Source organism: Aquarana catesbeiana, linkage group LG12, assembly GCF_042186555.1.
Source record: "Aquarana catesbeiana isolate 2022-GZ linkage group LG12, ASM4218655v1, whole genome shotgun sequence".
In the NCBI taxonomy this organism is placed as follows: Eukaryota; Metazoa; Chordata; class Amphibia; order Anura; family Ranidae; genus Aquarana; species Aquarana catesbeiana.
In genome coordinates, this window is record NC_133335.1 from 66,587,871 (window position 1) to 66,659,959 (window position 72,089).

At 43.6% G+C, this 72,089-nt stretch overlaps 1 protein-coding gene and 2 long non-coding RNA genes across 3 annotated transcripts; all 3 read left to right on the forward strand.

The window, feature by feature from the left end:
* The first annotated feature begins 1,367 nt into the window (after positions 1 to 1,367).
* LOC141113345 (uncharacterized) lies at positions 1,368 to 19,423 on the forward strand. The gene is made up of 8 exons (XM_073606405.1): positions 1,368 to 1,406; positions 2,175 to 2,630; positions 3,121 to 3,246; positions 3,939 to 3,983; positions 7,797 to 7,820; positions 9,897 to 10,031; positions 14,968 to 15,006; positions 19,391 to 19,423. The coding sequence occupies exons 1-8, from the start codon at positions 1,368 to 1,370 to the stop codon at positions 19,421 to 19,423; spliced, it is 897 nt and encodes a 298-aa protein (XP_073462506.1).
* A 1,968-nt stretch (positions 19,424 to 21,391) lies between these two features.
* LOC141114353 (uncharacterized) lies at positions 21,392 to 33,714 on the forward strand. The gene is made up of 4 exons (XR_012236896.1): positions 21,392 to 21,420; positions 23,081 to 23,115; positions 25,457 to 25,591; positions 33,649 to 33,714. It is a non-coding gene; the product is annotated as an uncharacterized lncRNA (long non-coding RNA).
* Positions 33,715 to 55,698: 21,984 nt separating this feature from the next.
* LOC141114354 (uncharacterized) lies at positions 55,699 to 59,785 on the forward strand. Its single transcript, XR_012236897.1, has 2 exons — positions 55,699 to 55,821; positions 58,589 to 59,785. It is a non-coding gene; the product is annotated as an uncharacterized lncRNA (long non-coding RNA).
* Positions 59,786 to 72,089: the final 12,304 nt, after the last annotated feature.

Below are 72,089 nucleotides of genomic sequence, written 5' to 3' on the forward strand. Positions count from 1 at the left end.
TCTACATATGGACTCATCTGCTGAAAAAAATAGTGCATAGGGGCCCCAGAGCAACCAGTTATTTTCTGAACCACTTTTGGATTTGAAAAAATGACAGGTACTGTATAATTCAGTGGTTTCAATAGACAACCTTTTTATACATATTCAATGGAAGGAATATTTTCAGTACAGAAGCAAAGTTGAACCAACCAGCTTTCAAGGAACTTGTGATATCAAAGAATCATCTGGTCAGACCCTTAATGGCAATTTGTTAGCAGTTGCAGACAGCATGAGAGTTGTATGTTGAAAGTTGCTCAAGAAGTAATACTGCTTGTAAACCTCAGAAAGTGGTCAATCATGGTAGTACTCCAAACTTCCAAGTATTTTATATGGGGAAGAGAGGGGGAGGCTGGAACCAGATTGTCAGAGAGGAATGGAACAATAACAATCTTGACAAGTTTTTTATTGAAAGAAAAAAAGTCACATTTTGTGTTACCAGGTATCCTTTCGACATAGGTCCTGGTGAATTGTGAGCTATTATTGAAATTCAACCAATTTGCTACTGTTATAGACATTGGCGCCCTGTGTTCTGTTTTTGTTGTTTTGTATTGACATGTATTTTAATCTGCATGATGGATTGTTTTTCCGTTCAGTTATCAATTAATTGTCAGGCTTAGCAGCCACTCACCGACATAAGAACATCGCCAAACCTGGTGATCTCATGTCTATTTGCAACTTTGGCATGTCTATTGGCAACGTTGTGCAGCAACCGCTTCTATGCACTGCTTGGCCTTGTTTCTAAATCACAGGATTTTTCACAAAATCATGGGTTGCTGGACTTGCCCTTCAACTTTTCATTATACTAATTCTTTAAAAATTTTACTTGAAAAAGTTTGCTAATTATTGTGGGCCTGTTAGCTTTGTATGCCAGGACTGCTTTGAACTCCCAGTTAGAGACATCGTAAGGTCCAATGTACCTCATTATGTGTGATATTACTGTTACTAAATTATTTATGCTTATTTGTGTACTAGGGGGAAAGAGGAGATGATGGTTTCCCAGGACTTCCAGGTAGCCCAGGACGCATTGGGGAGAGAGGACTAGTGGGTCTCCCTGGCCCACCAGGTCCACAAGGGCTACCTGGTCCACAAGGAATGCCAGGGTCTCCTGGAACCACAACTATGATTAATGGTTTGGATAAAGAAAATAAGGTAATGAAGTAAAATATTTATATACTGATATTAAAAGAAAATACTTTTAGATATTCACTCAGTTGTTTAAAATGTAAAAAGTTAAGAAAATCCCTTCAATAAAAATCTATTGTTAAAAAAAAAAAAAATAAAATGTAGAAAGTTAAGGTGAACATGGCATGTAAATATTAACTTTCCAGATGGGCTTAGTAGAAAAATCTCATACCTACAGTACCTTGGTTAGACTGCTCTTACGCTAGAAAGGCCATAGCTTTGCAATGGAAAAAGCCCAATTGCCACTGGCAATAACCTCATGAAAAATCTGACATGCTGGTTGTACCCAAGTTGATTTATCAATCAACTTGGGTACAATCAGCCTGCCCCTACATGGTTCAAATCTTAGCCAGTTCAGCTGGGTCATTTTAAAAGCACACATTAGTAGTACGTTTGCTCCTTCATTGCTTGTGTGCCTATAATTGGAACACTTTGCATTTGTGTATGGCTATGTCAAGATAAATACTGGGAAAAAATAATGGTGGCTGGTAAACCTATACTAATAGTTCATTTAGATAAGCAACTGGAGTCTGAGCAACACTCATGGCAGTGATGTGCACCATTGTGGGGAAGACTGATAAAACTAGGTTAGAACTAATAAAGAAAGACTCCAGCACTGAAAGACTAAATTACAGACCTCTGTGATCCTGGGCTACCATGGTCAATCTTGTTTCTTTTTGGCCACCAGTTTTAATAAGAATAGGTTGTTTTAAAACAAAGACCTCAGGATCCGAAAAAACGCATGTACTAGGACATAAATTAGATGCTGTTCTAATAAGGCTTCTTCACTGGGGATATTGTAAGGAATGACAGATTTATAATATAGCAAACCATATACAGTACAATATACTGACCAAAAAACTGTGCCATTAGACTCCTATTAAAGTGCAGCTACATTTGCAGTAATCAAATGATTTCCTAGTAATATTTTCATTTTTTGTTCCTATTTACAGGTTCAGATACTTAGTGGCCCTCCAGGACCTGAGGGACCACCTGGACTAACAGGTCCCAGTGGATATCCAGGACCACAAGGACCTGAAGGCTTACAGGGTCCACCTGGCCCTCCAGGGCTTCCAGGTCCCCCAGGACATCCAGGGTCTCCAGGATCTCAAGGACCTAGAGGAGACCAGGGACCTGAAGGAACACCAGGTCCAAGAGGATTTCCAGGTCCACCAGGACCACAAGGTTTTGAAGGCCCACCAGGTTCAGAAGGCATGAGGGGACCAGAAGGGCACCATGGACTACCAGGACCACAGGGCCCCCAAGGTTCCCAGGGCCTATCAGGGCCAGAAGGCAAGCCTGGAATTGCAGGCCTGCCTGGTTTACCAGGTGTAGAGGGGCCTCAAGGATTGCCAGGACCTAGGGGAGAAGAAGGATCTGCTGGAATGCCAGGACTACCTGGTCCAAAGGTATGGTCTAATGATTCCTTTTATTTTAAAACATACTGTATACCAAGTTTGTGATGAATGTAATGTAGATAATGTTTTTTTTTCTTTTGAGTGATAATTTAGGCAACCAGATCTTCAAAACTTTACTAAGTTGTACAGACAAGATATTAAGGTCATATATAGTTTGTCAGCAAATCTTGAGGGTTATATGAAACGAGATCGTAAATCAACCTACAGATGACTACCCAAGACTAAAATATAGTTTTTCAGTGGACTTATCTCTTGCATGTTGTTAGAGTAGTTAAAACCTTTGGTTTTAATATAATGTTGCTGTTTCATTGAAGACCATGCATGTTCAGTACTTTCTGTTTACAAAAAGCAATTTCCTCTTTAACCAAAAAACGTTGCCCACCTAATACTTCTTTATGAAGAGTCATACTGAGAAAAAATATATTCCAGGGTTTTCACAAACATTTAGTTTAATAGTAATATTTTTACATTTATTACACAGGGAGAAAAGGGGGACACAGGGGAACTAGGTCTTCCAGGAATCAGAGGACTATCTGGTGAAAAGGGGGAACAAGGTCCTCCAGGGCCACCAGGGCTACCAGGGCAGGTGGACATCACATGCTGCAAAGTAAGTACTATATACATATAATTTTTGTTATATTCATAATAATTCATATAATAAAAATACACTTTATATATTATGCATTTTTATATTTTTGTTGTCTTTTTAATCAGAATTGAATGGGCCAGAGGAAAGACACACACCACTCCCCTTCTGCTCGAAAGCATTATGGCAGTGCTGAACTTTCTTTTCAAAAAGCATAGCATGCTTTTGAAGCAGTCATGGATACATACTGTAATACGCATTTATTTGTTAAAAAAAAAAAAAAAACACGATACAAAACATTTGTTTATATACGTGTAAAAAAACTAAATACTGTACATTTTTCAAAAAATAAAAATTATTTTTGAAAGGTCCATACCCAACAAAGGAGTGTATACCTGATATGAATGGAATTATCTGGTATCAGGTCTCTTCACCAATACTGTACATGCAATGGCAGCATTGCTGATCTATCTGCATATATACAGCTTATGCATCAGGCATTAACAGATAAGCATCAATAAATATTATTGCCTACTTTGCACCTGATTTACTAAAAGTGAAGTGAGGTGAAGTAAAGCTCACCTCTGTTCATGAAACACTATCATGTCAAGAAAGTTCTGTGATCATATATTCACTTCAAGTATGCTTTGTAATAAATGACTGAGATCTCTGACTTGCTTTATAATTAAACATTATTCTCATTGTCGTTACAGAGGGATGTTACTCCTGCATCTCCTGCAAAAAATGTAGGACCAAAGGTAAAAACTCATATATGTTATTCATGTTACGTCTTAGTTATTGGGGTTGTGAAATAATTAATATAGAATTTAAAATTGTGTTTTTAGCTGCCAATTTGTGTCAACATAGTATCAGGTATCAAATAGGTATAAGAAGAAAGAAGAAAGATAAAATGCTGCACTTCTAAGCAAGCAGATCAAGTATAGAAGGTAAAAGTGGCTTCAGCCTGGCTCCTCCCAGGCCATCCTCCGAGGCCACCCTGCCAACGCCTTTCGGCCTTCCCATAGGGCTTGGACATAGAGGCTGAAGCCACTTTTCCCTTCTACACTTGGGCTGCTTGTCCAGAAGTGTAGTGTCTTATCTTTCTTTTTTCCATTGGTGTGCTATCAGCCGGGGGGGCTCTCCTGCCGGGGAGTCACTGGAGTAAGGAACAGGATAAATACTTGGGGCGGTGCTTGAAACTTTTTTTCGGGTTATGTTCAAGAACTTGGCAGAAATAATAATAGATTTTGTGACTGGGTTTTTCATCTTCTAAGTAATGGGGATTGTTGAAGCACACAGGCAGGAGAGCTACACATAATATGACATACCTTGTTCTTACAACCTTTTGTACGTAACGCAGTAACGAAAAGCAATTAATGATGGATCACTTGTCAGGGGGCTTTAGATAGATGGTCCTCATTGCCTGCTTTAACAAAATGCCAATCCACAGCACTGCAACTGGGTGCATGGCAGGTGGTTGCAGAGCAGCTACAGCAAGGCGTCATTTACTTTAGGGCCACGGCAAAAATGAAAGTGGTTGTAACCCTCAGACATGAAATATGACCAAAGCATATCTCTCAATAGTGTGTACTTGTCTCAATTAAGAGCACTAAGTGTAATTTCTGTCTGCTGCCTTGTTCCTCTGCTATCAGCATGAATCACTTCATGCTTCAATGGATGTCGAGAAGAGAGGACTACAGATAAAGGTACAATTTATGTAGGAGGATTTGTTTCATCTCTGTGTATCACCTGAAGCCAGTCACTTCACTAGGTATGTGGTTTACAACCACTGTAGCCTCCCTGGCGGTTTTCCCGAGTGTGGCTCGGGGTTAAAATTCAGTACCATTAGCGGTAACCCCGAGCCACACTCGGGATCGCATTGCAGGATCCTGGGGCGGCGTTACTTACCTTGTCCCCGGGATCCTGCGATGTCCCCCGCAGTGTCCGAGGGCTCCGTCCTCCTCCGAAGCCTCTCCGTGCCAGGCTCCGTTCCCTGCGAGCGGCGCGACGCACGGGGGCGGAGCCTGGCGGCAAATTCAAAAAACTGTCAAAATCATAACACATACAGTACTGTAATCTTACAGATTACAGTACTGTATGAAATGATTTCACATCCCTTTTGTCCCCAGTGCTCTGGCCCATGCCCTGCATGCAGTTTTACATGATATACACTGTTCTTTCTGCCTGGAAACTGGAGATTGTCCATAGCAACCAAAAAGTGTCCCTTTACGTCAAAAGTGGCTTTAGACCAGCTAGAAAACAGCGATAATAAATTAGAACACTTGCAGAATTGAGTGATAGTGAATTGTGGGGAAATTTATTTTATTACTATTTTTTTAAATTTTTTTAAATTATTTATTTTTATTTATTATATTATAATTTATGTTTTTGTGTTTCAAACTTTATCATACCCGGGATATCTACTAGACTCTGGTTTGGACAGATTTAAGTGTGTTATTGTTAAGATTTACAGACCTACAATATAAAACGCCAAATTTCCATGCAAAATAATGGTACCGCTTTCAGCACCTAAAATCCGAAATAATCATACCGCCAGGGAGGTTAAATGACATGTCGCATTCAGTAGGCAGGACCAACACAGAACAGGACCCATTCAGGGTTCTGTTTTTAACACCCTGGCTGCCTGAGTGAATGAGCCCAAGTTTGTTTGGCTTACTTCTCTCAGTAGATGGCAATGTCTTGCTGCAACCTCCCTTATCATTACCTGTGACTGGATTACAAATGTATCCACCTTTTTCTATTTCCCATGAAAGGGATCTCTCTGTATAAAGCACAATTCATGGGTCTCTCTGTATAAAGCACAATTCATGGGTCTCTCTGTATACAGTACAGTGCATGGATCTCTTTACAACACAGTACAGTGCAGTCATCTCTCTATATACACCCCCTATATCTGGTGGTATTCTGCATTGTTACTGTATTGCTAGAATTTGTAGTCCTCTTTGAGGTTTCTATTTCCAATTCTCGTTAAATACACACATTTTCTGCTAAATCGCAGCAGAAACATATATAAACAAGGAAAAATAAAACGTTCCAAATTGTGCTCCACCAATGGGATATTAGGGTTAGTCACTCCTTGATTTCTACCTCTCTGAACTCCATATCAGATTTCATGGATACCACTCACCTCTCTGCACACCACGCCCCAGCACCAATTAAAGAAAAACCTTACACACAGAAGGGAGCAATGATGAAAATTCAGCCACAGTGGCCCCTGTGGTGGGATAACTATTACACAACATAACTGAACAAGAACTTGCAGAATATTTGCAAAGAAAGTTGATCTGGAGTCACGCAATGGGGACTTGCTGCAGCACAATTACTTGCTATCTGGGATTGTTTCATACAAACAAATAATTTTTGTATGATAGATGTATTATTTAATGCAATGACACAGGGTTTAGCATTATATATGATTGTTGGAGTGAATGTATGTCACATGTGTACAGTAAGGGATTAGGTTAAAAGCAGTGGGTTCACTATCACAAGATTGTGGGATTATAGATTTGTGCTGCTTGCTTCTTTTTTCTTGCCAAAAACTGAGACTTGCGGGGCTCGTGCTGTAGACTTGCGGGGCTCGTGCTGTAGACTTGCGGGGCTCTTGCTGTAGACTTGCGGGGCTTGTGCTGTAGACTTGCGGGGCTTGTGCTGTAGACTTGCGGGGCTCTTGCTGGAGACTTGCGGGGGTCGTGCTATAGATTTGCGGGGCTCATGCTGTAGACTTGCGGGGCTTGTGCTGTAGACTTGCGGGGCTCTTGCTGGAGACTTGCGGGGGTCGTGCTATAGATTTGCGGGGCTCATGCTGTAGACTTGCGGGGCTCTTGCTGTAGACTTGCGGGGCTTGTGCTGTAGACTTGCGGGGCTCTTGCTGGAGACTTGCGGGGGTCGTGCTATAGATTTGCGGGGCTGGTGCTGTAGACTTGTGGGACTGGTGCTGTAGACTTGCGGGGCTCTTGCTGTAGACTTGCGGGGCTCTTGCTGTAGACTTGCAGGGCTTTGCTGTAGACTCACCACTGCAAATTCGCTCTTGCTAGAGACTTGCCACGCAAATTTGCTACAAATTGGAAACGTGTCAACTAGAACTTGTGCTTCAAGTGCTCTGCAATTGTACAACTTGCCAGGGAAGATGCACAGCAAGTTGACAAAACTTACAATTCAATACTGCCACAAATGTGTGGCAAGTTATCCTTGCTATCTGGGATATAACTATCTATCTCAATGTCATCAGCATGTGAGACCAGTAATGGACAGGAGTTATGTACACACATCTTTAGACATCATGTTAACTAGTATATACTAAAAATGTTTTGTTTATTCAATGCACAATCCTTATGAAATAAATTGAAAATAAAGGGATTTGTATTTGCATACACACATTAATGTCTTGTGTAGCATCCCAAGTTAGAATCACAAATAAATTACATTAATCAGATCTTAAATGTCCTCTACATTTTATTTACACAAGTGCTAGGCTGCAAAATGTACACGGCAGCAACTATATTGATGTATTTATTATGCTGATCATCACTTTTTATATGTCTCTGTTTCAGGGAGAAAAGGGAGATCCAGGAGAGGTTTGTATATAGATTTGCAGTCAATAGATGCACAGTCCACTGGAATATAGATTCTCTATTATACTATGCTTAGTGAAACTGCAGTTATAAGACAGAACTGCACAATAACAGAAGTTCAAATATTGGATCCAGCTAGCTCTGCACCCAGCAGGAAACAACAACCATCTAATGTGTTTCACTTGTATGGGGCTTAAAGTGGTTGTAAACTCCCCCCCCCCCCCATAAGTTTAGCCCATAGCAATCCTCACTACAAACTCTTAAAATCACTATATGTAAATGACATCTTCCCAGGAAGTAGAATTTTTAAAACAGTTGGAAAACAGTAAGAGACACAGGATTGGGGGTTATTATTAATGTGGAATGTGTTAGAATACATTGCCATACTAGCTTATTTAAAAACAGCTTCATAAGCATGTGAGCAGTTCTTTTCCTTTTTAATCCAATACTATGGTTAGTGTCTATTATGCACTTGATAGGCCTGCATTAACCACTTCAGCTCTGGAAGGTTCTACCCCCTTCCTGATCAGGCCATTTTTTGCGGTACGGCACTGCGTTGCTTTAACTGACAATTGCGCAGTCGTGTGACGCTGTTCCCAAATAAAATTGATTTAACTTTTTTCCCCACAAATAGAGCTTTCTTTAGGTGGTATTTGATCACCTCTGCGTTTTTTATTTTTTGTGCTATAAAAAAAAGACAGACAATTTTGGTAAAAAAAATCCCAATAAGCGTATATTGATTGGTTTGCGCAAAAGTTATAGCATCTACAAACTATGGGATAGATTTATGGACTTTTTATTTTTTTTTAATTGTTTTTACTAGTAATGGCAGTCAACAGTGATTTTTTGATTTGGGCCATTGCGGCGGACAAATCTGACACTAGTGCCCATTTTCGGGGACCAGTGGCACCAATACAGTGATCAGTTCTAAAAAAATGCACTGTTACTGTATAAATGACACTGGCAGGGAAGGGGTTAACATCAGGGGCGATCAAAGGGTGAAGTGTGCTCCTAGGAAGTGATTTCTAACTGTGGGGGGAATGTATTCTGAGTGGAGGAAAACAGAGATCAATGTTTCTGCTTTGCAGAAACACAAGATCTCCATCTTCCTCCCTCACAGAATGGCATCTGCCTTGTTTACATAGGCAGACCACTGTTCTGTCTCTCCTGTGAATGATCGTGGGTGGCCATCATGACCACCGGACCCGCTGTGTCCAATCACAGTGGAAGCGGGGCTCCAGTGGCATGCGCGCACGCCCCAGAGCTGATCACAGGAATCACATACAGGTACATGATTTTGTGCTTAAGGGCCTGCTGCAGTATATGTACGTGGGGTTTCAGTGGAGTGTTGAGGACGAAATCCAGACTGAAGGGGATCAAGAAGGCTATTCTCGGCAAGGTGGTCACTCAGTCGGTTGTAGACCAGATGTTCAAGGAGTTTGGATAAAAAGGGGAGCAAGGAGATGGGGCGTAGATTGTTGAGATTGGTGGGTCCAGTGATAGCTTGTTAAGTATGGGGCTGAATAGAGCCAGAGGATGAACGTAGCTATTTGCGAGGGAACAGGATCCAGAGGGCAGGTGGTTAGCTGTACGTTAGCAAGTAGTTAAGCAACCTCATCTATAGTGGTGGGGTTGAATGAGGGAAGAAATGATTGTACCTGTGGGCATAAGGTATGAAGCATGGAGGGTATCTGAACAGCAGAGATCGCCTCACGAATTGTATCAATCTCCTGTTTGAAGTGATTGGCAATCTCCTAAGTTGTGAATGAGTTAGCCGGTGGAGGCGGTGGAGGACGAAGTAGAGGGTTGACGGTAAAAAAGAGCTTATGGGGACGTATTGATAGGTTGATAATGAGAGTGATAAATATATCCATCAGCAGAGATTCCTCCATCAACGATCTCTGGCAGGGATGGAGTAATCGATTCGATTTCTCTCATTCATCCTGCAGCTGGAACAAGAGAAATCTATGTGTGTATCGCTAGACTAAGTAAGAATGTTATTTGGAGTAGATATTGGACACTGATGCATTAAATGCTTATTATATTACTATCTTACCCATATTGTTTTTTTTTTTAAAGGGTTGTGGTGTCTGTAATGGAAAAAGTGAGATCTCAGGCCCTCCTGGTCCTGCAGGGCCACCAGGTCCACCAGGTCCACCAGGTCTTCCAGGGCCTCCCAGCACACCAGGTCCAAACCTCTCACCCATACACCAGGTTAGTATGCTTCATCACGTTTATAGTATTTCTGGGTATTAACAATAAAATACTGACAGTGGACCATTGATTACATATTAAAGAAAGACTACCAGGCTACTTGAAAAACAAGACATGGTTCTAAAAGAAGAAAACATTGACCTTAGTAAATAAAATCAATTAACTTGTTGGCTTGTTTTTAGCTGATTCTTTGGTTTCAATGAAGTCTGAGTCTCTGACTCAGACCAACTACGCTGCCAAAAAAGTCAGAGTGAAGTCAGAACTCCTCAACTTAATTTTTGTTTCAGCTAATTGACTCAGAAATTAATAAAGTCAAAGAATCAGCTTATCAACAGAAAGTGGCGGGAGTTAAGTAAAGCAGATCCATTTATTGTTCCAACTGAAAGAGAAGCCAACGCTCACCCTTTTCAGGACTGATTGATGATGTAATATGGTTCGTAATTTGGTAGCAATAGTAATATTTTGCAACTTTCAATGAAGTCATTAACCTGCTCCAGCTGTTGGCTTTAGTCCAATTGCAGCTGTTTCAGAAGAGTAAAGACTGTCACCTCCTTTTCCATGTCCCCATTGTGGAGATACATACTCACCTCCTGTCCCTGTGAAAGACAAGACATGAGAGGAGCAGTTGTCACCAGGACAGCATAATAATAACTTGGCTGAGGTCCTATCACTTCCCCTTTCAACTGCTAAAGTGTTTGGTTGCAGTCTGTGTCCCCTCAACAGGAAGTAAGAGAAACACTCCCCAATTAGGGGCACAGACTGAAAATCCAAAAGTGTTTATCCAAAAGTAAAAAAGTTTAGGTTGGTGGGCTTAAAATGTTGCTTAAACAGCTGTTGAAACGCCATACTCTGCACTCCCTGCCAACAAAATTAATAGCATTGGCTTCTCTTACATTGGATGCCAATATATGGACTATATATATACATTATCTCACAAAAGTAAGTACACCTCTCACATTTTTGTAAATATTTTATTATATCTTTTCATGTGACAACACTGAAGAAATTATACTTTGTAGTAGTAGTGAGTGTACAGCTTGTATAACAGTGTATATTTGCTGTCCCCTCAAAATATCTCAACACACAGCCATTAATGTCTAAACCGCTGGCAACAAAAGTGAGTACACCCCTAAGTGAAAATGTCCAAATTGGGCCCAAAGTGTCAATATTTTGTGTGGCCACCATTGTTTTCCAGTACTGCCTTAACCCTCTTGGGCATGGAGTTCACCAGAACTTCACAGGTTGCCTTTGGAGTCCTCTTCCACTCCTCCATGACGACATCACGGAGCTGGTGGATGTTAGAGACCTTGAGCTATTCCACCTTCTGTTTGAGGATGCCCCACAGGTGATCAATAGGGTTTAGGTCTGGAGACATGCTTGGCCAGTCCATCACCTTTACCCTCAGCTTCTTTAGCAAGGCAGTGGTCGTTTTGGAGGTGTGTTTGGGGTCATTATCAATTTGGAATATTGCCCTGCAGCCCAGTCTCCGAAGGGAGGGGATCATGCTCTGCTTCAGTATGTCATAGTACATGTTGGCATTCATGGTTCCCTTAATGAACTGTAGCTCCCCAGTGCCGGTAGCACTCATGCAACCCCAGACCATGACAATCCCACCACCATGCTTGACTGTAGGCAAGACACACTTGTCTTTGTACTCCTCACCTGGTTGCCACACCACACGCTTGACACCATCTCAACCAAATAAGTTCATCTTGGTCTCAGCAGGACATGTCCTTAGTCTGCTTGTCTTCAGCAAATTGTTTGCGGGCTTTCTTGTGCATCATCTCTAGAAGAGGCTTCCTTCTGGGACGACAGCCGTGCAGACCAATTTGATGCAGTGTGCGGCGTATGGTCCGAGCACAGACTGGCTGACCCCCCCACCCCTTCAACCTCTGCAGCAATGCTGGCAGCACTCATACATATATTTCCCAAAGACAACCTCTGGATATGATGCTGAGCACGTGCACTCAACTTCTTTGATCGACCATGGCGAGGCCTGTTCTGAGTGGAACCCATCCTATTAAACTGCTGTATGGTCTTGACCTTAGTGCTGCAGCTCAGTTTCAGGGTCTTGGCAATCTTCTTATAACCTGGGCCATCTTTATGTAGAGCAGCAATTTTTTTTTTAGATCCTCAGAGAGTTTTTTGCTATGAGGTGCCATGTTGAACTTCCAGTGACCAGTATGAGAGAGTGAGAGCGATAACACCAAATTTAACACAACTGAGACCTTGTAAAACTAACAAGTCACATGACACCGGGGAGGAAAAATGGCTAATTGGGCCCAGTTTGGACATTTTCACTTAGGGGTGTACTCACTTTTGTTGCCAGCTGGCTCGCAGTCTCCGCTCCAATTCATCCCCAAGGTGTTCTGTTTTTTTAGGTCAGGACTCTGTGCAGGCCAGTCAAGTTCCTCCACCCCAAACTCACTCGTCCATGTCTTTATGGACCTTGCTTTGTGCACTGGTCCAAATCATTTGGTGGAGGACAGGGATGATGACCACTGCTCTAATCCACAGAGCTGCCACATGTGAAAACCTCCTACACATAAATACATGTAAATACTGCATTTCTGTGGACAGGTGATGGAATTACATTACTCAAGAGTTATTCTTCTTGATTTATTCTGTGATATTTGGCGGTTGAGTGTAGAATAGTGATGTTACCCTCTAATTTCTGGAAATTACATTTTGATTTCTGATGTTGGTACACATATCACATTTTTGGGCTCAAATTATGATTATTTGGAAATAATAAAAAAACACAAAAATTGTGACTCATTTTAAATTTGCATCAGCAATGGTATTGTTTGTGGTTTGTAAAGACACCTGTGTGAGTTTGGGTAAAAAAATTTTGTTATGGAGAGTAACAAGTGAAAATGTCAGAGAAAAATATATTTTACCAAAACATCAAAACATTCCACATTCTAGCGTTCTTAAAAACAAAATAGATGAGAAAAAACAAAATAGAAGCAGCAACATTGTTGCAAGGAACATTTATTTCAGAGAAAGATACATTTCATCTCAACAATAAAAGTATTTATTTGGGGAAGTTACAATTGTACCATTATAATCAATGGCTGAAACTTGCATTAGACTATAATGGCGCAGATTTTCATTCTCAAAAATGCATTTTAGCAATGCGCTAATTTTGGTATTTACTATAGCGCCCTGTAAAAAAGTCATGGGAGCTAAAATGAGAGCTATTTGCAGGTCTGAGCATGCTCAGTTGTGTTGGCACTTAGATGTACAGAGACAGGGAATTTATCTCTTTTCAGACTTTTAAAGATATTTCAATGGTAGGCTGGGCAGTGCGGCTCTTGTTCTGGGAGGACATCATATGATGGCCTCCCCGAACCACCGCTCTCGCGAGCCCCCAGAGGTGCACAGCGTGGCGATCGCGGCCATGCTCTGTTGCTAGGACACAGTGCGACCCTGATCTGTGTAAAGAGCCATGGCTGCGGCTCTTTAACCATGTGATTGGCTGTGTCCAATCACAGCCGGTCATATGTAAACATGGAGATGCCGGTAATCGGCGCTCCTCGCCTCACACTGACAGTGTGTGAGGAGAGGAGATCTGATCAATGGCATTTCCTCACAGGGGACAGCTAGGTATGTAATCAGGGCACTGATTGCAATCAAGTGCCCACCAGTGCCAGCAATAATTGCCCACCACTGCCAGCAGTCAGTGCCAATCAGTGCCCACAACTGCCAATCTGTGCCCACAAGTGCCAGCAATCAGTGCATGCAAGTGCCAGCAATCAGTGGCCATTAGTGATGCCAGTCAGTGCTGCCCATCAATGCTCATCACTGCTGCCCATCAATGCCACCCATCGATGCCCATCAGTGCCACCCATCAGTGCTGCCTATCCATGCCACCTATCTGTGCCCACCAGTGCTGCCTATCTGTGCCCACCAGTGCTGCCTATCTGTGCCCAGTGCCCACCAGTGCTACCCATCAGTGCTCATCAATGCCACATATCATTGCCACCTATCAGTGCCCATAAGTGCGGCATATTCGTGCCTCCTCATCAGTGCCACCTAATCAGGGTCCATAAGTGCCGCCCCATCAGTGTCTATAAGTGCCACCTCATCAGTACCCATCAGTGCAGCCTATCAGTGCCCATCAGTGCTGCCTCATCAGCGCCCATCAGTGAAGGGGAAAAAATACCTATTTACAAAATTAACTGACAGAAACTAAGAAAAACTTTTTTTTTCCAACATTTTTGGTCTTTTTTTTTTTTTTAGGAAAAAAATAAAAAACCCAGGAGTGATTAAATACCACCAAAAGAAAGCTCTATTTGTGTGAAGAAAATGATAAAAATGTCACATGGTTACAGTGTAGCATAACCGTGCAATTGTCATTCAAAGTGTGACAGCACTGAAAGCTGAAAAATGGCTTGGGGTGTAAGTGCCCTGTATTGAGGTGGTTAAACAATATACTACATATAGCAGTACAATTTAGACAATTATATCATGCTCTAAACATTATTTCCATGTGCACTACTCCAGGTTTTAGCAGAGTAAGGGTTTGGGCGCTATTTGTTTTCAGGGAACTATAGTAAATTCGATTTTGGGAGTATTTTTTTACCAGTACTATAGTGAATACTGTTTTAGTGCTAATTAGAGCGATTAGTGCTAATTTGCGGTAATTTGCTGTAATTAGCACTAAATAGTGCTGCGGCGCTATAGTAAATGACCCCCACTGTTTTGTTTTTTTTTAACTGCAGGGAACAACCCAACATAAAATATGTCCCTAACCAGTCATTAACTCCCCTAAATATAGATAGTGTTTTTTTATATATATATATATATATATATATATATATATATATATATATATATATATATATATATATATATATATATATATATATATATATATATATATATCTGGTCACGTACAATGTATAATTGTGTAACCTTTTCCTTTCTTTAGAATGGTAAATCTGAGCTGTATGGATCTCTGGCCTTTGCGGTAAGTTAAAGTAACAATAAATCTCCTTTTTTTTTTTCTTTATAAAATAATAAATGTGTCATACCTTCTCTGTGCAATGTTTTAGCACAGAGCAGCCCCGATCCTCCTCTTCTTGTTAACGCACTGTTCAATCTGTGTTTTTATAGAGACCATTTCTGAACATATATAAATGAATGTAATGGATGTAATGCTTTTTCAATGGTGCCATTCACACTGTGTTTGGGTACAGTCAGTTTAGCCACGTTGAAAGAAAGTAGAATTCTGTGTGTCCAGGATACTGTTAGACTTGCTAATTGCTTGGGCAGTACAGTGGCTAGGTGGTTAGCACTTCTGCCTAGCAGCACTAGGGTCACCTGTTTGACTCCCAACCATGACACCTCCTGCCTGGAGGTTTGCTGGTAAATTGGTAATGTTTCTGTCTAAATTGGCCTCAGTATATGTATCGATGTGAGTTAGAGACCTTGGATTGTAAGCTCCTTGAGGGCAGGGACTGATGTGAATGTGCAATATATACAGTATCTCAAAAAAATGAGTACACCACTCACATTTTTGAAAATATTTTATTATATCTCTTCATGTGACAACACTGAAGAAATTACACTTTGCTACAATGTAAAGTAGTGAGTGTACAGCTTGTAGAACAGTGTAAATTTGCTGTCCCCTCAAAATAACTCAACACAGCCATTAATGTCTAAACCACTGGCAACAAAAGTGAGTACACCCCTAAGTGAAAATGTCCAAATTGGGCCCAAAGTATAAATTTTTTGTGTGGCCACCATTGTTTTCCAGCACTGCCTTAACCCTGTTGAGCATGGAGTTCACCAGAGCTTCATAGGTTGCCACTGGAGTCCTCTTCCACTCCTCCATGACGACATCATGGAGCTGGTGGATGTTGGAGACCTTTCACTCGCCCTATCTTCCGCTTGAGGATGCCCCACAGATTCTCAATAGGGTTTAGGTCTGGAGACATGCTTGGCCAGTCCATCATCTTTACCCTCAACTTCTTTAGCAAGGCAGTGGTCATCTTGGAGGTGTGTTTGGGGTCATTATCATGTTGGAATACTGCCCTGTGGCCCAGTCTCCAAAGGGAAGGGATCATGCCCTGCTTCAGTATGTCACAGTACATGTTGGCATTCATGGTTCCCTCAATGAACTGTAGCTCCCCAGTGCTGGCAGCACTCATGCAGCCCCAGACCATAACACCCCCACCACCATGCTTGACTGTAGACAAGACATACTTGTCTTTGTACTCCTCACCTGGTTGCCACCACACACGCTTGACACCATCTGAACCAAATAAGTTTATCTTGGTCTCATCAGACCACAGGACATGGTTCCAGTAATCCAAGTCCTTAGTCTGCTTGTCTTCAGCCAACTGTTTGCGGCTTTCTTGTGCATCATCTTTAGAAGAGGCTTCCTTCTGGGACGACAGCCATGCAGATCAATTTGATGCAGTGTGCGGTGTATTGTCTGAGCAATGACAGGCTGATCCCCGCACCCCTTCAACCTCTGCAGCAATGCTGGCAGCACTCATACATCTATTTCCCAAAAACAACCTCTGTATAAGATGTTGAGCGCATGCACTCAACTTCTTTGGTCGACCTTGGCAAGGCCTATTCTGAGTGGAACCTGTCCTGTTAAACCGCTGTATGATCTTGGCCACCGTGCTGCAGCTCAGTTTCAGGGTCTTGGCAATCTTCTTATAGCCAACAATTCTTTTTTTTCAGATCCTCGGAGAGTCCTTTGTCATGAGGTGCTATGTTGAACTTCCAGTGACCAGTATGAGAGAGTGAGAGCGATAACACCAAATTTAACACACCTGCTCCCCAGTCACACCTGAGACCTTGTAACACTAACAAGTCACATGATACCGGGGAGGAAAAATGGTAAATTGGGCCCAATTTGGACATTTTCACTTAGGGGTGTACTTTTGATGCCAGCGGTTTAGACATTAATGGCTGTGTGTTGAGTTATTTTGAGGGGACAGCAAATTTACACTGTTTATACAAGCTGTACACTCACTACTTTACATTGTTGCAAAGTGTCATTTCTTCAGTGTTGTCCCATGAAAAGATATAATAAAATAGTTACAAAAATGTGAGGGGTGTACTCACTTTTGTGAGATACTGTATAAACTATATTAACAAAAAAATTTTGCGAGGCCTGCCTTTCCATGTATATGAACTTTAATGGCATCCCAGTCTTAGTCCGTGGGGTTCAATATTGTGTTGGCCCACCCTTTGCAGCTATAACAGCTTCAACTCTTCTGGAAAGGCATTGAAGTTCTTGTGGGTGGAAAGGCAGGTGTCCCAATACTTTTGGTAATATAGTGTATGTTATGCACTGCATAAATTAACAGTGCTATATAAGTACCTGTAATAAAAATTTAAACATCTACGGCCAGCATTAGAACTTTTTAGGACATATATAGGATGCATTTTTGTTTTTCTCTACAAGCCAGTGAGCAGCACTTTGTTGGTGACTTTCCTAACAGGGTCTTCCTGGAAATCCTGGCCCCCCTGGACCCCCTGGTCCTCCTGGCCATCCAGGAGTCGTATACCTCAATGTAAGTGCTATTCTAGTAACCATTACCATTTTCGGTGCAAATTTGCTTGCGCATATGCAAAGCATTTTTCAGTTGTGCATTACAGATGATTATGGACATTGACACTTACTCCATCGGTCTTTATTTCTCTGCAGAGAGTGTTCCCTGTCCCCCCTCGTCCACACTGCAAGCAGACGGTAAGGTGGAACTCCAGGCACTTGGATAGAGGTGACATGTTTGTATCTGGGTAACATACTGGCACAGTTCTGTAAAATAACAGTGCCATTTTACAGAGATGATGCGGGGTCTGAGCAGAATGGATTCAGTTTCATTGACTTGGATTGGGCCCTGTTTTTATCCTCAGTAGGCCATAGATATCTAAAAATCTATAGTGTTCCTAAAAGAGTAAATTTGGTATATTCAGTGATCGAGTACAAAATGCCTAACTACTTTTTCTAGACTGGATATTTATATCCCTAAGGGATCCTCACAGGACATAGATTTGAGCTCTGAATATAGCATTAAAGGGTCTGTAAATCCATACAAGATATTTCAGTTTTAGGTAGATACTGATTAGCTGAATTATTAACCAACTGCCTATATGTTTTTAGATCTCTCAGAGACCTAGCTCTTGAGAGAGTCATGCTGGTTTCAGTCATTTTGCTACAGGATGTTTTTATGCGTACAGCGATATTACCAGTTCTCCAAAAAATCATATAGCATGTACATAACAATAAATACAAAATAGCTCAAGTACCAATAATACAAAAAATAAAGTATAAAAAGAACTATACAAAAAATGTGCTTCTTTATATCATAAAAGTAAAAATCAAAAACAGTTCATCTATTTAAAAAAAATGTCCTCTGCTTATTTATGTCAAGAAACATTCCATATATTGCTCCAATCTTTTTATATATTTAAAGTGTCCTGTGAAAACCAGTAATCTTCAAACTTCCACCACTATGATGAAAATGGGTCTCATCTCCAATGAAAGAAACATGCTCCGTCCCTGGAGGACGTCAGTCAACCAAATGCGTAGCACAGGGCTTTGATGTGACGTCACCACACATGCCAGGTCCAAGCTTGCGGTTAAAGGATGTGGCCGGAGACGGGCTGGTAAATAATAGAGTGTACGCTTTATCAGGTATATACTGTGTAAATGGATGGGGCAGATCTTTATTCAATAAAAGTTTTAATGGTTTTACGCTATGAGTACCCTTTTTCCTCTCTAAATAACCCTGGTTGGATGGCTGAGCAATCGCTGTACGATCATCGCTTAGGATGGATCACCTGCACCCCTTCGAGATCTACATTTGCACGCATATGCGCATCTGCTGGTTTTGATACTACCAGCCATCACTTTTGGTGAGTTATTTAGCAGATATTGGTGGTGGTTTGTAGACTAAAGGTGAAGCATGTTTCTTTCTTTGGAGATGAGACCCATTTCCATCATAATGGTGGAAGTTTGAAGATTACTGGTTTACACCGGACAATTGGAGCAATATATGGATTGTTTCTTGGTATAAATATGCACAGGACACTTTATATATGAACTGTTTTTTATTTTTACATTTATGATATAAATAAGCACAGGACATTTTTTGTATAGTTCTTTTTAAGCACTTTATTTTGTATTATTAGCACATGAGCACTTTTGTATTTATTGTTATGTACACACTATTTGAATTTTTGGAGAATTGGTGATAGTGCTGTCCGCACAAAAACATTTTATATGATTGTACTCACATCATACAGATAGCTGCTACACCAAGAGTATATTGATACCATATGTTATTTTCTGTGGTGCAATTCTTAATATTTCCTCTGTTTTGCTAAAGGAATATGATTCTATGATAAAGGATCACATCTAGGATCTCCAGGGCAGATGTTTTGTTGCTGGAGACCCTGATGAACATAAAAAGTTGAAATCCATACAAAATGGTGAAATGACATGAATACCAGCTTAAAAAGGTTGAACAAGTGACATATCTGAAATATCTGTTTGAGTGGACAAAAATAACCACTTTCATAACTGGATGTGGTCATTTATGAGGGTTTGTGCAGGACAGAGCTACTATATGCTTCACATTCTTTGGCTGACCTAGTCTTGTTGTCCTGGTCAAACCCTTAGTAGGTGATAATTAGTTTTGCTTGCATGTATTTTCCAACATGCTGGAAAATCTCAGTACAATCTGGCTGGCATTTCTCTTTTTAATGGAAAGTAGGAAGAAAGGTGTTGCCCGGGCATAAGCCTCAATCCATCAGCAGAGTGGATTAATAGACAACTGACCCTGGCAAATCCCAGTGCATCAGTTGATGTTCAGATGTCTCCTCAACCATCATTCTCAAGCAGACACCTGCCTATCTTTATCTACCTTTTATGACAAATTATATTTCAGCATCATGATCACAAAAAAATGTAATAATCATTTGATGCTTGAGAAAACTCCTGCTTTTATTGCATATGAAGCTGGATTTACACATTGATGGTTCAATAAGTCAGAAATAGGACACAGAAGCATATGTAAGTGTTCATTTTTATGTATGCTCAATCCAACTGTCCTGAAATGTCATTTGGCCTAGCTTCTAAAATAAGCTGAAGTTTCTCCTACCACGTTGACTTTTGGCATCAATAGGAACCCTCAGGTCAGATGAGAAGAGGAGCATCAGAAAGAGGGAGAAATGAGGGCGCTCTGGTGAGGATGGATATCTGGTCCTTTGTAGCATTGAAGAGATGGCACTTAGGGCAGCACTTGTATGAAAAGAAGCAGCTCTGGAGGATCATAGAAAGGAGAGAGAAAGGCACCTTTAGTGCAGTATTAAAAAGATTTATTCACAAGCACAAGGGGATTAAAAACGCTTAAAAGATGTTATAAGAAATAAGCATGTGCTAGTATGTTCTCAAGCAGATCACTGTGTCCTTCGTCCGTCTGGGGAGGAATATAGGGAAGAGAGCCGTACTGCAGCTGTCCGAATCCCTGGTGCAAACAGGTCCTAGGCTACACATTTCCAGCTCCAGAGCCGCCCAATCAACAGGTCCAAATTCCTCCCCTCTTTCTTTCCCCTCACTGCTTATAAGCCCGCTGGGCGAACATGGGCGTAGGTCTGATAAAGGAGCCGCGGATGCTCCGAAATGCGTTACCACCCATTGCCCTCATCTGACGCCACATCAGTCGTTTGCATTCCAGCTTAGTTCTGGAACCCGGGTCACCTCACTGCCTCTTCGCTTCCTCGTTTCACATCACCAGGGATTTGGACAGCTGCAGGTCGGCTCTCTCTTCCCTATATTCCTACATAGATGGACGAAGGACACAGCAATCAGCTTGAGGACATACTGTTCTAATACATGCTCATTTCTTCTAACATCTTGTAAATGTTTTTAATCCCCTTGCGCTTGTGAATAAATATTTTTAATACTGCACTTAGAGATGTCTTTCTTTCTCCTTTCTGAGAAGAGGAGCATGCATCTGGATTTGGCGCTGGCTTATACGGGAAGCAGTAGTTATAGGGCAAGATTTTCTAATCTATCCAATTACTCAGGGTTATCCTGCATTGTGTGATAGACATTAGAACATCACATGATCCTACAGAAACTTTCTTAATGTGAACCCATTAATAAATAATCCTAAATATCTTGTTACAATGCATACATGAGTAACCCTTGCCATTTCATGAGTTGCCATTTAATTTTAATGACTTTGATCAAATAAGAACTGTGTTGACTATTTATGCCTGGACAGTAATTGTTCTTTCACACCCTAGCATAGGCACTTATTTTATAAACTATACATAAAGGAAGTAGCTTTGAGTTCCAACCTTTACTGTTTTTCCTCAAAACAGGTTCCTGAAGGAGAACACAAAGATACAGGTAAAGTCTCACCAAAGCCAGTTTTGCACTTTATTTGAATTCACTAGATGCAAAAGCCAATGCCTAAGAAAGATGTTCCTCACATCAAAATGGTTCTTGGAGCCCACTGGAGCAGACATTTCTGTGATTAAAATCACCCTACTCATTAAAATAATTCTGACACTTTTCTCCATGCTTTTTCCAGAAAACCCTCTGTACCAGCTCTATCTCAGCAAAGGAATTTGCATTCTAAACACAGCCACACACAAATGCACATTTCCCACAGCATAGTTTGGCCATGTACGCATTAATCTTTATTGTGCACAAGATGGTCCTGGCCACTACTAGGTGGTGGTGCTTGTAGAGCTGCTTTTTATTGAGCTGCATGTACACTCTGGGGGTTATTTACTAAAGGCAAATCCAGTTTGCACTACAAATGCACTTGGAAGTGCAGACGCTTTAGATCGCTGTAGATCTGAGGGGAAGCTCTGAAATGAGGGGAACTCTGCTGATTTTATCATCCATTCATGTGCAAGAAAAAATGTTGTTTTTTATTTTCCTTGTATGTCCCCCTCAGATCTACAGCGACTGCAGTTCCAAGTGCACTCGCAGTGCACTTGTAGTGCAAAGTGGATTTGGATTTGGTAAATAACCCACATTGTCTCTGGAGAGTAGATTTCATAGAGCACACAGTGGGGTGGATTTACTAAAGGCAAATAGACTGTGCACTTGTGCAATTAAACCCATGTGTGTTCTCAGGCTTCTTAAAAAAGCTAAAACATTACAGTGGCATCAAAAGGCTGCTAGGACAAGTACAATAATACTCTTGGAATTAAGCAAACATTACCCTTGTATGGGCTGCCTACACTTTAACTGCTCATTAAGTCTAGGTGTGGTAGAATCAAGAGTAAAGTTGGCCATACACATAGATTTTTCTTTTTTTATTCACCCTGCAGGCTGAAAAAAAAAAACAATAGATGGTCAAATCTACAACTACAGCCTTGCTGATGTCAAAATACTCTAACTACAGCTGCATCTGACTGAATGCAGCTGTTGTTCAGGTGCCAATTTTCCACCCTGCTCCTTCAATTTTCCAGTTGAAAGATGTCGGGTGGAAGAGCGGTGACAGGACCACTCACTAATCGAATTTTGTCCGGTTTATCAGGAGCTTGCTAAAACTAACACAGTGTAAGGCCAGTTTAATACCTACCTTACTCCCGGCTTTGGCAAGCTCTTCTTTAAGGCTTCCTGGGCCGTGGTCACACGCCAGCCTCCTCTGCATACAATGCATTGTTTATAGCCCTAGACTGTACATGATGACACTGAGGAACCACCCTTAGCCCAGAGTGCTCAGGGAGAGAGGAGGACCGCACCGGAGTTAGCTGAAGCATTGTGAAAGGTAAGTAACCAAACCTTTCATCTCCCCCTAGACCTAATGAGCAGTTATCCTTTGCAGTGCAGGGGGACTCCACTGCAAGGGTATATTGTGCCCAATTCCCAGAGTTCATTTTTTGGTGTTATACAAAAATCAATATACAATTATCTTTTGCCGCTAATGTTCTTCCAACAGTTCTAGAAATGGGCATTTTTTAAGTTGATGCATGTCTTTGTTCATAATGTTGCTGTCTTTACACTGGATATGTGTATACCCACATATTAATGCTCTTTGTGTGTCCACCAGGCTCTACTCCAGCTCAGAAGAATCATTATCAGAAGGTAGTATACTATTCTGATAAATTTTTGGTTATGAGTCATTAATCCTTAAAGTGGAGGTTTGCCCACAAAAAAAAAAAAAGAAATTAAAAACCAGCAGCTACACATACTGCAGCTGCTGGCTTTTAATAATAGGACACTTACCTGTCCTGGAGTTCAGCGATGTCAGCACCGCAGCTGATGTTTACATCAGCTGTCGAGTGCTGCCACCGCCATTGCGGGTAAGGGTACCCGGCAGTGTAGCCTTTCGGCTTCACGCAGGGAACCCTACTGTCCATGTGCGAGGCCCGCTCCTCTCTCCTACTGGCCCGGCGATAGGGGAAGGAGGAGGGAGCCCCAGTCATGGCGTGAATAGCCGTGGCTGAGGCTCCCGGAAGTAGGAAAGGATACCTGTTAAAGACAGGTAACCTGTCCCCCCCCCCCCCCCCCCTCGAAAGGTGCAAACTGTGGGGAGGAATCAGATGAGCAGAAGTTTCACTTTTGGGTGGAACTCCACTTTAATTCTTTTTTTAAGCCTGTTTTTTTTTTCGTTCAACCCAGCGGGCTGAACAATAAAAAGATTTCCAGATCACCGTAGTAACACAAGCGATGTTGCGGTGGTCTCCCCGATTGAGCTATTGTGCCCTAACATTGGCTGCAACTGCTAATCTGATGCTGGTTTTTCAGCATGCTCGTTCAACAGAAGCGGGTTGTGAGAATGGCTTCTGTCGTATGAGGAGCTGTACACACGAACCAAACGTCAGCTGGTTCCTGCTGAACTGACTTTGGCTGATTTTCATCCTGTGTGTACCCAGTATTACACTTCTCTTTTGTTTTGATGGCTTTGTTCAAATCCAGCATCTGTGCTCTATCAGCCTCCATTAGGCTGCACTCCTTTTTCTTTGGTGGGAAACAAGAGGCCCATTAGGATCAGAAATTGAACAGTATAAAGCAACCCAACATTGCACCCCACATCCCTCAACCTATCATCACAACAAGTTATAACTGCAAAGCACTGTTCCTGTTACTGCTAGTCTCACAAGATTTGGAATGAGATTTGGTCATATCAATACTGTTCTCCTTGCTGGAGAGAAAGCTATACCTAAAGACCTACATTGCAAGGAACAACCCTACTGTATCTTCATCCATTGTGTAGATCTGTGCTCCCTCCACCTTCCCTGATACTTCTTGATTTTTAGCCCACCAGTCATGAAAAATGCCAGTCACGGGGGGGACATCTATGACATTAGAGAGTGTAGCACCCTCCTAGGTAGGTGCTAGAAGAGTATAGTTTTTGGGTCTTTCTGTTTACCAGGAAGATTGCCAGGCTCACCAGGGAGCCAGGGTCCATTCATAGAGTCTGCTCATGGTGTTCAGGTGCCACTCATGTTGTCTGAATGTTTCACATTGGTCCAATAGGGGGCATATTGGACAGTGGGAGGAAACCTGACAATTGAGGGCATAGGCATTGTAACAGCGCTGGCTATTGGCAGAGGAAAGTACCTCATGCATGCTGGGTGACTGTATAAATGCCAAGGGCACTTGTGCTCTGGGACTTCAGCTGGAGAGCGGGGTCCCAGAGGGAGGGGTAAGCTGCCATGAGGCCTTGGGTGTCTGACCTGAGGGCCTGAATCTGAGAATAGCTGCAACCCAGATGTCCCGCAGATGACTGGACGGGAGACAAGACAAGTATCTGCTTTGGCCAACAGTGAGTACAGATCTGTATCTTAGGGCCTGTCCTGTGAGGACCATGCCTTCAGCTATTAGACTCAGAGGACGGATGTCAGTGAAAGGGGATGCTAGTGAGTGTCCTGAAGATAAACAGTTTCTTCAAGTCTGCTGCCGGAGCAAGGAAAGGACTTATGCTCATGATTTTGTATGATATAACAGCCAGTCCATTACCACATCTAACCTGTGAGGCCGAGTGAGAGTGGTCCTCAATTGTAATTAGTTCCAGTTGGAGTATCCCACTATTCCCTTCTCCTGTCCAAGTTCCAAAATAAATACCAAAAAAAAAACCAAAACCCTGGATTGATTATTGGAAATGAGCGGATGAGAGTACGGGCGGTTGTGTGAAACCCCTTAGCAACTGGCTGCAAGATAAGAAGGGGAAAATCCCAAGAAAGTCTAAACATAGCAATCCCTACGGGGCAGTGCTACAGAAGCAAAGCCCTGCCTCTACCAAGATGTCTGTCTCCCCCTGAGAGATCCAAAGTACAGGCCAAGGCTTGGTAAGGACCAGCTGTAGGAAGCCTATAGGCAATACTGGTGACTAGTCCTTTGCCCTGTGCTTGCCTTTTTCTCAACACTGCATTGGCTGCCTTCATTTTTAAGATTGTGACACAGATGCCTTTTCCTGTTACAGGTTCAGAGTTGGATGTTTGAGACGAAAGATGAAATGTATCGGGCCTGGGACGAGGTGGTCGAGGGCAGTTTGGTCTATGTCAAGCAAGACGGGATTGCCTTCTTTAGGACTGCTGTGGGATGGAGTAAGATTATAGTAGGTTCAAGTCACTCTGCAAATAAATAAATGGAAAATGTCATTATCTCTCTTTTCTATCCATTAAATAGGGCTACGCAAAAATCTGTTTATTTAGCATATATTAAACAAGTGTGTATTTACAGTAAATTTATCATATAAAGCCAAACATGTAATATTACACAATGGGCTCAAGTCACTGAAGGGTGAAATTCGTTTTCAAATCTTGTTGTGTCCTTGTTTTTCACATGCTATTTTTTTCAATTGCATCTGATTGCTAACCTTCTAGCTCTCTAATGGCATCATATGCAAATGTATATTCATGTAGCGGTACCCACAGTGAGGGCTGCTAATAGACTCTGTACCCCACTGGTTGCCTCGAATTTGCAAATCCTCCATCCCCTCTGACACCCTGGGTTCAGTCACCTTGCCAACTGTACCGATAATGAAAGACTTACTGTATTAGTGAGAACACAAAAATAAGTATATTTCAACACTGTAATATGAAAAAGGCACACTTGTATGAACACTATTGCTATATTTATGAAAAGGGGCAATATAATGGTTTAAAGCCTTTTTAACTGTAAGTGAACACAGATCAACACAGTATGATTCAAATTAAATCAGATATTAATCCAATCACAGAAAGCTATGCAAACAGGTCAGCGGAATGGTAGAGAACTGGCACTGTATTTCCTGTCAGGCTCACTCCCCTCTGTCTCCTCAACCCATAGACCATGAAGAATTTCACAACATAGAACGAAGAATATGTAAACTATTATATTCAAAGTGGCTGGATCCCTTAAATCGAGTCCAAAGAACTAGAGCAGATGAAGATAGGATAAAACAAGGGTGGGAGGGTTATTCCTTGAAATCCAGATGTCTTCAGCTAGCTTTGATGTAATGTGATTAAGGTAATCATTGATAATAGGGTATAGTAAATTTGGCAGATCTTTAATCTCCTCTTGTATGATCCTAGTGGTGTTGTATCCTGTAAAATGACAAGAAGTAATAATGTGAACAAGGCATAGATGTCTGCTTACAGTGTTCGTTATAGTATAAGAACTGACTTCCAGTGGCACTACAAGTACCACCATGCGGAGCTGAATAAAGGATGTCTGTAAGCAGTGTCTTATAGCAACTAAATGGGCTATGCCTGCTCACCACAATGGACACAGATACAGCTGGCAACCATGTAGGTTATGAAGAAGACTCTTTCAGGAACTCTCTCTCTCTGTATCCTGGCTCTGGGAAATGGCATCCACCGCGCCACACTGTGGCCTACCCGGATCTGAAGTGCAGGCATCTCTGGATAACCTGTAACACCCTCCGGTCCGCTGTAGGGGAGAAGCGATGCTGTCCATAGAGGTCCCTCTGGGTATAGCTGAACGGCTCCTTGCTGAGTAGGCCACGAATCACAGCAGCTCACTGTCACACAGACCTCCTGCTGTCAGAGTTAAACTAGCGTCCCAAGAGAGCGATGTAGGCCCCAGCCAGCCCTTTTATATCCTCTCCCAGCAGTCTGTTCTGTCCTCTCGGCATTCTGGTGGTCGTAGTTCAGATCAGTCCTGCTGGCATTGAAACTTCAACATTCTGAACTACATATCCCATGATGCTTTGCTCTAAATTTTGCCAAAAGAAAAAGGAAATGACACGTGAAGTCCAGCAAACACTAGAGGGAGACAACTCCACATTAATAACATGGCAAAATGTCTCTGAGTTGCAGGCATAATAGCCAGCTCCTGGCTACATTTGCATGCACAAAATGAATTTGAAAAAAAAAAATGGCACATGCTACACACGCATTTTGAGGCCGATTCATCAGTTTGTTTCAGGTTTTAAAGTGGGTGTTTAAAGAGACACTGACATGAAAGAGGAATGTCAATGAGTTGCTGACATGGAACAAGTATAGAGATAAGCAGTTCTGACACTCATTTACAGCTTGCTTGTTTCGGGAAGGTGACTGAAACATACTTAAATCAGAGATATAGCCAAGAATCTAGCATTTTCAGAAGTCCTACAATGGCAGCCCCATACTTCACTCATGACAGATGTACTCTAAGTGCAAATCTTGTTTGCACTTAGTGCTTCCAATAAAGCCAATGCATTTCATGGGGAAAAAAGCCCTTCTTCAGGGCTTGAGCAGACAATTTTAATGAAATCACAAACAGAATGCACTAGGGGACCTGTGTTAGGACTTTATGAGGACTAACCTCCCCTAATGACACCAGCCAGCTGAGACAAAGGGGGAATTTTTTTTCCTTGAAACGCGTTGGTTGCATTTGATGCTCTTAAGCATTAAATGTTTCAAAAAGTCCTTCAAGAAAACTTTTGTACCAGGCGCTTCTCAGCACACATCCAAAAATGTACAATCTAGCAAGTGCTTTCTTTGTCGCTATCAAAGCAGTAGCAGCCTAGAACCATAACAGTAGAAGAGAAACCACCATGGAGAGTAAGGAATCTCCAGTTTTGTGTTGCCAACATCCCAGTATTTTGTATATAAGAAACTAAAGGAAAAGTACCCCCCGGTACTTTAAGGGCAAACTCTTATGGACATTATATAGTAAAGCATAGAAAAAATTTTATTTAACCCTTTCACTGCCAGGCCCTGTGCTCCATTTTGTACACTCAGGTGGCCAGATAGTTTTTGCAATTTTTCCTTTTTTTTTTAATTTTTCACTCATAGCTTTCAGGATTTGTGAAAGGCCCCCCAAACCATACCATTTCTGAAAGCACATGATAAGTAGAATAAAAAGAAGGGGCTACTGAACACCTGTGCATCCCTGTAAAGGTACGCTGTGTATGCCCTGTGTTAACAAGGCCTTGGGCCCCTTTCACACAAGCACACCGATCGGGTCTGCCTGTCCATTTTTTAGGCGGGCCCAATCGAATCACCCATTGTTCTCTATGGAGAGACTGATGTAAATGGGCATGTGTCTGTTTACACCCGGCCTCATCTGATCAAGCCCGCTAAAAACAGACGGATGGGGATTTCTATTCCCCATCCATCTAGCAAATCAGATCAGATGGCATCTGATGGAAATGGACAGGCGGTCTGTTTCCATCCGACCATCCAATAGAGAATAGCAAGCTGTGGCCGTGTCTGCTCTGCATCAGCGGAGTGGACACGGACCAATCATCTGCCTGCTCAGTGGGGATCAGCAGACAGGCGCTGAGCAGGCGGATCTGCTTTTTCAGAGTCCACGCCATGTGAAAGGGGTCTTACCAGAAGCAGCCGGTCCATAAGTGGCGCTGGGGCACCGCTTTCCCTGCAGGGCGCCGGACATCTTTTTTTTTTTCAAGTCACATGATTAGCGCCTGAGGCTCTTATTGGCTTGAAAAAGGTTGGGCTCGGGCGAATAGCATTGCACCCCGAACCCACCCACTTGTGACAATAGCGAATTAATACTCGCTATTGTCTTCCGGTTTCTCCTCCTGGCCAATCAGGACGGATCGAGTTGGCCCGGGAGGAGAAGCTGAGATATTCATGGAGGGGTGAGTGCCGGCGGGGGACCGTCACCATGGAGGGGTAAGTGCGGGCGGATCTGGGGGGTCTTACTATGTTTGTGTTTTTTTTTTTTTTTTACTTTTTACATTTTTTTTACAGTCATTTAATTGTTTGTTTTTTTTTTGGGGGGGGGGGGGGCGCCTGTAAAGCGCCTGAAATAAAAACCCTCCTGGGCGATCGCTCTTCTTGCCCCTTTCCTAGCTGGCCCTGTTGTATGCTCTGAAAATAGATGTGGTTTAGATTGGTGAAGGCAACTCACAGCCTTTTGAGAATGGAGTGGAGTGTGGAGTTCCCCTTCAAAAGCAAAAGCTAGCCCATGGAAATCCGAGGGGTTAGAGGGGGGGAGACAAGAGCATTGGAGAATAGAGTGTGGAGTTCCCCTTTAAAAGCAAAAGCTAGCCCAAGGAAATCATATGCATTAGAGGGGGGAGGTTAAATGCCCTTTTAGAAGGAGCTAGAGGAGTGAGAGTCTTTTTTGCTAACATGGCCTGTGTGCAAATCTCCTTAAAAAAATACATAAAGGTGAACCAGCGTAAAAAAAAATTGTCAAGTTTAGAGGTGCGCCCGTTTAACCCATGCAATTGCATGTACTGTATGTTGCTTAACATTTACTAAGATTTTGGCAGCGCAGTGAACAAACTCATTTGAACGAGCGCAAGAGCCGCTTGCGCATGCGCAGTGCTTACATTGATCTCACGCAGTTCTAAGTGTACTTGCAGGCACAGCAGGCTTGCTCTAAAAAAGTTACTTTCTCATTCTATTTTGGGCATATTTGTTACTTGGGCAGTTGTTACTAAACTTCCTCTCATCCCCCCATAATATTGGCACCTCCATCTTCTGTTAATATTGAATTGAAGATGCCGTGCGCCATGTCCATAGTGGCGCACAGATTGCATTCTCCCGTGCGCCGGGATCGCTATAGTAAATGGAGGATTCGCGCTCTGTTACCGGCACACCATTTCGTAAATATGGAAATGTGCGTTGCACCCTCACTGTGCGCCTCTACTGATGGTGCACGGCTTTTGTAAATCACCCCCATTGTAACACTCACGGTTACAATATATGTCAGTGGGCACATAGCAGTGATCAGTAGTGATTGCTGCATGTGCCCTCTTTTCTACAGGGGGGATCTTATAAACACATGTTTACTAAGCCCCCCGAAGCCCCAACTTCACCCACACCCGCACTGCTACACCCCCCCCCCCCCGCCCCCCCCGCCGCGATCTCCAGCCTGACAGATCATGGAGATGAGTGCAGGGAGAAGCTGCAGGCGGGGGAAGGGAAGGAGAGATGCCGATCGGAGCGACCGAGGATCGGGGATTGGGGGGGCAGTTGGGGGGGCAATCTGACTGGACACATATGGACCCACCCAGGTCCCATGCAGCAACTGAAGCCGGCAGGAGTGGAAGAGGAGGGAGGCCGGCTAATGATGGTGGCTGTGGGGAGTGGGTTTGCAGGGGGGGGAGAAGGGGGTGAAGGGGAGAGGAGAGGAGAGTGGGGGGGCAGTTTTAGATGAAAGGGTGCGGCAGGGGTGGAGAGGAAGGGGACAGGGAGGCGGCGGGGTGGGAGGGCGGTCACATTAGGGGTTAATAACTCTGATCAGCAGGTTGTAATCCGCTGATCAGAGTTATAGAATTGTTCAGCAGAGTCTGCAGAACAATTCTGATACAAGCTTATGGTCATTGAAGTGACCATAAGCTTAAAGGAGAGGGAGAAATGAGGTCTGTACGCTGTACTGACCTGGTCACCTGCGGGCACTTCTGTACGTCCGTACGGCGTACGGGCCTGGCAGTGAAAGGGTTAAAGATTAAAAAGGAACGTAGTGGTGCGAAACATCACCACGATGATATACAGTACATATACCGTATATACTCGAGTATAAGTCGAGTTTTTCAGCACATTTTTTTGTGCTGAAAGTTCCCCCCTCGACTTATACTCGAGTCAAGCACTTTTCTGCAGCAAAAAATTTCATTTTCTGAACCGACTTTGGGGCCCCATATCTCAGGGCCACTTGGTGCTAGGAACCCCAAATTTGGTGTGCAAACCCAGTGGAACTGGTACCATAACATATCCAAAGCTGGGGTTCCTAGCACCAAGTGGCCCTGAGATAAGGGGCCCCAAACCCGGTTCGGAAAATGTAATTCTCTGCTGCAGAAAAGTGCTAGACATTTTCTAAACTGATTTTTGGGGCCCTGTATCTTGGGACCACTTGGTGCTAGAAACCCCAGCTTTGGAAATTTTATGGTGCTAGTTCCACTGGGCTTGCACACCAAATTTGGGGTTTAGCACGGGGCCCCAAATTCGGTCAACTGTGTCCATCTGCAGCAATGTCATTTCAGGACCCTTTGGGTTCAGAGACCCCAAATTTTGGCTGCAGTTAGGGGGCATCTAGGAACCCTTAACTACCGAGTTTGAAGTTCAGGGCACCTATGGCTGCAAATGGGCACAGTGAGGCATGCAAATGGGCACAGTGATGCTGCAAATGGGCATTGTTGACCCTCTTTTCCACTTACAGTAGCTGTGCATTTCTCACCCTCGTCTTATACTCGGGTCAATAAGTTTTTCCCAATTTTTTGTGGTAAATTAGGGCCTCGACTTATACTCGGAACGACTTATACTTGAGTATATACGGTACATAGAGTACCATGCTCTTAAAGAGCTTGAAGAAATTTGAAAAGAAAACGTCTCCTGTAGCCCGATGCGTTTTGGGAATCTTGGAGTGTATCCCTTCTTCAGGAGCATAGAGAAGGCAAAAGTGGTGGCTATAGAGGTACTCTGAAACAAGAGAAACAAAGTATATAGTTCAAAACATAAACAGGGCACACATTGTGCCAACATGTGGAACATAACAGCCGTTTAATCGCGCACATACCAGTATTGTGTCATAAAATCAAACATTCCTTAAAGGCATAAGATAGAGCTGAGCAGACAAGAAAAATTATTTCCCTGTTGAAAAATGACCAGATGGGTGGAGGGCCCCCTAGGCTCACGAAGTCCCACACAAGGATCCCCAGAAAGGGTCTCCGCAGCCAACCTGACTATAATACCAATGCTCCTTTTCTTGATTGATCCATATGCGCCATTACTATGCCTATATATTTTCTTTCTCTCAGGACTAATCATTTCATCGTGCCAATTCTACGTTGTGCCCATTGGGTTGGCTGCAGAGACCCTTTCTGGGGATCCTTGCGTGGGACTTTGTGAGCCTCGGGGGCCCTCCACCCATCTGGTCATTTTTCAACAGGGAAATACGTTTTCTTGTCTGCTCATCTCTATCTTATTTCTTTAAGGAATGTTTGATTTTATGACACAATACTGGAATGTGCGTGCTTTCACGGCTGTTATGTTCCACATGTTGGTGCAATGTTTGCCCTGTTTATGTTTTGAACTGTATACTTTTTTTCTCTTGTTTCAGAGTAGCTCTATACCAATCACTTTTGCCTTCTCTGTTTCCCTGAAGAAGGGATACACTCCAAGATTCCCGAAACGCGTCGGTTTACGGGAGAAGTTTTCTTTTCAAATTTCTTCTAGCTCTTTAAGAGCATGGTACTCTATGTATATGATATACTGTATATCATCATGGTGATGTTTTGCACCATTACGTTCTTAATCTTTAAGTAAAAATGTTTCTATGTTTTACTATATAGTGTCCATAAGAGTTTGCCCTTAAAGTTCCGCAGTACCGGGGGGTACTTTTCCTTTGGTTTCTTATATATGGAACCATAACAGAGTCCACCTATACTATATTTCAATCGTGGATCTGCTTATTTGAAGGAAAAATCACTTTACTGTAGATCCATCAGAACCCACTTCCACTTCTATCGGTCCAGCGCTATCACACACATCAGGCACCCAGCCCTATTTAGGGATAGTTCTTGCAATTTGATGTAGATGTCCTCTTTCAGGTCTCTTCAGAACCAATCTATTTGCTGTAATTATCTCAATATTAGCTGATCTGTGTTTTCATCGATAGTAGGCAAGTGCATTCATTATTGTATTTAGTGATCTCAAAAGCTGCTTGTTTTAGGGCTCTTTCACACGGGGCGGATCAGTGATGATCCGCCCCGTGAACACCCGCTTGCTCAGCAGGGAACGCTCCACCAATCCCCGCTGAGCAGGAAAATGACAGGTCCGTCGCTGCTCTCCCCTATGTGGGGTCGGATGATGACGGACCGTAGAGTCCGTCGTCACCCGATCCGATCCGAAAACGGATGGAAAAGTAGGGTTTTCCTCCGTTACACTTTTCGGATCGGAGAGGGTCGGATGTCAGCGGACATGTCACCGCTGACATCCGACGCTCCATAGGGATACATGTATGTCCGTTTTTCATCCGAAAACGGAAGGATGAAAAACGGACATACGGATCCCCCGTGTGAAAGAGGCCTTAATATATATGCTTCCCTTTCAAACAGACAGGGGTCTTTCTGTCAGGTATTCATAATTTGTCATGTTCATTTTCATAAAATGGTTTATTATTATACACGATTTATATAGTGCCAACAGTTTGCGTAGCCCGTGGCTGCATTTTATACATCCACATTCTGATTTACCAACTGCCCTTATCTTGTAGTTGGAAGAATCGGAGCCCACCTTTCCAGCAGACGATCCTTCTGTACCAGAAGATCTAGTGGTGAGTATAAAGATTTGCAAATATTAAAATGTGTATAATCATGTAATGTAATGAGATGTTGCTGCATCATGAGACACATGCACACAAGCATTGGATAAAATGTTAGCAAGTTTACCATTCTCCTTATTATGCAGACATTAAAGTAGTTGTAAAGGCTCAAGTTTTTTACCTTCTATGCATTCTATGCATGAAGGTAAAAAAACCTTCTCACCAACCAATACTTACCTGAGCTCTATCACGATCCAGCAATGTGCATGAGAGCCTTGGCTCTCCAGGAACTCTCCCTCCTCATTGGCTGAGACAGCAGCAGGAGCCAATGGGGAGAGAGAGGGGGCGGGGCCAAACCACAGCTCTGTGTGTGAATAAACATGCAGAGTCATGGCTCAGGAGCAAGCCTGACTGGATGCCCCCATAGCAAGCCGTTTGCTCTGGGGGCACTTGGCAGGAGGAAAAGGCCAGAAGCACCGGCGGGAGACCCGAGAAGAGGAGGATTGGGACTGCTCTGTGCAAAACCACTGCACAGAACAGGTAAGTATGACATGTTTGCTATTTTTTTCTTTATTGCCTTTAATGTCACTTTAAGCCACGCAAAGCAATAAGTTCACTTACCTGCAGTGGTCACCCCCGTTCCCCTGTTACTTCTAATTACCTTTCCTTCACTCTCCTACTGCTCTGTTCAGCACAGCTAAATACTCAGTGTGTTCAGGTATTGGGAATATATAGCCCTCTTTCAGCATTAATGTAGCACTGGGAGCTACAGTGACCAATAGGCATACGAGGTTTGCATCAGAAAGAGAATCTGAAGACTTAACTTAAAGTGTATTTCCACTTTTGTAGCCAAACACCTATGTTTAGAGACCATCAGAGTGAAAGATTCTCGGCTTCAAGCTACTGCTCCCCAGCACCACTTAAAGCCCAGATGCAGGATGCAAGCTGAGCTGTCCATGCTCTCTAACTAGAACTCTGATTGGGTGAACAACATTAGGGGGTGGTCCTAGGGCGGGAACTGTCACTGGCACGTTTGTGGACAGTTTCTACAAGAAACGTGGAGGCTTGTCATTTATCCAGTGTGCAGCTGCTCCTTCCTCTACTCCTGGGATAACACCTACTTTATATTTTTCACATGTTCCCATTCACATAGAATAACTTGAAGAAAATATTTTGAAATGATGCTTACCTTTTTACTTGCTGACAACATTTAAAAGACAACATTTAAAAACATATCAGCTGTCAATCTATTTATCACAGAAGAGACTGGAATAAATAAAACCTACCTCCCTGCTCGCAGTCTTCTGTGGCATGGGATGATTGACTCCAACACATGTGTATGAGTTATGTCATCCCACGCCGCCCAATCAAGACATCCAAAGACCAACAGCTGGAAGAAATCGAAGAACTACCTGTCATGCTTCCAAAACAAAATAGAGTCAGGCTGAGCCATTCACGAACGCTTTGTATTCTATAAATAAATGCCAAGCTTCCTCTGATTGGCTGAGGCAGAGATTGTGACTTTATCAACCTGCTTCTCCATCTCAGCAAATCAGAGGAAGCTTTATATTCATTCATAGAATACAAAGATTCCTGTGAATGGCTGAGCAGCGCTCAGCATGACTCCTTTTTTTTCTGGGAAAACAATGGAATGTTCCTATTACCTTGCCACGACACAGCGCTCTATTAGGGTTTGCCACCTTTTCTTCAAACCAAACCCGAACACTTTAGCGGTGCGCATCAATTTTAAAATTTTTTGTAGTGTGCACTATGCATATATTTTGTTATTAAGCACTTGCCGACCAGCTTACATACATTTACTGCGGCAGGTTGGCAGCGCTGCACAAATCGCCGTACCTGTACGATGACTCACGCAGGCGCCGGCGCGCTTTCGCTTCTGCTGCACGCTGTGGGAGTGTGCCCACGGGTCGGGCGGATTCGATGTCCACCGGCGACCTGCGATCGCCTGGTACAGAGGCAGAAAGGGGATCTGTCAGTGTAAACAAGCGGATCCCCATTCTGACAGGGGACATGTCAGAGATCTTCTGTTCCCAGTGATCAGGAACAGTGATCTCTGTCATGTCCCAGTGAGCCCACCCCCCCCTACAGTTAGAACACACCTAGGTAACACACTAAACCCCTTATTTGCCCCCTAGTGTTAACCCCTTCCCTGCCAGTGTCATTTTTACATTGATCAGTGCATTTCTATAGCACTGATCAATGTAAAAATGTCACTGATCTCCAAAAAGTGTCATTTGGGGTCAGATTTGTCCGCCACATTGTCACAGTCCTGCTAATAATCATAGATCGCCGCCATTACTAGTAAAAACTATTTAAAAAAATAAAAGTCCCTAAATCTATCCCATAGTTTGTAGACGCAATAACTTTAGCACAAACCAATCAATATACACCTATTGCGATTTTTTTTTTTACCAAAAATATGTAGAAGAATATATATCGGCCTAAAATGATGAATAAATGTGTTTTTTTATATAGTTTTTTTTTTCATATGTATTATAGCAAAAATTTAAAATTGTCACTCTTTTGTGTTTATAGCCCAAAAAATAAAAAACGCAGAGGTGATCAAATACCTACAAAAGAAAGCTCTATTTGTGGGGAAAAAGGGATATCAATTTTGTATGGGTACAACATGTAGGCTGGGCTTCTCCTATGGGTCACAGGAGTACAATTCGTTTTGCACTCCTGTGACCCGTTTTCAGTGGAGAGCGGTCTGCAGTCCACTCTCCGCTGACGTCACCAAGATCAGTCCAGGCACCGCGTCATCCTGACTTAGGAAGTCTGGATCCGCCAAGTGCCTGGACTGATGGCCGTCTCAGCCTCTCAGCTCCCCTCCCCTGCACAGTTCAGCGCTCCAGAGAGCGTGGAGGAGCAGAGCAAGAGCTGCTGATTGACAGGCAACAGCTCTCCGCTCGGGGAGGTGAGAGAACCGAGTCATCGGCGGTGTTCGGTGGCTCGGTTCTCAGTGAAGAGGTGCCGGGGGACAGATGCAGCATCCACCTAGGTAAGTATGAATCTACAAAAATAAAAAAAAATTATACTAATCTATGCAGTGCGGTGCAGTGCCGTATCACAAAAAATGGCCTGGTCATTAAGGGGGCAAATCCTTCCAGTCCTTAAGTGGTTAAATAACATTTCAAATCATATGCAGTTAATCCACCATCATTCACATTTTTTTTCACATATGAATTAATAGAGGTTGGTTGCACTGCATTTTTTAAAATTTTTTGAGGTGTGCGAACACATATCAGTGCTACCAGCAACCCAACAGTGAGTTTATTATTACCGAGTTTTTCTCTTTTTTTTTTTTTCCTTCAACTTAAAAAAGGACAGGGAGTGCTGATAAGGGGGATCTAATAAAGGTCTCCAAGGAAGGAGGGGGGACTGATAGAAAGGGAATGTGAGCTCATGGGGGTCTCTAATGGTTGATGACTGCTGATCTAATGGTTGACGTGCATAAATACCAGCCAGTTTATAACCCCCCATCTCTCTCCCCAAATTTCTGTCCCCCCCCCAGTGCAGAACGTCTCTTTCTTTCTCTTCCAGACCTTTCCTCTCCTCTCTGTCCAGTGCACAGCACTCCTACCCCCCACAGAAGAGAAGTACTGTACCTTACAGCAAGTCAGGCTGCTGCTGTATAGCCTGTTCTGCACCCTGCTTCTCCTCCTCCTCCTCTGTTGTAGATGCAATGAGAGGGTTGTGTGTGCCACTTGGAGAGAAGCTGCAGTCGCTGCAAGCTAGTAGTGGGTTTCAGGTGGAGGCAAACCTTGGTATAAGTGTGAAAACCCGGACTGTCCAGGTCAATCCTGTACAGGTGGCAACCCTACGCTGTATACTCTATGTAGCTGAGGCTACACACAATTAATACGGCACACCCAGCAAGAGCACCTGTCAGTGCATTAAACACTGTTTGTTTGGGTCAGCTGGGCCCAAACAAACTATTTAAACTCACATAAATTCACATTAAATTAGGCTTTTGGGAGGGGCCTGGGGAATTATGTTTACCATAGTTACCCTTCGGTGCTGGCAGATCTTCATTATTAGTTGTAAACTAGATTTGCACAATGTCGGCCCTAACAAAAGGTTGAATATCTTAAGGGTTGGGTGGTATAATGCATTTTTAGACCTGCTGCAAATAAACAACTAGAAGGGTAAGAAAAGTTGTATTTTTTATTATTTTTAGATATGCTGAATGGGAACAGATAATAAACATACAGGATGTATTTCCAAAACTCCTGAGCTCCATCTAGTGGCCAAAATGTTAGCTTTGCTACTGTCTATAATAAAAGAACATTTGCTCAGAAGAAAAATAACCATAGCCTAAAGAAAACTATCCTTTTTGCCCAATTCACACAGAATAAATGACGTTTTTTTATAAATGGACACATAGTGAGGGCTTCTCCAAATGTGACCGCAAAGTTGGAAATACTCTTTAGGACTCAACCCCCTCTTCAAATTCTGGCCAAGTTACTAGAAAGGCAACTCATTAATACATTTTAATATTTTTTCTACTTATTCCTTAAATTGTATGCTGTGTCACTCATTTGGTCCTCTGGTTCCTTTCAGTCTTGATAAGGACAGACCCTTTTTTTTTATATATATACTCATATGCACCTGTAACTGTACTGTACAAGTCAGTTCTATTTTAACTTCAGCTATATTTGAAGGACTTCAAGTTTTTAGTACATGTTTTTTTTTTTTAACAATAACATATTCTTAGCAATGTTACTAAAGTCATGTGATCTTTTGTATGTTTAATTGCATCTGTTAAAATATTTATATTACTTTGTGACTTTTTCCTGTTGTCAGTTTAGAGATGATAAAGAAATACTAGATGTTGAACCAGTGTTACCCAGCATCACCCCAAGGATCCCCTTGGTAAGACAACCTGCATTTGTACTTTTTTGATGCTTAATATCAAGAAAAAGCTTGATTTTTACAACAGACATAGGGGGAATTCACCAAGACTGGAGCAGACAGCATCTGTAGCAGCTGTTCAAAGTAACCAATCAGCTTCCAGCTTTAACTTTTTCAGTTAAGCTTTGAAAATGAAAGCTGAAAGCTGATTGGTTGCCATCCAGATTCTGGCTGCTCCAGTCTTAGTAGCTTCCCCAATAGTTGCGTAAAGGCATGGTAATAAGGTTCCAACCCTTTGTTGATTAACTCCTTCCTGTCAAGCTCTGGCGTCCCTTTCAATGGGTTTTTATTGGTCACATGATCAGGAGCCTGTCCTGTTGGCTCATGATCGTGACTAGAGACTGAGAGCTGTCTGACAGATACCTTGGCCATCCATGAATGCATATGTGCACCATGTGAGCGATAAAGCCTACCCTCTTTGCCGCTGCAACATATATGTTACGTGGGCAGCAAGAGGTTAAGAGATCCCAAAAAGTTTTTGCAAAAGCAAAGGTTTATTTTAACCACTTATCGTAAATCGCTGTCATTGTACGTCAGTACTTTGATGCTAAATACCATTGTTATGGCAGCAGCTAGCTGCCATAACCCCGGTATTTTCAACAATGGCGAGCAGCTGGCTTTCAGATAAAAGTGGTCTTAGCAGCGGATTCGCTGCATGATCACTTTTATCGGAGACGGGAGAGGGCCACCCCTCCCGTCGCTTTCCAGTCATCTCCACCACTTGCCGGAGCCGTCGGTAGCAGCAGAGACGATCGCATCCTTCCCCCTGACAGTGAGGGAAAGATGGCCCCTGCTCGACTCCATAACATTGAATGGCAGAAGCGATGTCAAACCCAAAAACAACCCCCTCCACAACACGGTCAACATTTGCCCAGACAAAATATAAGATATAAAATATCTTGCCTCCAGTCAAGGACCTGACACTGGGTGTGGAATGTCTCCACAGCTGGTCACCTCTCATGTCTACCAATTGCTAGAGACCTGCCTACTATAACATGGCACCAACTTTCATCCTCATAGAAGTGGCATACCAGTACTTTGTGGACACTTATAGGAAAGCTCCACCAGCACCAACAGTCATGCAGGCAAATAAAGAGTACCTGTCACTTCTATAAGGCCATAGGTATATACTCATATACTGGGGGGTTTAATTAATTTTTTAACTCATTAATAAATGTTAATATTTTTTCTACTTATCCCTACATTGTATGCCGTGTCACTCATTTGGTCCTTTGATTCCTTTCAGTCTTGATAAGGACAGACCCTTTTTTTATATATATACTCATATGCACCTGTAACTGTATTACAAGTCAGTTCTATTTTAACTTCAGCTATATTTGAAGGACTTCAAGTTTTTAGTACATGTTTTTTTTTTTTTTAACAATAATCTATCCTTAGCAATTTTACTAAAGTCATGTGATCTTTTGTATGTTTAATTGCATCTGTTAAAATATTTATATTACTTTGTGACTTTTTCCTGTTGTCAGGATAGAGATGATAAAGAAATACTAGATGTTGAACCAGTGTTACCCAGCATCACCCCAAGGATCCCCTCGGTAAGACAACCTGCATTTGTACTTTTTTGATGCTTAATATCAAGAAAAAGCTTGATTTTTACAATAGACATAGGGGGAATTTACCAAGACTGGAGCAGACAGCATCTGTAGCAGCTGTTCAAAGTAACCAATCAGCTTCCAGCTTTAACTTTTTCAGTTAAGCTTTGAAAATGAAAGCTGAAAGCTGATTGGTTGCCATCCAGATTCTGGCTGCTCCAGTCTTAGTAGCTTCCCCAATAGTTGCGTAAAGGCATGGTAATAAGGTTCCAACCCTTTGTTGATTAACTCCTTCCTGTCAAGCCCTGGCGTCCCTTTCAATGGGTTTTTATTGGTCACATGATCGGGAGCCTGTCCTGTTGGCTCATGATCATGACTAGAGACTGAGAGCTGTCTGACAGATACCTTCAGTTAAGCTTTGAAAATGAAAGCTGAAAGCTGATTGGTTGCCATCCAGATTCTGGCTGCTCCAGTCTTAGTAGCTTCCCCAATAGTTGCGTAAAGGCATGGTAATAAGGTTCCAACCTTTTGTTGATTAACTCCTTCCTGTCAAGCCCTGGCGTCCCTTTCAATGGGTTTTTATTGGTCACATGATCAGGAGCCTGTCCTGTTGGCTCATGATCATGACTAGAGACTGAGAGCTGTCTGGCAGATACCTTGGCCATCCATGGATGCATATGTGCACCATGTGAGCGATAAAGCCTACCCTCTTTGCCGCTGCAACATATATGTTACGTGGGCAGCAAGAGGTTAGGAGATCCCAAAAAGTTTTTGCAAAAGCAAAGGTTTATTTTAACCACTTATCGTAAATCGCCGTCATTGTACGTCGGTACTTTGACGCTAAATACCATTGTTATGGCAGCAGCTAGCTGCCATAACCCCGGTATTTTCAACAATGGCGAGCAGCTGGCTTTCAGATAAAAGTGGTCTTAGCAGCAGATTCGCTGCATGATCACTTTTATCGGAGACGAGAGAGGGCCACCCCTCCCGTCGCTTTCCAGTCATCTCCACCACTTACCGGAGCCGTCGGTAGCAGCAGAGACGATCGCGTCCTTCCCCCTGCTCGACTCCATAACATTGAATGGCAGAAGCGATGTCAAACCCAAAAACAACCCCCTCACAACACGGTCAACATTTGCCCAGACAAAATATGCACAGTCTTTGAGCCTCTGGAGGGAAGAAGATATACAGTGCGCTGAGTCAATGACGCCCCTGTCAACCAGAGGAGGTGATGCATATTTTACATTTCTAAACCCGCACCCTCCACCTCATCAGGAGAAGTAAGGACCATAAAACCTTCAGTAAATTATAACTTTATAATGTATTCACTTCACAATCACCCACCACCTCAGGAACTCAATCCTCCTGCTTATGTATCTATGACAAGGACCACCTGCCAAGTTGCCTATGGGTCTAATCTGAAACCGTGTCTGTGGATGCCATCCAGCCTCCCCACACCTTGTCAAATTTGGCCCCAACCCCCCTACTCAAATAGGTTGCCTTGTAAAAAGGGACTGCCTTGTTGACCAGGAACTTCCAAGAAGCCAAAATTAGGGCAGTAGATCTCTTCCATGACAGGATAATCAGTTTTTTGCCGTAGAACAGCAGGAGGGTGAGAAGAGTTCGTATAGCCCTAGTGGTGGCCAAGGGCTCAACAAAGCTCAACCTGAATACTTCAACCGTAAGGGGGACTGAAAGAGATGTGACCGACCGGATACACTTTGCTATGTCTTGCTAGTAGGGTTTTGATATGTGGACACTCCCAAAAAACGTGCATGAAGTTTGCAAGGGGTGCAGAACACTTCCAACATAGAGAGTGGTGGCTCCCAAACATCCTAGCTAACTTAGCCGGAGTAAGATAGATTCTATGCAGAAATTTATACAGGATCAGACAATCTCTAGTAGAAACTAGACATTGAAATGGGGCCCCCAAATATCGACCCAATCGTCTCTATCCAAACCAGGAGCCACTGCCTCCCAGGCCAGCCTGCAAGTCCCTGTCAACAGGACTGTTTCAGGAAAATGGTCTTTGTACAAACTAGAGACTGGTTTAGACAAGGAATCACTGCATGTCGGTAGTTCTAGGTCACTAGGTTCAAGGTCAAGAGGGTCTCTGCCAAATTGAGAGCAAAAAGCATGTCATAGTTGAATATATCTAAAGAAGTGCAAGTTTGGCAGGCCATACTGCTCTTTCAGGTCATCGAAGGTCATCAGAGAGCCATTCAATACTATGTGGTGTAAAGTCTTTATACCATGTTTAGTCCAGACTACCGGGTCTGTGTAATAAAAAAAATGCGTTAGGTTTGGATTTCTTCATAGAGGTAGATTAGGGGAAAATCTGCCATTCCTAGAAGGTCTAAACCCTTGGGCCACGGACCATGCCTTAATTACTGAGCGCACGGAAGAGGTGAGTGAGTACAGAGCCTTCGATTCTCAGTATACCAAGAGGGATAGCGCCTCATATGATATATAGTTATAGTTAGCCAGCGGTGAGCCACTGTCAATTGGCCAGCGAGGAAATATTTATAAAAATTGGGCACCGCTAGGCCCCCTTCCCCCCAGGGCTGCTGTAATATGGCCAATTTAAGGAGGGGAATCCCTCCGTGCCATAAAAAGGAGGAGAGCACATGCTATCTATTGATTTGAAAATTGATTTGCGGATCCACACTGGGGAGTTTCTTAGTATGTACAAGAATAAGGGTACAATTTTCATCTTCAAAATTTATCTTCCCAATAAGTGACAAAGGGAGGTTTTTCCAAGCGTGTAATTTCCTTTTTAAAAAGCCAGCAGCGGGGAGACATTGAGACCAATGAAGTCCATCACCAAGTTGGTTATTATGAGTCCCAAATATTTAATTTGAGTGACCCATTGTAGGCAAATATTGGGGTCTGTCTGCCCAGGCATGGGAAGGGAACGCAAAGGAAGTATTTTGGACTTGGTCCAGTTAACCTTGAGGCCAGAGACCTCTGTAAACTTGCCCAGGAGCAACAGTGCAGCCTGTAGGGAAGGTCCCGTGTCTCGAATAAATAGTACCAGGTCATCTGCATAAAGGGCTGTCGTTTCAGTCAGGGTACCTATGCTGATCCTCTGAATTTGGGGGGATGAGCACAATGCAATTGCCAGAGGTTCCATAACCAGTGCGAATAGCCCTGGTCTCTGCACACTGGAAAGACATCTGACACCCCAACATTAAGGCAGAGAGCAGCTACTGGATGATCATAGAGCAGCGATATCCACTTAAGGAACATGGGGCAAAAATCCCAATGCGTTGTAACACAATTATCATGTACCTCCAATCAATGAAGTTGAATGCCTTTTCCAGGTCGAAAAACACCAGAGCTCCCCCGACGAGTTCTCGGCAGTCAATTGAGTATGAGTATATACCCTCCGGATGTTAATGTCCCTGGCCTTTTTAGGCATGAACCCCTGTTTGGTCTGGTGATATCAAGTGGTCCAGTATTTTCATTAGCCTATTGGCAATCATTTTGGTAAGTATTTTGAGGTCCATGTTGAGCAGTGCTATGAGCCGGTATGAGGAGCAGTAAAGAGGATCCTTATCTGCTTGGGCAGTAACACAACATGATCCTCATAAAAGGATACCGGTAAAGTCCCAGTGCTGAGAGGGCCCAGTTATTTACCATTGGGAAAAGAAGCAACAGCAGTTGCCAATTCCTTTTCAGTAAAAGGGGCCTCCAGACTAGCAGCCACCTCATCTGGCAACACCGGGATATTGAGGGAGTACAGCAGATCTGTTAAAACCTGAAGGTCATATGGTGGGATGGATGAGTATAATCTGGAATAGTAGGAGACAAACTCCTGCATGATACCCTCTCTATCCTTCACTAAAGTGCCTTCTGATGAGTAAACAGGGTACCACTGTACTGTATGTGCCTGAGCTTCTGCCGTTCAGATGGCTAACAGTTTGCCATTTTTGTCTCTTTTCTCAAACAATTCCTCAGCTCTATTACTAAAAACACATTGAGTGAGGCCTTGGAAGTGAACCAGTAGTGCCCGCCTAGACATCTGTAACTCAGCCAGAGTGAAAGGAGAGGGCGAATCAGCATGGGTCTGTGCACATCATAGTTCATGGGCCTGAAGCTCCTCAGATTTGTTATTTTTTCCACCCTGGCAGCCTTTATGGCAGACACGTAGGTCCCTGTGCCCTCATTGACCTACCAAAACTCCTTCAGACGCGGCGAGACCGGGGCCTCCACCGATGACTCCTCCACCCATCCCGGATGCAACCGCCAAACCCCGGTGCACGTTGCCTGCAGTAGACTAATCATGACCTGTAAGGGGGTGTGATCAGAGAACCCTCCAGCCAGGTAGCTAACCTCTGAAACCAAGGGCAGCAGAGCTGGGTTGGCGAAGGTGATATCAATACGGGAGGAGGAGGCACTGACATGGAAAAGATAGGAGAAACCTTTTTCCCCAGGGTGTTTACAACGCCAGAGCTCCTCCAGCGCCGCTGACTCCGCCCAGTGTCTAAGGTCAAGGTTCTGCACCCGAGTCAAGTTAGAGGTATCCAGGGTGTAATCCAGGATGTTGTTGAAATCCCCAGCTACCGATAGCTTCAGTGGGCCAAAAGTGGCGACTTTCTCCAGGACAGTATACAAAACCTCAGTTGTGAAAGGGGGTGGAACATAGATGTTCGCTATGGCCAATAACTGGGATTCAGTGTCAAGCACCACAATCACATAGAGCCCCTGGGGGTCTATTACCACATGTTCAATACAGTAGAGCAGGCCAGCTTTTTATGAATTAAGATAGCAACCCCCCCTAGCATATGTAGAGTGTGTAGAGTGTATTGTTCACTGCATCCAGTTTCTGTTTAGGGAAACTATTCTACTACCAGTCAAGTGGGTCTCTTGCAAGGGGACTACATGAGGGTTCTGGGATTTAAGGACCATCAATCTTTTAAACTTTGAATTCAGCCCACGGACATTCCATGAGAGAATTTTCAGATCACTCATATAATAGTGGTCTATATGGCATGGAGACAGGATAAGTAAAGTTAGAGGGGAGGTAATGGGGGTAGGAACCTAGATGCAGAGAACTACATCCAGCCAGACAGCGGCATAACATCAGTACAGACTGTGCAAGGCGAACTGAAGGTCCATCAGCATAAACCTTTTGGGCAAGACTCAAAAAGAAAAAAAAATTCCAAAAAAAACAGAAAAATCAAAAATAAAATAAACAGTCTAACTCCCTGTTTGCTCCGGGTGAACAAACCTAACAAAGTAGAAAAACTTCCGAAGAAACTTAAGTCCCAAAACTGTAAGAAAAACTAGTGAACTGTTCCAAGAGTTCATCCACTTGAAGAAGGGCCGTGGAGACATATTGGTAGGTCATAGTGCCCTAAAACAGTACCTTAGCTCCCGTGTTGAATGGATAGGCAGTCTCTGGCTTTTCAGAAGGATCAACCTGCTAAGGACAATATTGTCAATAGGAAAAACAGCTTGTAAAGGATAACATTCACAACCACTCTATCAGAAACCATAAAATCAGGCCAAGACAGAAGTACAGTTAAATCACACTTTTTTAATAATAAAAGTAAAAAAGGAACAAACGTAGTCAAAACATAGCCAAAGTTCAGTAACCGGAACGGATAGTCAGCCAAGCCAGAAGTCAGGGATCAATGTAGTGGAACAGCAAGCAGGATCTGGAGCCAGAAGGGATGTCAGCAAAGCAAGTCTTGAACAGGATCGCAGGAGATTGTTTCTGTGATGTTGACCAAGGCGAAGGCAGAGATCCTCTAGACTGGACGGCTTAAGGGCTTAAGTAGGCAGGACTGACGAGCAGGATATCATCAACAGCTGAGTAACTGTGGAGAGATAGGAGCTGGCAATTAGCTGACAGCTGAGCAGCCAGCTCAGAAAAGTAAGGGCTGAGCCCAGCCCTGACACACTCCCGGTACCATCTTGGGAAGTGTCCGCCAACTACAGACACGTGGCCAGGCATGCCAGGCAACCAAACCTCCTTCCTAGGCAATGGAATCCAACCAGTCAACTACAGGAAATTAAAAAAACTTAGCAGAACCATTGTGGATGACCTTCAGGCGGCTAGGGTACAGCATGTTGTAGGTCAGGCCTTTCTCACGCAGGCGTCTGCACACATCTGTGAAGGAGCGCCGTTTCTTTTGCAAGTCAGGAGAAAAATCTGGGTACAGATGTATCACTGCATTTTCATATTTCAAATCAGGGTGTTCGCAGGCCTCCACCAGGATCATATCTCTGTCCCTGAAATTGAGCAGATGGACTAGAAAAGCAAGCTGCATCAAACCAGCAGGTCTTGGACCAGTGGGCACCCTGTGTGCACTCTCCACTATGTATACTGGGGAGAGGTGTTGTAGTCCCAGGAGTTGCTTGAAGAATGCTTCAGCAAATACTACAGGGTTAAGCCCCTCTGTACCCTCCAGGAGCCCGACACCACTACATTATTGCGCCAAAGGCAGTTCTCAGCATCCTCTGAGTGAGCCATGAGGATCTTAACCTTTTGCTTGAGATCTGCTAGAGCCTGAACAGTGGAGGCAACAGTGTCCTCCACCGTTGAGACATGATGCTCTGCCTCTGCAAGGCGGCCTCTAAATTTGTCCATATCATGTCTAAACAACCCATATTCTATGGTCAGTGCATATATTTTCCCCTCCACAGAGGACTTACTATCTGCGATGGCTGCCAGGATTGCAGTGGTGGACTGGTCTCCATGCAGCTCTGAGTCAGCTTGAGGGATGGAAGAGGAGCCGTTCGGGTCCGGAGCCATAGCCGCCATCCAGGAGTCTGTTTGCACCGCCACAGACGCTGGATGCAGGGAGGTGCCAGGCAAGATGGCCGCCGCATGAGTCTTTGGCGGCTCGGTCCGAGAGCTGTGAGAGGCTGCCTTCCTGCTCGATTTGCAATTACCGGTCATGGGGGGAACCGGAGCAGCTCCCCGACAGCAGGCAGGTGTTTGCTGAGCAGGATGGCTTCTTCAAACCCAGGATTCTGGCGGATTAGTTAGGTGGATGGCGGGAGCTTAAGCAGGGCACGTCTCCTCTCTCACATCCCGACCACGCCCAGATCTGAGATCTTTTTGACCCCAGATCTCACATTTAAGATGTTTACATTCCTTGTAATAGAAATAAAAGTGACCCATTTTTTTTTAAAGGACAGTATAAATAAAAAATAAAAAGTAAAATAAATAAGAAAAAAAAATTAAAGCGCCCCGTCCCGCCGAGCTCACGCGCAGAAGCGAACGCATACATAAGTCATGCCCGCATATGAAAACGGTGTTCAAACTACACATGTGAGGTATCGCCGTGATTGTTAGAGCAAGAGCAATAATTCTAGCACTAGATCTCCTCTGTAACTCTAAACATGTAACCTGTAAAACATTTTAAATGTCGCCACGAGCGGGTGCAATTTTGAAGCATGACATGTTGGGTATCAATTTACTCGGCGTAACATTATTTTTCACAGTATAAAAAAAAATTGGTCTAACTTTAATGTTGTCTTGTTTTTTAGGTAAAAAGTGTATTTTTTCCCAGAAAATTGCGCTTGTAAGACCGCTGCGCAAATATGGTGTGACGTAAAATATTGCAATGACTGCCATTTTATTCTCTAGGGTGTCTAAAAATATATAAATAAAATGTTTGGGGGTTCTAAGTATATTTCTAGAAAAAAAAAAAACGATTTTAACTTGTAATCAACAAGTGTCAAAAAGAGGCTTGGTCCTTAAAGTGGTTGTAAACCCTTACAGACCACTTTAACCTACAGGTAAGCCTAGATTAAGGCTTACCTGTGGGTGCAAGAAATATCTCCTTAACCTACACGGTTAAGGAGACATTTTCCTAAAAACGGGCACCGATGTCTACGGCGCAGGCACACTGAGCGTGTCGTTAGTGAAGGCGATCATGACGTCATCGCTGCTCTGGCCAGTCACAGCGCTGAAGCAGCAATACCTGGAAATCACTCCGGGTATCATGGCGGCAACGGAGGAGGTGAACGGGGGTCGCTTCGGGGGCTTTGATCTCAGGTAAGTAATTCATAATGAGCTAGTATGCTATGCATACTAGCTCATTATGCCTTTGTTCTGCAGGGTGTTTTTTTTTGTTTTTTTTTTAGAGAGGGTTTACTTCCTCTTTAAGTGGTTAATGTTAACACCACCAGCAAGACATAGTGACCTTTCCTCACTCAGGTACCCAATGCTTTACACAGGGCTTCCTCTCTCCAGCTACAGGCAGAAAAAAAAAAAGTTTGTGTATCTCTTTGGGCTGTAATTAAAAGGAAGCTGCTGTTAGTTCTTGCTCCTCCAAATAAGACACTAACCCATCAAGACATTTTCATACTTGTGTAGATCCTCCCAGGAGCCAGCCCATTGCTTGTACCAAGGCTAAAGGCTCTTTAGAAGAGTACTGAGGCAGGGTGTTGTTTTCAGGAAGCTATGCTGGCCTGATCTGGCTGCATTGCATATAGATGTACAGAGACCTAGTAATGATGTTACTTGTAAAATAAAGGTATGTAATAAAAATGCAAAGGTTGTATTTAAAAATGTTATTAGGATGTTGATGAGGGGAGAGGGAGGAATCAGGGAAGGAAAATATAAGCAGATTAAATTTCAATTTTAAGCCTTGCTTGTGAACAGTGGAAAACCCTATTATTAGTCAACTAGTAACCATTGGTTTACACCAAACTACGGCCTCTGAGCCAGATGTGGTGCTTTGCTTGCCTTTATCTGGACCCCGGGGCACTATTACTTCCATTGGCACCAAAGACGGGGCACTATCACTGACACCAACAATAGGGTACTATTTCTTCCACTGACACCAACAATGGGGTACTATTCCTCCTACTGACACCAATTATGTAATGTTTTTTACTCCCACTGAACAGCATGCCTATGGCATTGTTTACTCCTACTGATGCCAGTGCATTTTCTACTCCCACTGGCCACAGTCCGGCCCCCTAAAGTTTGAAGGGCAGTAAACTGGTCCTTTGTTTAAATATTTTGAAGACCCCTGGTTTACATGATCAGTAAATAGAATTTTTCCTTTTATGTTTAGTATATATTTTTAAAACACAGTGGACAAATGTCACAAGCATTCACCCAGCCATCACAAATTCTGACCGTATTCTGCTTAATTGAATTCCTATGATTGTCCATTCCATTTAGTGGCCACAATGCGGGATTTTCCTGACTGAGGCATTTCAAGAAAAATAGAGCATTATGGCCACTAGATGGAGACCTATGTGTTGTGCAGCCTTTCCATTTTTATTTTTAACCCCTTCCCGACGAGCGTACGCAGATGTGCGTACTCGGCTTTCTGGGGTTATACCGGGATGATGCCCGCAGCTGTTTTTTAGAGCCGACGATCGGCTATCCAGTTATAACAACCGCTAAATGCCGTTCAGCTGTTATACCGGAGGAGCGGGAGGTGACGTCCCCCCCTCCCGCCGATCTTACCGGCCCTCCCATTCCATCGGGAGGCCCGATGACCAATCGGCCACCTCCGGCGGCTGGGGATGTGCTGGAACGAAGCCGTGAGCAGCTTTGTTCCAGCCTCCTAATCGTAAACACGGAAGCGACGTCATGACGTCACTTCCCGTTTACTCGGCTGCCAGTGGCGCCGGTTTTAAAAAAACAGAATCAGAATCGCCGAAAACGGCAATCTGAATACTGTGAAGTGCAAAGGAGGAATTGGGGGTCTTTTAGACCCCCGATCCCTCCATAAAGAGTACCTGTCACCACCTATTACTGTCACAAGGGATGTTTACATTCCTTGTGACAGCAATAAAAGTCATCAAAATTTTTTTTTTTTTTAAACACAATTTATAAATATAAAAATAAATAAGAAAAACATTTTTTTTTAAAGCGCCCCATCCCCGCGAGCTCGCGCAGCAAAGAGAACGCATACGGAAGTTGCGCCCGCATATGTAAACGGTATTCAAATCGCACATGTGAGGTATCGCCACGATCATCAGAGCGAGAGCATTAATTCTAGTACAAGACCTCCTCTGTAACTCTAACCTGGTAACCGTAAAAAAAATTTAAAGGGTCGCCTATGGAGATTTTTAAGTACCGTAGTTTGTCACCATTCCACGAGTGCGTGTAATTATAAAGCATGGCATGTTTGGTATCTATTTACTCCGCGTAGCATCATCTTTCACATTATACAAAAAATTTGGGGTAACTTTACTGTTTTTTTTTAATTCATGAAAGTGTCCCTTCTTCCAAAAATTTGCGTTTAAAACACCGCTGCACAAATACTGTGTGATATAAAATATTGCAACAATCGCCCTTTTATTCTCTAGATTCTATGCTAAAAAATATATATATAATGTTTGGGGGCTCTAAGTAATTTTCTAGCAAAAAATACGGATTTTAACTTGTAAACACCAAATTTCAAAAATAGGCTTAGTCATGAAAGGGTTATTTTTATTTTTTATCATAAAGTTGATATACAGGCAGCGTTTTCTGAAAACATCATTTAACACTGTTATTCATTAGTAATTACTATATGCATTTTTGTAAATGCAATTAGTGTATGAATCTTTACACCTGACTCTGTGACTCTTTACTCTGTGAGAGCAGAGTCTGCACTAGTAACCATTCAGGATCTGTTGCCTGCACATGTGGTTATATACTGACACAAAGCAAGAGGAGCTCTGTTCTCTCTCCTTGTGTCTGCATGTTGCATGTTGTCTTGAATTTGTTTTTGCTCTTTCATTCTCCAATCACAGGCTGGGTGCAGGGAGGCAACCAAGCTGTAGTGTAGACAATCAACTTTACTGTGCTGTCTGGCACGGGTGCTTGGATGATATAGCTGACTAAACAGAATTACAAACCCTATGATAGGTCTGAATTACAAACCCTTTGACAGGCCAAAGATATATATTTATACAGGGCTCAAAATTTCAGGTCCTGAGCTACTAGCCAGGCCTTAAAGGTTACTCGCCACCAGTTGCCCCACCCAACCCCTACCCCGCCCCTAATTCCGCCCTTAAATACGCCCTTATAAATTATCTCATGAAATGAAACTTAAATGTTTTATGCAGAATTAAGTTACAAAACTAAATATTAACAACAACTTTATCAGTGCAGCCTCACCTGTGCCCCTTAACGCAGCCTCACCTGTGCCCATCAATGCAGCCTCACCTGTGCCCATCATTGCGGCGTGACCAGTGCCCATCATTGCAATGTGAACTGTGCACATCGTTGCAGCCTCACCTGTGCCCAACATTGCAGCCTCACCTGTGCCCATCACTGCAGCGTGACCAGTGCCCATCATTGCAGCCTCATCTGTGCCCATCATTGCAGCCCCCTGTAATCATCATTGCAGCCTCACCTGTGCCCATCATTGCAGCTTAACCTGTGCCTATCATTGCACCGTGACCAGCGCCCATCATTGCACCGTGACCTTTGCCCATCATTGCAGCGTGACCTGTGCCCATCATTACAGCCTCACCTGTGCCCATCATTGCAGCCTCACCTGTGCCCATCATTGCAGCCTCACCTGTGCCCAACATTGCAGCGTGACCAGTGCCCATCATGGCAGCCTCACCTGTGCCCATTATTGCAGCATGACCAGTGCCCATTATTGCAGCGTGACCAGTGCCCATCTTTGCAGCTTGACCTTTGCCCATTATTGCAGCGTGACCAGTGCCCATCATTGCAGCGTGACCTGTGCCCATCATTGCAGCCTCACCTGTGCCCATCATTGCAGCCTCACCTGTGCCCAACATTGTAGCCTCATCTGTGCCCATCATGGCAGCGTGACCAGTGCCCATCATTGCAGCCTCATCTGTGCCCATCTTTGCAGCGTGACCAGTGCCCATCTTTGCAGCATGACCTGCGCCCATCTTTGCAGCGTGACCTGTGCCCATCATTGCAGCGTGACCAGTGCCCATCATTGCAGCGTGACCAGTGCCCATCATTGCAGCGTGACCAGTGCCCATCATTGCAGCGTGAATTGTGCAGAGGAAAAGAGAGGGCAGCAGGATCATCACAGGGGAAGAGAGCATGGAGGAAAAGGAGAGCTGACCGGATCACAAAGCGGGGATTCACCACTGTAACAGCTTACATTTGAATTGCCTCCGCTCGCGGTCACACACAGTCCCGCCTCCTGACCCAGCGCCTGTGACTGACAGAACATGTCCACACCGGCATTGGACCACTGTCACAGAATACCCACACTAATTACCTTATGGTTGAATTCCTTGAAAATGAAGTCATGGTTCTGACTAGAAGCATAACAGTTATTCATGAATATTCTCATTAATATAACTCCTAAACATACCAACTCATATACAGTATTTGAACCATAACCCTCTCGTAAACCAATAGTTTCATGATTAATATTCAACAAAAGGTAATGAATACATAATACAGTATATGAGTATTATAAAAAAACATTTATAACAAAAATGCACAAACCAACATATGTGACATTGTTCAATTAATTATTTATATAATTACTTTGATATAACATAAGTATATATTTGGCATTATCGCTAATATGATTGTTTTTGCAATACATAATACAATAGGTTTCATATGGCCGTATTTGAATAAGCCCCCTTCTCTCCTTCATGCAAGCAAAATTTAGGTCTTTGGGCTCATGGTTCCCTTATCTTGTTTATTTTACTAAGTGTCCAAACCTCTAATTTACAATCTGGGATAAAAATACAGATAAGGCTAACACAGTCTCCTTGTAAGGCACTCTTGAAAAAGCATTCACTCAGATTCAACTTTAGAGAGAGAGAAGAGAAAAAAAAATATTTAAATGGCTTCTCTCATGTTCACAAAAATAGGGGTAAAAATAATATGATATTCATGGGCCTTCTATATTCTTTTAACCCCAATAGTCATGACAATACAAAGGTCATGCATTAAACTGTGCAGTGTCATGCCTCACATTTGAACACAAACAGAAACTTCCGACACCAAAATGTGAAGATTTACCCTACTATAGGCCATGTGTACAGGCCAACAAATGTCACCAGGAAACTACTCACGTTATGCAGGTGATAAACACAAGGTGCAATTGGGAAGGCTTATTAGGGTGCCCACGTGTCCCGGATTGCCCGGGACATTCCCGCAATTGGCAGGTCTGTCCCGGGTCCCGGGCACCTTCACTCCGTGACAATACAGTGTCCCGGAATGGAATTGACAGAGCGAGCAAACCCCGCTATAGCGCTGGTGCTCGCTCTGCCTCCAGCTCCACCTGATACTCTGCTCACTGGTTGCTATAGCCGCCTGGCGGCTAGCAACCAGTGACCTCACAGCGCGACCCTGCCCAGCATGCAAAGCGGAGGAGAAGTTAACTTTCTCCTCCTCCGCGCCGAACGCTCTCCATAATACCCGTCGAGGCTGTCAGCGGGGGGCAGCCCCAAAGACACGAATCAGCTGTTACCATCTCCGCAGCTCTGCTGGATGTCTCCCTGCCCTGTACCGCAGAGCAGACCGAAGCCGCCTCCTCCTCGGCTATTTACAAGTACACGGAGAGGGAAGAGGGACGCCGCTATACATTCCTGGCGCTGATCTGAGGTCTGTTCTAAGCTTATATTATGTGGATGTAGATAGACAGAAGAGGGACAGGGACAGTGATCAGGAAAAGGGTAAAAAGTGCCCCCCCAGCATGTTTCTGACACCCACCTTTCCACTAGCACAAGTGTAAGAGGGGGTCTGTACTGTGGGGGGTTCTCTACTTAGTGGGGGGTCTGTACTGTACTACTGTGGGGGGTTCTGTACTTAGTGGGGGGTTCTGTACTTAGGGGGGTCTATACTGATGGAGAAGGGGTCTGTATTTAGTACTGAGGTGGGGGAAGTCTGTGCTGAGGTGGGGAATCTATACTTGATGGAGGGGGGTCTTTACTGAGGGAGTATATACTTAGTGGAGAGGGGGGTTCGTACTGAGGGAGGGGGTTTATAGTTAGTGGGGGGTCCATACTGAGGGAGGGGGCATATAGTTAGTGGAGGGGGGTCCGTACTGAGGGAGGGGGCCTATGCTTAGTGGAGAAGGGGGTCCGTACTAAGGGAGGGGGCCTATAATTAGTGGAGGGGGGTCCGTACTGAGGGAGGGGGTCTATAGTTAGTGGGGGGGTCTGTACTGATGGAGGGGGCCTATACTTAGTGGAGAGGGGGGTCCGTACTGAGGGTGGGGGTCTATAGTTAGTGGGGGGTCCGTACAGAGGGAGGGGGGCCTATACTTAGTGGAGAGGGGGGTCCGTACTGAGGGAGGGGGTCCGTACTGAGGGAGGGGGTCCATACTGAGGGAGGGGGCTTATACTTAGTGGAGAGGGGGCCAGACTGAGGGAGGGGGTCTACAGTTAGTAGAGGGGGGTTTGTACTGAGGGAGGGGGGTCTATACTGAAGGAAGGGGGTATATACTTAGTGGAGAGGGGGGTTCGTACTGAGGGAGGGGGTCTATAGTTAGTGGGGGGGTCCATACTGAGGGAGGGGGTCTATAGTTAGTGGGGGGGTCCGTACTAAGGGAGGTGGCCTATACTTAGTGGAGAGGGGGGTTCGTACTGAGGGAGGGGGCGTATAATTAGTGGAGGGGGGTCCGTACTGAGGGAGGGGGTCTATAGTTAGTAGAGGGGGGTCCGTACTGAGGGAGGGGGTCTATAGTTAGTGGAGGGGTTCGTACTGAGGGAGAGGGTTTATAGTTAGTGGGGGGGTCCATACTGAGGGAGGGGGCCTATAGTTAGTGAGGGGGTCCGTACTGAGGAAGGGGGCCTATACTTAGTGGAGAGGGGGGTCCGTACTGAGGGAAGGGGTCCGTACTGAGGGAGGGGGCCTATAGTTAGTGGGGGGGTTCTGTACTGAGGGAAGGGGCCTATAGTTAGTGGGGGGGTTCCGGACTGAGGAAGGGGGCCTATACTTAGTGGAGAGGGGGCTGGACTGAGGGAGGGGGTCTACAGTTAGTAGAGGGGGGTCCGTACTGAGGGAGGGGGGTCTATACTGAGGGAAGGGGGTCTGTACTAAGGGAGGGGAGTGTATTATTACAATGTAATAATAGAAATACATTTCAAGCAGGGTATTGGGATGATATAAGTTCTAAAACCAGCCATTCACCCGACAAATCACTCGCCGCCGAAATCCCGCCAACCTCGAAACTACATTCAACACAACCCCCCCCGGTCCTTGGCAAAATTGTCCCTGAATGGCAGTTTGGAAATGTGGTCACCCTACTTATAATGCCTTTAAATAACTTCCTATTAACATTTTACCTTTCATCTTTTAACTAAATCTTCAGCTCCGCCTGGTAGCACTTAATGTTCCTATGTCTGGAGATATGATTGGAATTCGTGGGGCTGACCTTCAGTGTCATCGCCAAGCCCAGGAGATGGCCCTCTATGGGACATTTAGAGCCATCCTTGCTTCCTCCACCCAATCCCTAATCTCAATAGTGAAAAAGACACACAGAAGTCTTCCTATAGTGAATTTGAAGGTAAGTGTTTAGTTTTTTTATGCTCGATTTGAACATGGCAATAATCAATCTTAAACTTTACTTTTTGGGTTTTGTTTTGGATTTTTTCAGGGTGAACGCATTTTTCGGAACTGGATCTCTTTTTTTGATAGTAGATTAGCTCCTCACAAATCTGATGTCCCAATCTACTCTTTTAATGGAAGAAATATATTAACTGATCCTCTCTGGTGAGTGTAATCAGAATACCTTTAACACATTTCATAGTTTGGAATTTTTCCAGCATTGACTTCCTTTGCAGCTCCCTGCATTAGTTAGTCCAACATCTCAGAACCAATGCTGAACATTTTCATTTGCCAGGCTCTGTGATTGTATCTATATAATGCCCATTGACTGTCAGTGGATGCAGGTTCTTCTCTGACTGAGGTGTGAATGGGAGAGTATCTCACAGATGTCAACCCAGCTTACATTATTTGTATTGGCTTGGGGAAAAATGTCATCTACCTCCGAGTCTAGTCCTCCCCTGGTTTCAATCATATCTGCCAATAAGGCCCATAAAGCTTTACCCTGTAACCCCCCAAAGGAAGCCTCCTCCATGAAACAAGGATCTCACTCGAGTTACCATATGCATAATTACTTGACATCTGGTGGCAGAGGTAGAATATTAGAGAGTGTGTATTGTTTATGGTTGTTACCTGTTTCCGGTTTGGGGTTCTCTTGATAATTTGCTGGTCAATTTTCAAGGGTGTGCAATGGACTATGATACCTTGCACATTGTCCAGCCTCTCTCGTCCCTGTACCCCTGTCCGTGACACATATTATTAATGTATGTGTCTCCATTGAAGAGCTTTCAACTTCCTTACTTACTTACCACTATCACTAGAACAGGAAGCGAAGGAAATCCAGTAGAGCCACAGAACACTTTTAAAACCCACCCACTAAAGCTTTACAGCCTGCCCAACACTTTCCAAGATTTAAAAAAAGGCTTTGAGTGGAGTCCCACTTTAAAGCAACCTTAAAATTTACAATATGAACCTCTACCATTTGCCTCCTTTCGGTTTGCTAAATAAAACATTGAAAATTATTTGTTATAGCTGTTTAAAATGCAAAAAATACCAGCTGATCTGTCATGAGTCCTGTAATCATCGGTTGATTGTTATCAGTTACATTGTCCCCAGCTATCTCTTGGTAGTACAGAACCCCAAACCTATTTTATGGAGAAGAAGAGGGGGTCGGTGTTCTGTAGTCCTGTCCTGTTCACATTGTCCTGATACAGTAGGGTGAGAAGTAAAACTTCCATAGAGCAGGAAGTATGTTACTGGCAGGATAGTCACTAGGTGAAAAACAAGGGGAAAAAGCTTGAAAAAGCAAACTAATGCAGTCACCACAGTTAAATTAGAACTAAAGGCACCATACTCACCTCCTCTCCAACAGTCCGAAGTCCACTAGGAGCCCCAGACCAGCACTGGAATTTTCTCTCTTGCTCCTTCTGCTTGCCCGTCTTCGGCCCTCTTGATTGGCTGGCATGGGATGACGTGAGGAGTTCAATCATCCCTGCACACAGGGATTGTGCCGGTGCTGTAAACTGAGCTGCACAGTTTACAAGCCACAGGAGATGGTGAGCAGGCAGGTAGGCTTATTTTATTGCAGAAGATACATTGCATTTCTCTCCTGTGATAAATAGCCTGCATGCTCATAATTTTTTTAACCACTTCCCAGCAACTTGTCCAGCAGGATAGGCCGCTCGTGCGCACCCCCGGGGGCGAGCAGCGCGGCGATCGGTGTTGTTGTGTGTTGCTCCGACATACCGCATCTCCAATTCAATATGACATAGGCTCTTAATCATGTGATCAGCTGTGGCTAATCACAGCTGATCACAGCGGTAACCAGAAAGGGTCGGTTTTCCTCAGTTTGCTCTGACAAGATGTGAGCAGAGGAGAGCTTTCCTGACAGGGGGGTCTGCTCTGATAATCAGCGCATTGATTATCAGCGCAGCCCCCTTCAGAGGTACCAATCACACATGCCCCATCAGTGCCCATCAAAATGCCAGTCAGTGCCTATCAGTAACACCTGTCAGTGCCTCCTCATCAGTGCTGCCCATCAGTGCCACCTATTAGTGCCCATCAGTGCCGCCTATCAATGCCCATCATCACTGCCTATCAGTGCCTATCACTGCCACCTATAAGTGCTGCATATCAGTGCTGCCTAACAGTGCTGCATATTAGTGCCTCCGCATCAGTGCATATCAGTGCAGCCTCATCAGTGCCCATCAGTGAAGGAGAAAACTAAATTTTATAACAGAAACAAAGAAAAACATTTTTTTTTCCAAAATGTCAGTCATTTTTAATTTGTTTAGAAAAAAAATAAAAAACCCAGTGGTGATTAAATACCACCAAAAGAAAGCTCTATTTGTGGGAAGAAAATTATAAAAATTTAGTTTGGGTACAGTGTTGCATGCCTGTGCAATTGTCACTCAAAGTGTGACAGCGCTGAAAGCTGAAAATTGGCCTGGGCAGGAAGTAGAATGTTGTCTTTGTTTCTGCTTTAAGGCTTGTAAGCTGATAAAAAAAATGTTTCTTTTATTATGGGTTTAGATATGCTTTAGGGTCTGACTGTTAGTTCAGTTCTGATCTAGCTGATAGTTCAGCCCTTCATTATTTATACCCACATACATAGTTGGTAAGGTTGAATAAAGACAACAATCCATCCAGTTCAACCTGAGCGTGTATGTATGTTTACGTTACTACCATTTTCCATATCCTTGTACATTGTTTTTGCTAAGAAACACATCTAAAAGTTTTTTAAATTTATCCACACTCCCTGATGACACCACCAACTGTTGACTCCAGTTCAATCGCTTCCTGAGAGTTGGTGAACAAAACTGGACCACTTACGCAACATGTGGCCTCCACCGTTGTATAATCTAGTAGTATATTCAAATAAGAGTCAAAATAAAATTCTTCTTTCTCAAATTCATTATTTCGAACTTTCTTCCAGGTCAGAGAAGTCCTTCTGGCATGGATCCAGTCAAAGGGGGACACCCATACGTAACCGGAACTGCAAAGAATGGAGAAGCCACACGAACGCAGAAGGCTTGGCTTCACCGACTACAGGGCACTGGCTTCAGGAAAACAACTCCTTCAGTTGTAGCCAACCATTAGCTGTTCTGTGCATTGAAATAGCCTTTCCTTATTACGATATGTGGTGAGCACAGAGCACCAGAAGACTGTACAATCCATGTGTTATTTCTTAAATGAAAGGAAAAACTATTTTCCTGGGTGCTAAAAGACTGATAATAGTTACTTATAAGCCAGAAAATCACTCAGCCATATGATAGGTGTATGTTACTACTTAGTGTAAATCTGTTGCATGTAAAACAATATCAGAGTGTTGTAGAGCAAAGTGAAATCATAACCAACCATAACTGGTAATCCGCAGTTTCTGCGCCTTCAGTTTAAATTTCTGATATTATAGGTAGAAGCTAGTTAGGAGCTTTTGACGTGGTTCTATATGTGGACATTCTGGCCACGCTCAGTTATTTTAGAATAACATTGTGCTATTAATAAGAGCGAAAAAGTTGTTGAAAGCATGTTACTTTATATCCTTACACCTATACGCAACAGCCTGATACCCTTGTGCCTTAATAGACATTGTATAAAACTAAATGTGTTATAATTGGAGAGGGGGAAGATTATGGGGTCTATTTTGTATTTATATTTTAGGACAGGAATTTTTCATTGGTACAACGCACATATCAAAAAATATGTTTTTATTGTACAAAAATAATCAGCATGAAAATGTCATGGACAGTTTGTATAGATTAAAAGGTCTATATTAACAGTACCTCCTAGGCCAGTGATGGCAAACCTTGGCACCCCAGATGTTTTGGAACTACATTTCCCATGATGGTCATGCACTCTGCAGTGTAGTTGAGCATCATGGGAAATGTAGTTCCAAAACATCTGCCCATCACTCCCCTAGGCTCACGCCACAAAATAACATCCAGTAGACTCTTCATCTGTCTAAACACTATAAGATGGGATGGTTCTTGCGCTTCTAATCTCAATGTGTTTCATGAACTTTGCCTCAACTGCATCAGGAGTAAATCAGAGGTATTGCATTTCTACAATATGTATATAGAAAAAAGATTTTAATCACAATCTTTATACAAAATATTACACTTGAATATATATCCATGCTGTATTTTTATGTCAAAAGATGTAACTCTGTCAATACATACTTAATCCACCTATTAAAGTGGAGCTTTAGTCAGAAAATTAGATCCTGATAGATCGCTTTAGGCTGGCCCCTTTTGCAGGTATAGCTAAAACATTAAAAATAAGTGCTTATACTGTTTAAAATTCAGTAATACACTGTCTCACCCTGCTCTGCACATGCTCAGTTGCTCTCTATTTTTTTGACACTGTTCCGAAAACCAGAGCAACTAGAGGCCGATCTGCTGACAGCCTAAAGATTTACTGCTGTTCAAGGGCTCTGGACTTCAGCAAAATGGCAGCCTCCGGCAAGAAGAAATCAGAGCAATAATGGGGGCAATAATGGATAATGGAGGCAATTTTTTGCAGCACACGCCCATTTTGTAAGCATAATTATTAATGTGGAATGTATGTCCCTTGCTAAAGAACATATTTTTGTTATCAATTTGTTATTAGTAAAGTCCCACTTTAAGTTGGTTCTAGAGCAGTGTGCAATCAGGACATAGCCCTGAAAGGTATACTGTAGGAGGGAGGGAGACAAAGGGAACAAAAGACAGAAGACGGTGATGGTTCCCTGTGGAGTATGCAGGATATACTGTACATGACCATCAATACCACATTAAGACCAAACATCCACACTGCAAATCCACAAGAACATTTATACCTTTTTACCTCGATAATAACATTTCCAAAGAAGGAGAATGCAGTGATGTCAAGCAAAAACCTTCATCCAAAGGTAAGAAATATTCCTAGGTAGACAATCATCACATCTCCATTCCCTCTTAAGGTGAATATAAAAAGTCATCTTCATCCCCCAGAGGCCATAGATTTCAATTTGGAAATGAAAAGAAACTATAGTAAGCAAAATTAAACAAAGTCCTCAAATTCCTAACCCCTTAATTCTAGGAATGTGCTTACCTAATGTTAATATTTCTCCCAATAACACGGGCTAAGTGTGGCCATTGGTTCACCAATTGGTCTTGAGCCCCTTTAGCCTTTAGCCAACATGGGAAACCCGAAACCCCAGAAAAACAAATTAAACCACCATATCTAAGGATTGGTAAACTTCAATACATTACATTTTTGTTCTTGGGCTTAATTCCACATTAATGCTTCAGATGAATCTCCTTTAAGAGAATCAACCTGGAAGCAGGCTGCAGGGGTACATTAACTCTTGTACTGTATGTTCTCCTACCCTATGGTCTTCCTCACTCTTGCCATATCTATAACCATAACACTAACCCTCCTTTATGTAAAGTTAAAGTGGCCCATACATTTGTCTGTGCAGAGCAAATGAAAATGGTCAACGCCCCCCATCCCCAAATGTACATACTGAAGTTTCCGTTTGACTCCATTTGCTAGAACCAGGCAAAAAAAGTCCAAACTGACTTGATGCAAATTACACAGGTCTATGGACTTTCCTAGCCCCATGTGACAGTCCTTGGTCACAAGGCACGCAGCACGCTCACATGGGAAATGGAGAGTCGGTCATATGTTCACCCAAACCTGGCAATAACATTCCCAGTGGCTGAACAGAGCAGAGCAGGGCAAGATATATGTATATGTTGCTAGAGAGGGGATTATCTGATTTTTTTTCCTTTGCCCTTCATCTGCAAAAGCATGGATCACTTTAACGCCTTGTTAGCATAACTGCTTCTCTTACACTGGGAACATCTAGCCTGAAAAGCAACATTTTTTGCTTCAAATGTTAGTGTTATTGTCAAAAGTATTGGGATGCCTGTCTTTGCACACACACCAGTGCACAAAGCAAGGTCCATAAAGACACGGATGAGCGAGTTTGGGGTGGAGGAACTTGACTGGTCTGCACAGAGTCCTGACCTCAACCCGATAGAACACCTTTGGGATGAATTCAAGTAGAGACTGCAAGACAGGCCTTCTCGTCCAACATCAGCGCTGACCCCACAAATGCGCTTCTGGAAGAATGATCAAACATTCCCATAAACACACCCCTAAACCTTGTGGACAGCCTTTCCAGAAGAACTGAAGCTGTTATAGCTGCAAAGGGTGGGCCAACTCAATATTGAGTCCTACGGACGAAGACTGGGATGGCATTAAAGCTCATGTGTGTCTCAAGCCAGGTGTCCCAAAACTTTTGACAATATAGTGTATAGTAAGACATTTACTGAACCTGACATGATGAACTGATTATATCATGCTGCCCTAAAACAGCTTGGAATCTCCCATAGGTAGCTCATGTCTGTAGCCAGATAAGGGAACTGCAGATTGGGAAACTTGTTAGCTAAGCCTGTAACTTCTACTTGGGTTAACACATTAATAACAATTGCTTTATTTCTGCATAAACTGTTAATATAATATTGGCTATTAATTTTTGTAGTTACATTGCTTTAATTTAAGTTTTGTGTTATTTTTTACCACAAACTTCATTGAATTATAAAAACCATGAGCAAGTATTTTATTTTATTATATAATGAGGCGCACACAGGGACAATGCCAGCCACTTATATTGTGAAATCTGTGCCTCTCCTCAAATAGTTTGGGGTATGGCTTCCTTTCCAATTCTTGTTTAATGAGGTATGGTTCCATAAAGAAAAGGTAACCATAAATACTTGATAATAATCTCAAGATCTGACATTTTTAGCCGGATGAACAACAGTCCGATGTCTATAGCCCTGGTGTCCAGCATGCTGCCCTATGGTACTTGTTTGCAGTCCTTGGACTCCGGCAGTCTGTAGTGGAAGGACTGGTTTATAGTGTAATAGCAGTGATCTGTAGTAGCCTCATGCTTCATGTCATGAATTGTTCATTATCTTCTGCATGTACAGTCAAGAAAGTTGAACCGCAGTTCATGGAGTTTGTAGGCACAACCACTGCAAGTAAAATAAAATACAAAACTTTATTAGAGCACAGAAAAAGGGATTAAAACCACTCAGGTTAAAAACATAGTAGCAGTCTACACCATACATCACTGTGGGTGGTAGACCAGGTTGAAGAGTGTTGTCCACAAAAAAATATACTAAGCTTATTGAATAACAGACTCTAAGTCAACAATAGTAGAGGGCTCCACCACCATTTCACATAAGGATCAACATGTTTTGGGTATATCGCTTCTGCAGGAGCAAAGATGCTAACATAGAAATTCTACAATGATGTCAGCTGCAGACATTATCCCAGACATATCATGCCACACAAGGTCACAAAACCCAGAGTCCATATAGCATCAGATAAGTAAGCTTTATCTATCTATATATAGGTGCAAAACAGAGCCCTCATAGTAGATCTGCCTAATTCAGATAATTCCAACCCATTTGACCACCTAACACACATTGAGGTCCTTCCCCTGAGAATCACATTTTATTTCACCACAAATTGAAGGCAAAAAGGGGGGAGATGGCTGAACCAATCTCAAAATTAAAAAAACGCCAATGTTCAACTAAGGGGACCACCAAAATTCAGGCTATGGGAAGACCCATGGGTAAGGTACTGGTACAGAGACCTCAAAGAAACATCAGCCCTGCAAGGAGTCCCCCAGCGACTCCCAAACTGTTATTTCATTTGAGGTGGCGGGTGCCCACTGTGCCTCCCAGTGGCTCCCCCGTCCGTTCTATTTCTTTAATCACTATCTCCTGCAGCATATACCAATTCTGCAACCATACCTGTGGCATGTACACGATCTCTGAGCAAGTGTGTTAAAGGCACTGAATGCTATTTGCAGCCATTTGGTAGTTTCAGGAGTCCTGGTTGAAGCCACATATACTAAGTTGAAAACCATTAGGTTGTGTGGTAAAGCATTATAACCCTGGACATGTGTTCCCAAAAAAAAGAAAATAATTAAGCAAGTTAGAAAATCTTGCTTACTTGGTATTATTCTCCTGAAATCTGGAACTACATCACGTACCTGGTATACAGTAGATCAAGTAGTTGAGGGGTCTCCTCTTGCATCTCCTGCCAAACACTCCTGAAGGTGGTGTCGGAGTTTGAGATCGGACATGCAGGCTACACTAGATCTGTGCTGATGGCACATGCGTAGAGCCAAGAAATTAGGATCACAAAGTAAAAACCAAGCGCAGGAACACTGTGGTATAGGAGCTAGGTTGAGGCCCTTGCCCAGAGCTGACATAATCAGGCAGCAGGGTATTGGATCAAGAGACAGAGGCAGAGCTGGGGCACAAACTGAGGTCAGGAACAGCTGAGCAGTGTAGTACCAAATCAAGAAGTTAAGACAGAGTCCAGGAAACAATAGCCAAGCAACTGTACCAGGCAGAAGGCAGTAAGCAAAGTCCAGAAGGCAGGCCAAGGTCACAACAAAGACTCAAAGTCCAGGGGGAGTTTGGGAGGCAAGCCTGGTTATTCACGGTAAGGCAAAGTCACCAGATCAGATTGAGGTAAAGTAAAGCCAGCTGAAAACCACTCAGCAACTTCCTTCTACGGTGCTTCAGTTTATATAGGCACTGGGCACGATTACTGCAGTATAGGCTCATGCACGTGCACACTCATTTTTGTGCACGCAAATTGGGTTGGTACTGGATTCCTAATGCCGCGAACACACGAGCGGACTTTCCGGCAGACTTGGCCCGGCGGACCGGACTCCGTCGGACAATTCGGTCGTGTGTGGGCTCCAGCGGACTTTTTTCCCCAAAAGTCCTACAGACCTAGAAATAAAACATGTTTCAAATCTTTCCGACGGACTTGAGTCCGGTCGAAAAATCCGCTCGTCTGTATGCTAGGGCAGATATTGGCTACTGGCTATCAACTTCCTTATTTTAGTCCGGTCGTACGTCATCACGTACAAATCCGTTGGACTTTGGTGTGATCGTGTGTAGGCAAGTCCGTTCGTTAGAAAGTCCGTCAAAAGTCTATCGGAAAGACCGTCGGACCAGTCCGGTCGAAATGTCTGCCCGTGTGTACGTGGCATTACCCTGACGTGGATCTGTCCTTCCTTACAAACTGCCTGTGTGCTGCCATTCACCTTAAATAATAGAGAACAGGGGGAAAGAGACCCCCTGAAAAGAGTCACAGGCGGACCAAGCTGTATAAGAAAGGGAAATATTTTACTGCACAAAATAAATATTACAGATAGCAAAAATCAGGTACCCACCACCAACACCTGGATTATTATTCAAAGTCAGATAACGTTGTCTATTTAAAAAGCAGCTGTGTTGTGTATATAGCAAGCACACACCATATACAAAAACGAATTACAAAATAAAGTGCAAACAAGTGGCAGTGGATAGGCTCACAGGTCCTGGTGAGAATCACCGTGGAGCAGTGTGTCCAGCCAATCACTGAATTATAGATATGCCCCCAGCTGGAGGATGCAAAAGTATATGGTTCATTGATTATATATTGATGAAGAGGGTCCCAAAAATAGGCATAACTCAGGTTAACTCATTGAGTAGTTATGGTTAGTAATATATCCTGTATAAAGGGCGGCATATAGCCATTAGTGGTAGTTAGTCCAGGTAACTTATTTGTGGATTAAACCATATAAACCAGGGTTAGCTCTGAATGGGATCCCATAAGATAGGGCAGTTGGTTGAAATTAACCATAGGTTAGAACAGGCATATTATAGTTGATGAATGAAAAATGTCAAAGGACCAATGGTCCGCTCACCCGACCATGATATGCAAGAGACTGTAGACTCCATCAGGTGTCCCTCATATCTCCAGGGTATTTAGTTTCATAGGAGGCCGGGGGCTCACTCTACGTGGGTCTTGTCATCCGGATAGCTCTATTGCCACATGGTATTACAGGGAGCTTCACTGATAGTTCTCCTGGTCCTAATATAACGTTTTGGAACCTCTGGATAGCCATTCTAATACCTCAGTCAAAAATGGCTGTTGCCATCTTCAAAAGTGTGTACTGCGCTTGCACCAACGTGACGTGATGCGTTATCAGTGACGTAAAAAACGCCACTGCCGTTGTGTTGTTGCCAACATGTTTCACCCAATCATGTGGGTTTTATCAAGGATGGGAGGGATCAATGGCCGTCACTTATTTATACCGTTCTTATACATCACATAATTGGCTAGAAGTTGCCATTACCTGAGCCGACCACTAGAAGGCAACCTCCTGTACTAAACACCATACGTTCAGATTAATCTGCTGCTGGCCAAAGGCAATCAGCCGTTAATTGCAAAAAAGGAACTTTTTAAGTAGTGGAATTGTCCTTATTGTTGTGGGGTTTTTTTTTGTTTGTTTTTGGTTTTCATATTTGTAGCTGTACCCCCTGTGGGGCCGCTGAGTGTAGTAGTTCCACCTGTCACCCTGCCCCAGCCTGGCATACACTTTCAGTCACTCTCCAGACAATGAACAGTCCATCAGCTTTGTTTTTGTTATTTTATTGAGGGATTAAATTTAGATGGGGTAAAGGGATTATGGGATGCCCAGAATCAATAGTATTAAACAATGAGCTGATTGATTGGAACCTCTGTTCACATTCTCTAAAGCTCAGGACTTCTCCAGCACAAAGCTTATTTGTAGACTGTTACTGTCTCTCCTGTGCAATACTTGGTTCCTGGCACAGCTAGCACATGGTTAGGCCCAACTCTGAATTATAGGGGTTGTAAAGGTTTGTGTTTTTTCACTTTAATGCATCCTATGCATTAAGGTGAAAAAACACCTGTTAGTGACTGGCCCCCCAGCCCCCCCGTTTTACTTACCTGACCCCACGGGGATGCGCTGTCTCTCTGCCCGGGGTTCTCGGGTGTTGATTGGATAAATTGATAGCAGCGCAGCCATTGGCTCCCGCTGCTGTCAATCAAATCCAATGACGCGAGCACCAGGGGCGGGGCTGAGTCCTGCATTCAGCCTCTTTGGATGCCGAATGCTGGACTCGGGAGCACGCCTGCAAGGTAACCCCCCAGGAGAGCGCTTCTCCCAGGGGGTTATCTGATGTGGGGAGGAGCCGCCGAGGGACCCCAGAAGAGCAGGTTCGGGGCCACTCTGTGCAAAACAAGCTGCACAGTGGAGGTAAGTATGATATGTTTGTTATTTAAAAAAAAAAAATAACCTTTAGTGTCACTTTAAGCCCAGCTTTAAGGATTTGCCATTTGCTGGCAGGGACCGTGGGCCCCTTTGGTGTAACAACAGATAGAAGTAGAAAAAACCAAGTCTTTAGTGCTAGCTGTATCAAGGTGGACTACTGATCCCAGTCAGTCCTGTGCAGACTCTGCCAGCCCTCCTGGCTGCAGCAGCCCGACTTTATAGCCAGTAACATCAAAGTCTCTCCCGCTGGCTCTACATCCCCTCCTGGCATGCCTCACCCAGCTCTCCCGACTGTGCCTGTCACTCACTGACACCTGGTGGATCCCTCCTGAAGACTTGCATGACAGTTTTCCCCTCTGCCCTCTCCAGCCCCTGTTCAAGATACCACTTGGGTTGTGTGGGGTTCCTTTACCGCTCCGAGCCCCTGGCCCAAGGTCACCCCCCCCCACTGGGGGACTCCCTCCAAGGCCCCGACAGCCTATCATGTCATCTCTTAGTTCTTCCACCTGAACAACTCCTCCCCAGCTGGGCTGACCCAAGGTATTTAAGGAGGCCTGCCCCCTGCCAGTCCTAGTTGGGCATTGGTCAGGGCTCCTTACCACACCCCAGACAGCTCCACCTCTCGTCCCCTCCTCTTCTTCCAGAATCTTCTGAGAGCCAGAGGGAGGTAACCAAGAAGTGACACTTCCTGTGAGTCACCAGCCTACACTAAACCACTCCCAGCCCCACAGATCAAAACAAACAGGCCAAACTTTCAGCTAGACCTGCCTAAATGTACCTGCCCTTGGCAAAAATCTAACTCTAGCACCTACCTAAGGTAGAGGGTGCTACATATTTCTTTTAGATATCAGTGAAATGTAGTCATTTTTTATATCACTTTGGGTCCCACAAACAACCTCGTTTTGTGACCAAACTTTCTGGTCATAGTGGTCTAGGTAGGAGCAAAGTTATCTTTCAGTGTGAAGGTCCATGTTAAAGCTGGCCAAAAAATAAACAATCATACTCACCTACAGTGCCTTGAAAAAGTATTCATACCCCTTTAAATTTTCCAGATTTTGTCATGTTACAACCAAAAACGTAAATGTATTTTAATTGGGATTTTATCTGATCGTGTGTACGCGGCATAATAGGTTTTCTTCTAATGCCGCGTACACACGGCCGGACTTGTCAACGAGCCAAACTCCGTTGGCATTTCCGACGGAGAGATTTAGAACATGTTCTATATCTGAGTCCGTTTAAATTTAAATTTTCACATAATTACGGTAGAAAACAAACAAACAAATTTGACCCCACTAATGATTAGAAAATTGAACACATGTAAAGTAAATTTTGAATGAAAGTTATAAATGCAAACCTTTTTTTAAAGTTTTGGATAGAGTGGAGTGGGATTAGAACCTTGGTCAGGTTTTTATTGCTGTCTGTGCCCCCCTGTTAGAGAGATTCACCCTCTCTATTTGTCCTGTTTACCGAGAGTGAACGTGAAAGAAAATCTCAAATTTTGGGTTGTCACCAAAACAGGAATAGAGGAGAAAACTTTCAATGGGGACACTAGTTCTGGTGACAACCAGGGGTTTCCTCCCACTTCCTGATTGGCTCTGCCCCTATGGGACACAGATGGCAAAAATACTAAGAGGGTTGATAACCCTCCCTTACTGTATCCAAAAAGGATGTAGTTCTTTAGTTCTACTTTAACCACTTACCGACCAGCCGCCGCAGGCAGAATGGCACGGCTGGGCGAAATGAGGTTATGTAACGTCGCCTCGCCCTGTGGCCACTAGGGGGCATATGCGCGCCGCCGGAGGCATGCGCGCTCCCCCGCTCGCTCCCTGAGCCGATGCGAGTGTCCGGTGGTCACAATCACGGAGAACCGGGATCTGTGTGTGTGTGTAAACACACAGTTTACAGTTCTCTGAGGGGAGAACAGACAGATCGTCTGTTCATACAGAGTATGAACAGCGATCTGTCATCTCCCCTACACAGTCCCCTCCCTCCTTCAGTTAGAACACACACTAGGGAACACATTAACCCCTTGATCGCCCCCTAGTGTTAACCCCTTCACTGCCAGTGACATTTTTACAGTAATCAGTGAATTATTATAGCATTGATCGCTGTATTAATGTCAATGGTCCCAAAAATGTGTCAAAATTGTCTGATGTGTCCGACCATAATGTCGCAGTCGATTGCAGATCGCCGCCATTACTAGTAAAAAAACAAATTAATAATAAAAATGCCAAAAAACTATCCCCTATTTTGTAGACGCTATAACTTTTGCGCAAACCAATCCATATACGCTTATTGCGATTTTTTTTACCAGAAATATGTAGAAGAATACACATTGGCCTAAACTGAGGAAAAAAATTGTTTTTTTTAAAATTTTTTTTATATATATTTTTGGGGGATATATATTATATTTATTATTATATGTTTATAGCGCAAAAGAAAAAAAAACGCAGAGGTGATCAAATACCACCAAAAGAAAGCTCTATTTGTGGGGAAAAAAGGATGTCAATTTTGTTTGGGTGCAACATCGCACGACCGCGCAATTGTCAGTTAAAGCGACGCAGTGCCGAATCGCAAAAAGTGCTCTGGTCAGGAAGGGGGTAAAATCTTTCGGGGCTGAAGCGGTTAAAACAGTATAAATAAATAATAAATGTCCTCCTCTGAGTTTAAAGCAGAACTTAAATAAAATTGGGAGCAGGCAGCTCATTATTGCAGAAGAGACGTGGTAAGTCTCTTCTGCAGCAACACACACTTACCTTCCCGCTCACAGTCTTCTATCGAACGTACACTGAGCAGGGCATATGTCCAGTCAGGTATGCATTCCTGGCACACTTTGGCTGTGCAAGTATCACTGACTCTTGTGTGCATGCACAGGATGACATCATTCCCACACCAACCAATCAAGAGGCTGAAAACCCGGCACCCCAGTAGCTGGGGAGACGACGAAGGATGTAACCGCTAAATCGCTGGAAGATGGAGGTGAGCATTTTGGGGGGTTTAGTTCTGCTTTAACCATTTGACCTCCGGAAGACTTACTCCCCTTCATGACTGGGCCATTTTTTGCGCTACTGCATTACTTTACCTGACAATTGCGCGGTCTTGCGTGGTATTTGATCACCTCTGTGTTTTTTTATTTTTTGCGCTACAAACAAAAAAAGACCAAACCCTTTGAAATTTTTTTTTTTTACTTTCTGCTATAAAACATATCCAATAAAAAATGTAAAAAAAAATCAAATTTTCATCCATTTAGGTTAATATGTATTCTGCTATGTTTTTGTTCAAAAAAAAAAATCCTAATAAGGGTATATTGATTGGTTTGCACAAAAGTTATAGTGTCTACAAAATATGGGATATTTTTATTTATTTATTTATTTTTACTAGTAATGGTGGCGATCAACGACTTATAGCGGGACTGCGATATTGTGGTGGACATTCTGACCATAACTGACACTTTTTGGGGACCAGTGACACTGATGCCGCGTACACACGAGCAGTTTTGCCGTCGGAATAAACTTTGAAGGTTTCTCTGACGGAATTCCGCTCAAGCTGTCTTGCATACACACGGTCCCAACAAAGTCCGACCGTCAAGAACGCGGTGACGTACAACACGTACGACGGGACTAGAAAAAGGAAGTGCAATAGCCAGTGCGCCACCCTTTGGGCTCCTTCTGCTAATCTCGTCGGAACAGCATACAGACGAGCGGTTTTTCTGATAGTAATTAGTTCCGTCTGAAAAATATAGAACATGTTCTCTATCTAAGTCCGTCTGAATTTTCGACGCAAAAAGTCCCATCGGACTTTTTCTGACAGACATTCCGCTCGTGTGTACGCGGCATAAGGCTACTTTCACACTGTAGCCGTGGCCGCGTTAGTAGTAAAGTGCCGGTCGATTTAGCGGCGTTTTGCCGTCGTTTTAGCAGCACTTTTCGGCTGAACAATATGTCCCTATATACAATACCTACGTCACGTCGCACGCGCGGGGCCCCGCGCATGCGCAGTGACGCGAACTTTCCGGGAATGGTCCGGAACACGGAAGGATACTTTGGGCATCCTGTAGTTATGCACTGTCACCACATGTCGCCCAAGGGTCACATAGTGGTTACCGATTTGCATGTGATAGATATGTTTTGAGATACGGCGATGGCATTCTTGTTTTGTCTTCCCGACATAGTATGCCCCGCATTCGCAAGACATGAGGTACACCACTCCTCTGGTCTGGCAGTTGGTGAAGTGCGCGGGCTTAAACAGTACTCCATTCGGAAGGCGGAATGTTGGGCGACATGTGGTGACAGTGCATAACTACAGGATGCCCAAAATATCCTTCACCGCACTCGATCGGATTCATATACCAGATCGAGGCGGTGATTGGAATAAAACTTTGTTGCAACATGAACAGAGGTGGATGTTCAAATTGGATGCCACCTCTTTTCCAGGATTAAATTAGGCTATCTCATTTGCCCCATTTTTAAAGGGCTTTGTTTCAGGGAAAATCCAATAAATACTCTTAGGGGTCCTTTTCTTTCCAACCAAAAGAGAGGCCCCCTTTGATTATTTCTTTGGTTGTCATATTTCCCCTCCCCCCTTTTGGATGATCTGTTTTTCGGTCTTGCTTTTTATTTTTATTTTGTCCTATTTCATCTTATTTTATTCATTTTGTTGTTTCCTTGCAGAGTTATCAATGAATGTGATTATTGTTCCTTACTTGTAATGTTGTCTCATGTATACGTATATTATTATATTATATATGATGTCTGGTTTACATCACCATGTCAGTTAAAATGAGTTTGGGAAAATATACCCACGCATGTCATGTATCATCTGTTTTTACATATTTTTTTCTGCTTGTAAGCAAATGTAAAATGGTTGTGATGTTTTCTGTTTTGAACCTTTCTCTCTCCCCTTAGGGATCTGACACACTCGCTGCCGCTACTTCCGGATTGGGTTTTTTTTTCCTCTGATGTGCCTTCCCGGCAAGGGGGAGGAGGAACCAGTTACCACCTAGCGGCTCCTCCCCCTTTTTGTCCCCATCAGGCACCCGGGCTGGTACCGGCTGCCGCATTGGGTATCTCTCTTCCTTGCCGGTGGCGTTCCGGACCATTCCCGGACGTTCGCGTCACTGCTCATGCGCGGGGCCCCGCGCGTGCGACGTGACATAGGTACGTCACGTGGTTACGACAGGAATGACGTCATTTCGGGGCCACACGCCCGTCCCGAACGCCGGGGAAGCCACACGAGGCTGCCTGAATGGCGGCCATGCCGACCATGACGGTCTATCTGTTCGGCCCCCGATGGGGGGTGTTTTGGGGGGGGGGGATGC

What these genes read in the sequence shown, in the direction of transcription:
- LOC141113345 (XM_073606405.1), top strand. Translation starts at nt 1,368, where the DNA reads ATGGGCTTAGTAGAAAAATCTCATACCTACAGTACCTTG. An exon ending in CAGGACTACCTGGTCCAAAG is followed by an intron (nt 2,631 to 3,120) that starts GTATGGTCTAAT and finishes TTTATTACACAG; the next exon opens with GGAGAAAAGGGGGACACAGG. An exon ending in TGGACATCACATGCTGCAAA is followed by an intron (nt 3,247 to 3,938) that starts GTAAGTACTATA and finishes TTGTCGTTACAG; the next exon opens with AGGGATGTTACTCCTGCATC.